Below are 71071 nucleotides of genomic sequence, written 5' to 3'. Positions count from 1 at the left end.
TAAAATTTAAAAAAAGGAAAAAATACAAAAAAAAGACTTAAAAGACACTTAAAATATTCTCCACCAGATGATAATGAACGTACAGCCAAACAAGCTGTGTACAATCCAATGAGAGCAGAGCGTAGTGGGACATTTCTGGCACTGAATGTCTATGTGAGTGAAGAAGAGACCTGCACCACCAACAACCTAAACTTCCGCCCTTGGGAGTCCAGTTCCCGAGACCCAAGAAGCAGCTGCGACGCCTTCTGTGACGTCGCCTTGAGAGTCAGGCTTGTCACTGCTGCCGTCCTCTCTTGTCCACCGCGGTCGGCCGTGGATCGGGGTGGAAGGCGGCTACGTGCAGGTGCGCTTTCTGGAGAGGCTGCCCTAGTGATGATGAGCAGCTATTTCTGGGCCTCCGGCTGGCCGCTGGGCTTGAGCAGCTCTCCCAGAGCCCCTGCACCCATCCTTGCTGGCCTCAGAAGTACTGGATCTCTCTAACGCAGCGCTGTCTCTAGAACTTTCTGTGGTGATGGACATGTTCTGGGGAAAAGCTGACCACGCCCTCCCACAGCCTCCAATCCCCCAGCTCCCTCAGAATCAAGTGCAGACACCTGACGATGGCCTACAAGGCCCTGCCCAGCACGCCTGCCTCTCTTCCTGCTAGGCTGAGAGCTCACTCCCACCTCAGGGCCTTTGCAGTGTTCTGCCCCCCAGCTCCCCCATGGGACCCCCAGGCCTTCACCTCGCTCTTTGACTTCCATGTCGGGGGTCCCCTCTGGGCTTCGTGAGGGGCGCACTAGCTTTGGCTCAAGGCATGAAGCTGCACCATGGCTGCAGTGAGCACAGGGACTGCCCCCCCCCCGCCACCCTGCTCTCACCCCACCCTACCCCCACCCCCGGGGCCCAGGATGTGCCCCAGGGAGTCCCAAGGGCCCTGCAGAGGGCTGAGGGGTGGCTTCAGACAAGAAGAGTGAGGCCCCTGGCTTCTCCCTCCGAGAAGCCAGACCTTGTGGGGTTCCCAAAAATGATCTGCATTCTTGGTGGGAGGAGCATAATGGGGGGGCAGTCTCATTTCTGCAACTCTAACCTATTCCTCGGTAGCTCAATTTTCCTATCATTGAGTCAGGGTAACAGCCCCTCCCTGGGGGTGTTCCTGTAGGAATCAGCCACCCTCTGCACCACCAGAGGGCGCTCAGGGACTGTGGTTGGGGAGGGGAGGGGGCTGGCTGGCTGGGGCAGAGGCTGGTGTCAGGTGTCAGTCCCCGCCCCACCCCTGAAGGCAGAGATGAGGAAACCCAGGGCCAGGGAGGGACAGGGCAAGTGGCCAGAGGTACTGAGAACACAGGTCCAGGACAGCTGGGCCCGGGATCTGTGGTCCGATGGACAGGAGGAAGGCAGAATCCCCTGGTGGCCCATCGGCTGATCCTCTCTGGGGGAATCAGACCTCGGCGCCTCCTTGGCTCCCCTAGTGGGAAGAAAGACCATGCAACTGAAGCCAGCAGGCAGGCACGACTCGCTGCCAGGACCTTCGCACTGCAGGCCGGAGAGCTCCGGAGGGCAGACAGCGGCCACCTCCCTGCTGGGACAGAACCCTGTGCATGAAGGGACTGGTGCCATGGCTCCGGGCCAGGACCCAGGGACGAGAGCTGTCCCAAAAAATCCAAGAAAGACGGGTGGGCTCTGCCTGAGGCCCCAAGGGCACCAAGAGGAGTGTGGTAGGTGGGCAGGTGCCCAGGGCAAGGGACGGGCAAAGAGCATGCAGCGCTGCCGAGCTGCCGCCCCCTGCAGGGAGATCTGGGCGCCTGTCGGCTGCACCTGGGGGCTGAACACGCGCCAGTGAGGCTTCTTCCAACAGGTAGAAGAGGACAATCATAGGTGACCCTCCTGAGGATGGAAAAGACTCCCAGGCCCACCATGCGCTGGCCTTGGGACCTAGTTCCCCAGAATGGCCCCTGGCTCCGTCCTAGACAAAGCCTCTCCCTCCACTGTGTGTCTCTGAGCAAGTGACCCTATCTCTGAGCCTCCTCTTGTCTTCTGTCAGAGCTGGAGGTGATAGGGACACTGCTTTCAAAGCCTTTTCAGGATGTAAGGTAAAGTACCTGGCACTACCCTCAGCACAGGAAGCTGTCCCCACCACTCGCCACCCACCCCCCCAACCCAGAGGAGACCCCTGCCTGGTCTACCCAGTAGCCTCCACCCAGTCGCTGCCGGAGGGTTGAACAGAGAAAACGGCCAAGGACCCAGCTGGAACCAGCAAGATAGAGGTTCTGTGGTCTCGTGCCACTCACCGCCCCTCTATGAGCCTCAGTTTCCCCATCTGTAGGAGGCAGGTACTGGACTGGACTGCAACAGTTCTGAGAGCCAGCGGCAACCGGAGCACTTACTGTATGCTCCACACTTCCCCCATTTCACAGCCACGCTCTGGGGCCACCTGTGTGCTCCACAGCCCGGCAGCACAGGTAGGGAGGCATGGAGAGAGGCAGGGGCTTGTCCACAGCCATGCGGCTGGAGGTCATGGCTGGAAGCTGGACTCCCTGCTCTCCTGACTGAGTAGCCTGGGGCGCTGGAGCAACTCTGGCAGGGTGCATTTCCCTTCCAGTCCTCTCCCCTCCTCCTTTCCAGCCACTGTCTGGAGGCGCACCCTCCCCAATACCCTCGCTGAGGCGCTGCTGCCCCCAGCCCCTGCCCCCAGCGAGGTCCGCACCCAAGCCAAGGCCGAGAGCCGCTGCCCCTGCATCTCCTCCCGGTCCGGAACCGAGCTGGAAAAACACGTGGGAGTCCAGCTGCGCCAGATGCGGCCCGGGTTCTTCCCGCGATCTGTGCCTCGCCTGCGGGCCTGGCGCCCTGCGAGGCCACGCGGTGCAGTGGGAGATCTGGCTCAGGCACCCAAGCTCCAGGGCGGCCCAGGAAATCTGGGGGCGTGCCGTGCCCGCCGCCTCCCTTCTCTCTCCCCCACCCCCCCACCCCAGCCCCGCGGGCTGTGCTGCTGCCATCCCCAGGGTCACTGGGCTGGGCAGGGCTGGAGCCGGCAGCCAGAATTTTTCCAACTGAGCAATTTGCTACAGCCCGAGGCGGGTGCCTGGCCGCCGTGGAGCAGGTCCCGCGTCCTGAGCGCGCGCGCGGCCTGCGTGCGCTCCCGTCCCGGGACGCCTCCTATGGCCCAGGCAACGGGGATCTACACTCCCCCGGCAGCCCATTGCAGCTGTGAGGGCCCCCGGCCCCCGGCCCCCGGCCGCCGCCGCCTTCTCCCCGGGCGTTCTTCCCTGGCACGGAATCCCGGAGATTATTCTTTCCCGCGTTTTAAAAGCTGTGCTCTGGGATTCGCGCCCTCTGCCGCGGCTGAAGTTGCCCTTGCAATTTTAACACAGGATGACAATGGGAAAAAATCTCACTCCACACAAAATGAGGACGTTTGCCCCTGACCCCACCCCCGGCCCCCAATGTGGCTTCTGTCTCATATTTTATTCCCCATTGGAAAAAACATTACGATTTTATTGGCGGGCGCCGTCCACCAATATTGGCTGAGCCTTTCGACCTCTGAGGCTGAAAACCTTCTCCCTGTTCCTTTCATTATCTCAGCTTTTCTCTGAAAAGCCACCTTTACGTTCATTGCCACCTTCAATGAGAATTTAAGTATTTAATTCTACACTGATTTTTTGGGGGGCAATGAAATAGCTGTTATCCCTTTATTGAGGGCATTATATAATAAAACAATTATATAATAAAACAAGCAAAATACATGGCAACCTATGGAAAATGCATTTTAAAAGTAGATAAATCGCATTAACTTTTTCCCCCATTTCTTAATTTAATTTTTAAAAAATTGAGAAGAGAGCGAGCGAGAGCACTCTTTTCCAACGGGTCACTCCCCAGATGGTTGTGCCAGTCAGGACTGGGCCTTGCAGAGGCCAGGATCCAGGGCTGCAGGAGTCCCGAACTCCTCTCCCTTCGTCTTTCCGTGTTCTAGTTAACAAAAGCTCACGATGAGACCGGCGCAGCAGCTCACTAGGCTAATCCTCCGCCTGCAGCACCAGCACACCGGGTTCTAGTCCCAGTTGGGGCACCAGATTCTGTCCGGGTTGCTCCTCTTCCAGGCCAGCTCTCTGCTGTGGCCCGGGAGTGCAGTGGAGGATGGCCCAGGTCCTTGGGCCCTGCACCTGCATGGGAGACCAGGAGGAAGCACCTGGCTCTGGGCTTCGGATTGGCGCAGCGCGCCAGCCACAGTGCGCTGGCCATAGTGGCCACTTGGGGGGTGAACCAACAGAAAAAGGAAGACCTTTCTCTCTGTCTCTATCAGTGTCTAACTATGCCTGTCAAAAATAAATAAATAAATAAAATTAAAAATTAAAAAAAAAAAAAGCTCACGACGAGCTTGTGACTAATTCGAGCCTATTCAATTCAACAGACAACAATGCTGGCTTGAGAATCCCAGACGCTGCCAAGCACTCTGGCCCTCCGTGGTCAGGCATCCGGAGGGCCGGACCGGCGACTGCAGCTAGAAAGGAACCCATGTGACTCCAACCAGCCCCTCTGCCCAGCCAGAGCCCAGAGCCAGGCGCACAGCCGCCCTGTCTTCATTCTCAGGATTCCCACCTCCCCTCTCCTTTGCACAGTCCCCCTGCTGGCTTGCAATCTGGGAAGAGCAAATATTTGGACTAAAGAAGTCCGCCTGCCCCCAGGGGTGCCGGCTTCTTGAATAAACCTGTTCCCTTGCCTCAGCTGGCTTTGGAGCGGCAAGCAGCCGGGCCTCATTTGGGCCAATAACAGGGTCTCCATGCAGGTCTGCCATATGGGTGCTGGGAACCCAGCCATCCAAGCCACCACCACTGCCTCCCAGGTCTGCACCAGCAGCAGCTGGGATCAGGAGCGGGAGCCGGGAACCAAACCCAGCACTCCGGTGCAGACAGGCATCTGGGCTAAACGCCTGCTCCTACTTTGATTTGTCAAAGCCTCACAGATTCGTGCAAATCCTCAGAATAGAGAATCAGCCAGGCTGTGTCTGGGGAGAAGACGCCTCCCAGGCCGACTGGGGCCGTGCCCGGCCCTCTGGCGTTTCCCGTCTTCATCCCTGCCCTCGCTCTCCGTGGTGTTTCCATGATGTCCGTGGTGCAGGGCAGGGCAGTGGCCTCTACGTGGGAGAAGTGGGGCTTCATGGTAATCCGGGTCCTTGCCTTTCAAGTCAGGCACATACACGGTGCACAGGGATAGAGTTTATATAGAAGGTAAGAAAGCAAACACACACACACACACACACACACACACACACGGGCTAGCGGTGGGGAAGTGGAGGGAGGGGGCACCCTCCGCACCTGCTCTCCTTCTGTCTCCCATGGAAGAGAGCGAGCGCCTCCTTTTATGGGTAGTGGGGTCTCCTGGGAAGTTGATGACACCTCCGTGAAATTCCACGTGGAGCCCAATTTCCCCCTCCCCAGGTCCCAGGGGTGTCGCTCCCCCTCTTCGTGGAGGAACGACACTAAACCCTGCCTAGGTTTCTTATCCGAGTCACCGCACCATTATGTCGCTCCCCCTCTTCGCAGAGGAACGACACAGGACCCTGCGCTGTTCTTCCGTCTGCTCGGCCCTCCCCGGGTTTGCTGCTGGTTCTTCCCGGGTTGGCTACTGTCCCTTCCACCTCCGTGGAAGGGCGGTTCCCCCTGCCACTTTCCCCACTTCCGTGGGGGAGCGGCACACCGCCGGCCGGCTCTCTCGGGGGCTGCTCAGGTGTTCCTTCAGATAGATGTTCCCGGTGCATGTTGTCTCTCTCCTCCTTTATAGTCCTCTTCCACCAATCCCAACTCTGCTACCCACACGCCGAGTACGCTGCTCTCCTCCAATCAGGAGCAGGATCAGCTCCTGTAGGTCATCACTCAAGTTGGCGAGAGGCAGCTGCGTAGAAGTTGTTACTCCCTTCTCAGCGCCATATTGTGGGAGAGCAGATGCATAGAATAAGTCTTAATTCCAGTAACAGTCTAGTCTGAGTTGCTCCCCACACAGGGGGAAGTAAGGCATCCTGGGAAAGGCGGTGTTCCAGGCCGGGCCCTGTGGTTGGGGGCCTCCAGCTCAGCCAGCCGTCGAATCCCACAGCAGCCTTTCCAACGTGCTGCAGATCAGAGATCCCGACCACCTCCCTCGGACCACCCCGTGGCCCCCAGGGGGACTGGAGCTAGAAGCCACCTGCTGCTGGCCGGGGTCTCCAGCTGTGGGTAGAGCTTTGTCTTCCCTCTCTGCCCCGGCACCTGCTGCCCCAGCCCACTCTCCTTCAAGGCCCTTCTCTTGGGTGCCCCAGGACCTGTATTCCCAGGCATGCTAAAGCCAAATCCAGGCCCACCGTCCAGTCCACCACCGCTGCCAGCACCGGGCCCAGTGCCTGCCGCCAGCCGTGAGTCCCACCGTCTCAGACTCGGTCCGCTGCGGCCCCCAGGTGGAGGTCCTCCCCCGGGACTTGTGCCCAGAGCCGGGCGCTGAGGGGTGGGGCCATCAGGAACAAAGCAGACCTGTGAACTGGAAGGGTGAGTGTGAGCCCCTGGGCTTCAGAGCAGAGCGGGGCTGCACTACCGGAGATTCTTAGGAAGCCTGCGGGGCACCTGCTCCTTCCCAGACGCCCAAGCCTCAGGTGCCCTCCAGGAAGAAGGCAGACACGGGCTGAGTCAGCAGCCTGCAGACCACGGCACCCACAGGTCAGCTGGCTGCTGCACACCCAAGCCACGGAACCCGTCCACGACTTCAACCCAGGGCCGCCGCTCTCTGCAGCCTGCCTCTTGCCATGCACTGCCCTGGGCACTGCAGGCGGGTCCCCTGATTCTCATTTCCTAAGGAAGGACAGGGTGTGCGGCGTGGGGTAGGGGTCAGGTGTGAATTTCGGGTAGAAGTGAGGGCACAAGGGAGCTTTGTCTCTCCTTGTCGGGGGAACATCCATCAGACAGAACCGCACTAAAGGACCGTGGCTGAAAAATCCAAACTACAATTCGTTACCTGCCATCATTATGTCACCTTTTTTAAAAGCATTTTAAGCAAAAGGTTTGGCATTTAAAAACTGAAAATGGGACTCCCTGTGCTGAGGAAAAGACCCCAAGGATGAGCAGGCCTGGGACACCCCCATTCCAAGACCAGGCCTCTATGCGGGGAGCTGCCCAGCCCTAGGCCCTCCATCCCTTCCAAAGTACAGAGTTCCCAACCTTGAACTCCTGCAAAGGATAAGAGAGGGGCCGCTGGCTCCCCTCCAGAGCAGGAGTCTCACCCCGGGGGCCCACGAAGGTGAGCCAGGGAGCAGCCACTGGTATCCATACTCTGCACGCGGGCTGCCGCACAGCATTCTGGGGAGTTCCCCAAGGAATCTTTGCTGCCATCTGATCTGCAACAGTCCACAAGACTGTAACACAGGAGGCAAGGGAAATGTTGGACAGTTCTTCTCCAAGTCAAAGGCTCGCCCACCATATTCTGGGCGGCTTTGGCCACAGACCTTGGGGACGCGGTCCTCGGGGGACTGTGGTCCAACAAATAGATGACGTAGATGACATTCTCCTGGCTGGCCCTACTAAAGGGAGATCATACTAAACAGCCAGGATGGTCCTACACCTCCCTGCAGAGAGGCAAGAGGGCACTTGCACTTTCTCTGGACAGCTGGAACTGCGGGAGGTCTCCCAGCCCCCGGACTGGGGTTTCCCTAGCACCGGGCTACCCTCGGCAACAAGACCTGTAATCTTGGTGATGTGCTTGCCCGCCCTATGGGGCTCTTTAGACTCCTTGTCCAATATCGTACTTGACACCAACTCATCTGGTTGTGCTTGGGTAAACAGTCCAAGGCTAATGGAAGAGGATGTCAGATAAACATACAACCAAGCCAGATGGCTACACCTGTCTGAGTGAGAGGACGCTGACTCCTGGGCCCAAGGGACACCACAAAGCAGCAAGGCCCTGCACTTGCTGGGGTCTTGCCCTTCCTGGGCCCCTGGCAGCTGTCTTGCTCCTTTTGATTTGGGGTGGGGGGTGAGGTGAGCTGTCTGCTACACTGCCTGATCTCATGGGTGTCCAAACAAACTGAGGCTATAAAATGATGCCTGGTGGTTACTCAGGGGATATGAGCAGCTGGGCTCCAGCCAGGTGATAGCCAGATTTATGTGAGCCAGCCAGAGACAGACAGATATCTTTCCTCTAACATCCAAATTCAGGTTGAAGAAGTTATAGAAGACAGACTTTCACACACACCCCAGCACCCCTCCAGACAGGAGCAAAAATACAAAAGGGACTTTTCATTATCTAGGGCAATGCCTGGCCTAGTTATATCTCTACCCCACCCTAACACCATTTCTCTGTGAGAACCAGAGGGACTGACCAACCAGCACCAGCTACCCAAATTGGCTCCTTCCAAAACTAATTTCCATGTTAAGTGACACTCCCACCCTTGCCAAGACAGTGGGCAATTACCGTAACAACTGAAGACACTGGGAGGGGGACCCCTTTTCCTAGGCGCTTCATGAATATTCCTCCCACGTATTAGCATCCTTGTTGCCCTGTGACTCCCCGGCCCCCAACAGGCTGAGAAGTTCATTCCTGAGTGAGGTCCCGCCTCTCCATTCTTGGTCACTGAAGAACTTGTGCAACTGGGGCTCAGCTTTACTTTCCTTACTGGCCCCACGACACAGCAGGGACAAAGGACTCCACACAACGGAGTCCCCCAAAGGGAGGCTGTAGCAGTGTCAGGAGTCTTCAGAGCTCCACCCACCTGTCTAAGCCTTGAGCTGATCATGAAAATGGGAGAAGTCTTCTCTCTTAGTCTCATTGTGTTTTCATTCACTCATTTCCTTTAAAATTTTTGTCTTTAACAATGTATTCACTGGGTCGGTGCTGTGGTGTAGCTGGTAAATCTGCCCCCTGCAGTGCCGGCATCACATATGGGCACCGCTTTGAGTCCCGGCTGCTCTACTTTGGATCCAGCTTTCTGCCATAGCGTGAAAAGCAGTGGAAGATGGCCAAGTCCTTGGGCCTCTGGCCCCGTGTGGGAGACCTGGAAGAAGCTCGTGGCTCGTGGCTCCTGGATTCTGGCTTTGAATCGGCTCAGCTCTGACTGTTGCGTTCACTCCACTGGAGAGTGAACCAGCAGATGAAAGACCTTTCTCTCTGCCTCTCCTTCTCTCTGTATGTAACTCTCACTTTCAAATAAATAAATAAATCCTTAAAAAATGAACTTGAGGGGCTGGAACTGTGGCATAGTGGGTAAAGCCACCCCCTGCAGTGCCAGCATCCCATATAGGCATTGGTTCGAGTCCCAGCTGCTCCACTTCCTATCCAGCTTTCTCCTATGGCCTGGGAAAAACCGTATTTAGTCCCTTTCCTCCAAAAGCTTGGGAGACCAGTTGTACTAGGGCATCTCTTCCCAAGTGGGTAGAGTTGTGTATCTCAGTTCCTTAGCCACTTCCACAGACTGAGGTATAAGAGCCATTTCCAAACTCTCCTGTGTAGCCGCTCTTTTTGCCACTCTATCTGCTGACGCATTTCCCTGGTTAACAATTATCTCCCTTCTGATGTCCCTTGCAGACGGCCACTTCTAAAGGCTCCAGTACTGCCTGAAGTAGAGCCAGTATCTCTTTTCCATATTTAATAGGGGAATTCTTTGCAGTCAGTAAGCCCCCCTCTTTCCAGCTTGCTGCGTGTGCATGTAACGCAAGGAAAGCATCTCTGGAACCCGTATATATTTTAACTCGCTGGCCTTTTCCCAGCTGTAAAGCCCTAGTCAATGCATAAGCTCTGCCTTTTGGGCTGAAGTATTGTGTGGCAGTGCTTGGGCTTCTATTGTCTGAGTAGGATCACTACTACGGCGTAGCCTGCCTTTCTAACTCCTTCCTTCACACAGCTGCTGCCATCAGTAAACCATTCGGCATCTGGATTTTCCAGGGGCTCATCTCGTAGGTCTGGCCTACTAGAGTACACCTGCCTACTTCATTCCCCCCTCAGAGACTCCATCCCCTTAACCCTAAAGGGAGCTGATGGCCGTCGAATCCTCTCTTCTGTAACTGCTTCCTGCTCATGAGGGCCGTAGTGCAGACAGCTGCCCAGTGGATTCCTGGGAGAAGGCCGGACTCAGCGGCACAGGCTGGGCCTTAGGTCTCATAGATCAGCAGGGACCGAGGGGCGGGTTCCAGGTCTGTTCTCCCTGGGGATGGGACAGGGCCAGGCTTTTCTCTTTCACCTGACAACCCGTGCTTGTGTAGATGCCACTGGCCAGCAGCTGTCTGGCCCGTGCAGTGTGTCGCATCCCAGGAGCAGGGCAGGTGGGCGGGCGGGGCTCCAGCACAGGCTGAGCTCAGCACCCAGACAGGGTCTGAGCTCACAGTCCACGTGGCCACGCTGCTCCCTTGGACGACCCAAGGACATGACAGCCAGGTTTTATTCATTTCTCTAGAAACTTCCAGGGGATGGGGGATGGGTCTGAGGCAGGTGGGCCCCTAAAGACAGCACCATGCCCCTGCCCCCCGTTTCCACTGCTCTGATGGGATCTAGGCAGGATTTTCCAGGCCCTGCTCATCACCCCTCTATACACTTGGCCCTGCTGCGACTTCCTCTGGGCCTGGATACTGACCCCTGTCCCAGAGTTCCCCAGCGTCACGTGGTGCCTGACCCTCAGGCATGGGCCTGGGGAGCGCCTGGAAATAAGCAGTCAAACAGGCCAGCAAGCTGCTCTGCAGAGAAAAACTGGAGGAGAAAAGCCATGTGTCCTTCCTCTGTGGACTTAGCTCTACACTAGCCAGTGCCCCAGGCTCCACTGGGATGCATCTGTTTGTAACTGATTAATTCATTGAAGTTAAACATGCAAGCCCTTGGTCACACAGCACCTCAAGTGCTCCATAGAGATATGTGCCACTGGCCACCCTCTTTTTGACAACTGGAGAGAACACTTCTGCCCTAACAGAGCAAGCACCCTGCCTGGGGCCTTTGACCATAACCCAGCCCAAGGGCTGTTGGATGAACTCATGTAGCTCAACGTGATTTCAGTCACAGCTGGGCTTCCAGGTTGATAAGAGCAGTGATGGCCCAGCAAAAATGGGGGAAATGGGAAGACGAAACGGGGGAAATCCTCCCATTGGACACTTTGCAACTCGGACCAATGTCTCATTGAAGGCCTCTAGCATCCAAGAGCCTCGGATAAGGGCCGGAGAACCCAGAAGAAAAGTACAGCCTCAGGAGCAGGCATGGGGAGCCCCTCTGTCAAACAGCTTCCTTGTTCATGCTTGGTCACTACAGAGCGGCTCCTCCCCCAGACGTGCGAGTCAAACAGAGCCGATGACGACACTGCAGGCTTGTAGCAACTCCCCAGGGTGGGACCCAATGGGAGAGGGTGCCTGGGAACAGCTGAGTTACACCTGCTTCTCTGGAGACCGAGGGAGAGGCAGGGTGACATCAGAAAGAAAAAGGAAACACGTGGAAACACGTGATTTGTTCTGTTCGTGTCTGCATGACATGAAGGTCAGAGGTATGGTGCCTCTGGTCCCGGGTGTGCGAGGCTTCACCCCATCTCCCCCGGGCTCAGGCATTCCAAGACGACCTAGGCGACAATGCCGGATTGTGGCTCTGTCCAAGTAAACTTCAAATTCTTTGCTCCTGTGGGGTAGCACCCCTTGGGAACTGGGTTGAGTTCTGGGTGTTGGCCCACAACGGAAGGAATCCGGTGGGATGCCATCCTCTGTGGACACTACCTGAACCTGAGACCAGGTTCTCCTAGTGCGTACCAGGACCCTCCTCCCTCTGCAGCCTCAGGCCTTGGAGCAGCTCCTGCGTGCTCTGCCCTCACTGTCTACTCCTGGTTTACAAGGCCCTCAGGGCTGAGTGGGGTTAAAAAAATCTCCGTGTGCTGTCGAAGAGAAGTAGGAAGCATAACCTTGACCACATTTCTGTCCATCACTGCCCACCCAATCCCAAGTTCTGGGACTGGGAAGAAAACCTGAATTTTCTCCTATTTGAGAAGCCCATGTTCAACTGCACCTCAAGACCCACCAAGGCCATTTAATCCCTGGTTCAGGCATTCCAAGACAGGGACTGTTGGGCCGGCTGCACACGCTGACCCCCGTATCCCCACTGACCTTGTCTCCTGGAATCAACCAGGCCACAACAGCAAGGGCTAGAGGGTTTCTGCTCTCCTCAGACCCTTTGCTCCAGCAGACAGAGCTGCCCTGTCCCCTCTTCCATCCCCAGCCATGCCCAGAGCTTTTCCCTGTCCCCAAGACCTGCCGAGTGCCTTCCCTCTCCTTCTATGGATTGGTACAAACACTGGCTGGTCCCATTTATGTATGTGGTTGTAAACCCACCTACTATGGAATCCCCTTGGCATCCTTTGAAGACTGAGGGGTTTGGGACGAGTTATGTTACCTCTCCAATGAGCTAGGAAATTGAAGGGGGTTATTGTGAAGACTCAACCTCTCCCGGGTAGCTAAAAGACATCTCAGACACAGGACACTCACTGGAGGTATGGAGTTGCTTTTCCCTCTCTGCAGAGCCCAGCAAAGCCTGAGGCTGGTGACAGGTTCTCTACAGGTAGGATGGATTGGATAAATCACCAACTGATTGATGGGAGGTGACATTGTCCCCAAGGTCAGTCTTCTTATGGTGGCATATTGGAGAGCAATATGACCGGGGAAGTAAGGAGCAAGGGAATGGGTAGTAATTGGGAGAGGGGGGAGATGAGAAGGTAAGAGTCTGTCATGCATAGGAAGATGGGGGACAGTGGCTGTCTACTTGGAGGAACCGAAATTCCTGCCTCATCACAGTTATAGCATCTGGGGGCCAGAAAGGGCTCCTGGAGATCCCTCCCCTATATGCTCCTTGCAGAGTTAAAGGGACCCAGGCACTGCGAGAGGAGTGCAGAGATGCGGACAGCATGCAGTCCAAGGTCAGGCTTTCTTCTGCCGGGAGCCACAGGGCCCCAAGCTCTCGCCCCAGCGCTAATGCTCCCCTTTCCTTTCCCAAGGCCACCCACCCGTCTGCCCTCCTGCTACTGTCCTTGCAGGGGATCATGTCGCCGATGTCTGAGGTTCCGAAACCCAGTCAGTTGTGTCCCCTCCCCACTCCCCTGTACCCGCCTTGTCCCTGGCTTGCCAGCTCCTCCCAGTGGCTCTTCCCCAACCAGTCCCTCCCTCCCACTTTTCCTCATGCTCCTCCTGACGCTGCCGGTCTCATCCAGGCAGCGATACTTACATTACAAACACCTCTCCCACAGTTCTAACCCCAAGGGTGCACTACTGAATCACGCAGAACAACCCTGAAGGGCCCAGGCAGGAAGCTGGACAGAGGGGCCAGAAGAGCTGGGTACCCCGCTGCTGGACAGGGCCCCCCCCCCCACCGGTGGCCTCTGCTTCTTTCTGGGCATGCCACTGATGGGATTTTTCCTGCACTGAGTGGTTTTAGACATGCACCATTATCTCTTCCGTCCAGCCGTCAAGAAATTCTCTTGCAATAAATTACACCCAGAGCCTTGAGGAGATAGGAAACAAGATTAAGAAGCAGAAATGTGAGTGTGCAGTGGGTAGAGGGAGAATAAGGCAACTCAGTGTCCATCCTCCCCATTGCTTCCCTACTCTCTTCCTGGCACATAGGGAAAGCAAACAAAACCAGGCAGTGCACGTGATTAACAAGAGGAGACAAGCACCGTGCAGGCCTTCAAGGATGTCCTGAGAACGTGCCTCGGGGACCAGGGCTGCCCCATTGCCTGTCAGCATCTAAGGCTTCTGAGCCCAGCCCTCAGCTGGCTCCCTCATTGGAGGATAGCACTGTAGCTTCCTGTAGGGCCAAGCCTGTGGCTCTGGGGCTGTCATTCTCATTGCACACTTTGTGAAGGGTGTCCAGAGATTTGTCACTGTTTTTGCCCTGCAGGTCCCAACGCTGCACTACCAACCCCACTAAGTTCAACAGGAAGCAGCCTCAGATCAGAGATTTAGTGCTGGCAGCCTGGATTTCTGGGGTGACCTTGACCTCCTGCCTCGTCCTCAGGCCTCCTAGGGAAAAGATGACGACACGGGAGTCCTGGGGCTCCTTGACACTCAAGCTGGGTTGCCTACCCATCCTGGCTTTGCACCCCTGGGGACTTGAGGTTAATATGTTAGGTCCCCATCTTTGGGGCCAAGTTTTTATTGATTTCTTCTATGTATGTATAAGCAGAAGGAAAATCAATGCATTGTGTGTGTGTGTGTGTGTGTAAGAGGTATGATTACAAGCAACTTGTGTGCATTCTGTTTTTCAAATTTGTAAATACATAAAACAAATGTATGTAGTTTTGTCCCATTGTGTTCATAATCCCGGGGCAGCTGCTTTGCTTCTTGTCCCTAACAAGTCAGGCCCTGTTACCCCTTCCCTTAACAGGTGTGCACTGGACAGCAGGTGAATTAAGCATCCACTAACAAACAAGAAACTTCCTGCAAAGTTCAAGGCCAGGCAGCTGTCTCTGAATCTACCAAATATTTAGGAAGGAAATGGAGTCGATCTGCACAGCTGCCCCAAGAAGCAGCCCGGCGGAAACCCACCTGCCCCAGCGACAGACCTCACAGCAGGGGCCAGGGCAGAGGGGTGGGGATCGGCGGCCCCAGAGCTCCTGAGAGAGGACGGCAAAACCTCACACCAGCCCCGGCCCCTGGATTTAGAGGTTTTCAGGGAGGAGACAAACTGGGGTTTCAGGGCAGCATTTCTGCAGGGTTGATGATGTCAGGATCCCTGTTCCTGGGGGGCTTCCTGGGGACGTGGTGAGCAACGTAAACATTTGGTGGCCAAGGGAAGAGGCTGTGGGTAGCCCTAAGAGAGGGTCTCAGGCTGTGGCTATGGCCAGGTCCCTCCAAGAAGAGAGGGGACTCTGCCCTCTGGTCCTGCAGGGTCTAGGGAGGGATGAGGTTTGATGGAACTGAGTTCGGGGAAGAAAGGACATGAATAGGAAGGTGCACGCCCAGAGCTGGCTCAGACACTGCCTGTTCCCAGTCAGGCCTTGGTCCAGCTGCTCAGTCCATCACTCCAATCAGCAGGCAGCAGGGACTCGGCAGCTTCACGGCTTCTGCCCCCCTACAACCCCTGTGCACCTTCCACCTGCCCCCCTTCAGCAACACCAGATGTTGATCTAAGAGCAGGGCCATTAAAGACCAACTAATTCACTTTAGCGCGAGCCATGTGAGGAGCTGGTGTGGAGAGGGAGGTCTGGGTTGGAGCCACTTGGGAGCAGATCTCTGGGCTGTCAGGTATCACCTGTCCATTGGGATGTGCACCTGGGGCAGCTGAGAGTGTGGAGATGCTGAGGATAAGGGCCGGGGCTGGTTTTTCAGCGGGCTTTTTCAGAAAACTGCACAGCTTAGGCTCAGGGATAAAAACACAGGGCAGGAGGCTGGGTCAGGGATATGCCCTTCTCCTGGCCCAGGCACCTCCCCCAGGACATCACCTAGCTCCCTGCAGCACCTTGGGGATGCGGCACTTTGTGAGGGCAGCTCTCCCGGCTCAGGAGTCCTGGGCATAATCCAGAGGACTCAGGTGTTCAGGGCTCTCTGTCCCCAGGGCACACACTATGTCTCCCATCTCCTGTCCCTCGCCCCTCAGTGCACGACTCTGGTCAAGTAACTTCATTTCAGTGCCTTCAACTGTGAAGCCTGGGGCACAGCCCTGCTCTGCCCACCCCAAGGACTGACATGGGGCTCCCAGGAGATGAGACCAGAGACTCTGAGCTGTGAAGCCTCACACCCATGGCCAAGGCTGGAAAAGTCACCTCCCAGGTGGCCTTCTGCAGGCCACACCACCTGGCGCCCTCCCACAGACACCAAGTGCATGCGTGAGCGAGGCCGCACGAAGCTCAGGAAGCACCAGGCCTCTCCCTGCAGCTCTCCTGTGCATTTGCGGCCATTCATCTCCCCAGCCCAGCACGGAGCAGCAGGCGCTCCTGACGGTCTCCTGGCCCAGCACAGGAACTTCCCCGAGTTCTCGTGGTTTCGTGTGAGATCCAAGCCCAGGCTCCCGGTCCCTGCTTGGCTGCCGTCTTGTGGTGTTCATAGAGTGTGTCTGTCCCCCACAAGCTTCCTGTTGGCATCCTGTGTGCACCGCGCCCCAGCATCCCCCCAGTAAGCCCGCATTTGAGGCAGTGGGTGAGTAAGAGAGCAGAAGCCGGGGCTGGGAGCGGAGCGGTGACCGACACCTTGCCGTGGCCCGAGGCTGTCCCATGTCAGAATGCTGTTTTCCATGTATTTTCCAGGATCACGGCTCAAGGATGCACAAAAAAGACCAAATTCAGAAGATGCGGGGAAAATGATCTGGTCAAGGAAATCCAGTGCCCAGGACCTCGGCAGATGGACACGGTGTCCAGCTCCACACCAAGGGGGAGCCGAAAACACCCTCCCTGCCCACGACGCCTCTGCCGGCCCCAGGGCAGTGGAGCCTGGAAGTGGACTCTTGAGGGCAGCTGTAGTTTGCACACCAGGGACTGGGGTCCAGCAAAGGCGTGCGCTTGGGGCTGGTGCGGCCACTGCCCGTACTCAGCCGGGCCCTCATCCGGCTACTCAGCTCTTTGGTGAATGAGACACTGGGGGCTCAGGGCTGGCCTGAGGCACTGAGCACCAGCCTGCAGGCCACACTTCGGCTGTGACTCCTGGCGGCGCATCCCCCAGCTCTGGTCCGTTGGAGCTGCTGCCAGCTCTCAGTGCAACTGTCATGGAATGTCCTGGCTTCTGACAGTTGGGAGTTGAGCACTCGGGGTGGTCACATGACGCGGGGCAGCCTCAGCGCAGGGCTGAGTCATGTGTTCTGGGGGAGGGGCACCAGTGTGGCCCCGTGGGCCTTCGGCTGCCAGAGGGCCGGGGCTTGAAATGCAGAGAGGCAGGGCCCAGAGTTGAGTCTGCCTGTGGGGCCGGGTTCCTCTTCCAGGACGTCCACCTCCTGGCTGCAGCCACCTTTGGGTGGCCACATCCTGGAAAGAGAGGAGAGCCCTTGGCCGTGGCCAGGGTACAATCCAGGGGTGTCAGGTGTCCAGGGATCTCCATTCCCAGGGATCCAGCTGTGCTCCCTGGATTCGCCACTCATCAGTGATAGAACATTAGGGAAGCCACTTCATGGCACTGATGACAGTGCTGTGAAACCACAAAGTAGAAGTCAGTGCCAGATAAGTAGATCCCCAAGAAGCTATCAGTGACCCAATGTGCAAGAGTTAGATCTGGTGGAGAGGATGGAGTCGCCCCCATGTTCTGTCCAGTTAAGTCAGTTGTCAACAGAAATAACACAAGACAAACTCCACTTAACAAAAAGAGGATCAAACACAGGGCCCGTTTCTCTAGTCAAATGGTCTTGTTACAAAAGGTCTCTCCAGCTCCAAGGTTGGGGGCTAAATGAGACCAAAGACTGTGCAGATGGCATGAGGGTTCTGCAGCAACCCTTCCTCGTCCCCCGAATTACAACTTGGACCTTCCCAGATCCCAAACAGGAGGATTTCGTGATCGGAATCCTCACCCAAGCGAGGAGTCGGAACGTCTCCCATCTCCTCCAGGTTTGCCCCTCAAACACGTCCGCTTGGGCAGAACCCACAAATTCAAGGTTACAAATGCAACGGCAGCCGATGCTACAGATTCAGACTTAGACACAGTTAAACAACCAACAAACAGACTGACGAACTCACCCAGTCAACTGCTATAAACCTTAGGGGATAAGGTCGCTGGGGGCTTCTGAGGATCCCGGATGAGCCCCCAGATGTTGTGCCCAGATAAGTAGATCCCCAAGAAGCTATCAGCGACCCGATCACACCGAACTGCAAAAGGAAGGTTTATTTTAAAAGTACAAGCCGCGACAGGGACCCCATCCAACCAACCGGCACAACGGAGGAAGGAGTGAGGCCTCGGTCTTTGGGAGAGTTTTTAAAGTAAAAAAGGGTTACATCAGCAGAAAAAAAGAGTTACATACAGCATGGAAGCTTTGGGCGCAGGGAGTTACTTTGTTTAGCAGTCTCTACTGTGCTGTCCTTGGTCTACCGAGCTAGCTGTCCCTGGTAAGCTTTGACATCTCTGGAATGCCTGAATGCCTGCTTTTACAAGGACCCGGATCTGCTATGGGAAATGGAGGCTGTTTTTTTATTGTTTTAAAATGGAGTCACTTTGGCTCTTCACTCTGCCCGTGCCACCTCTCAAACTGCAGCAGACTTGGACGGTGCGCTGTAGAGCACTGGCCCCATGCCCACGGGGAAGGGGAAGCCGCATCCTCCCCTGATTCCTCGCCTTCCACGGACCCTCCCGGAGGCCACAAGTCCCTGAGGTCTTGCTGACTTGGCCAAACACTCCAGAACTGAATAGTCACGTAGGTGGTGCTTACGAAACACCAGCCATTTTCTTCATTGTGTTTACTTATTTGAACCTCACAGCCCTCCTAATATGCAGGCCCTGTTGTCCACAGTACAGGGCAGGGCACTGAGCAACAGAGGGACTGAGAACATCCCCGGGGACACGTGGCTTCGATGCTGGCCAGTGGACGGGGCACCCACGCTCACATTCAGTGCATGGCGCTGGCTTCTGCACCGTCTCCTCCGTGGAAAGCCATCACTCCCGCCCCACCAGGCTGCTGGGTGCCCCTCGGGCACACCCGACTCGAGACCTCCCGAAGCCCTGTGCTGGCTCAGGTGGCTCCTCTGGGCGGCCAGTGGGAGGGAGACCCAAAGTTTCACCTGAGGGTGAATATCCATACTTTTCCCAGCACTCTTGGGAATGCGTCTCCCAGCATCTTGCTGCAGGAATGTAGCCAATAAAAGAAAGACAGCCTAGAGGTCGCTGGCTCCGGGACTGCCCTCCCCCTGCCCCATCAGACACCAAAACCCACGCACGCTCCAGTCTCTTGTATAAAAAGGCAGCGTATTTGCCAAGAACCTATGCAATTCTCCCACATACCTTAAGTCATGTCTAGGTAATATAATACCTAATACAATGTAGATGCAATGGAAAAACTGTTACACTGTATCATTTAGGGAATAAAGACAAGAAACAAGTCTGTACATGTTCAATATAGATGCAAATTTTCTGAATGTTTTCCACTAATGGTTGTTTGGGTCTGCAGTCAGGGACTATGGATATGGAGTCACTGATTCCAAAAAAATACACACATGGTGTTTGGCATGGGGGAGGGGGAGGAATCGCCCAGCCCCACAGTCACTCAGAGGCATCCCAACGGGCTCTGTATAGACCAGGGTTAAGCTTCCAGTATCGTCTCGTCTGCTGACATCACGGGGCTGACGCATTAGCTGATCCAGGAGCAAGGAGTGGGGTGCGTTCCCTGCGCCACATGAAGAGACAAGCTACACCACTGTTTTATTGAGGTATAATTCACATTCCTTAAGTTCACCTTTTCAAGCGTATGATGCAGTGGTTTTGGTGTAGTCAGGCTTTGCAGTCACACAATTTCACTACATTTCTCATCAGCTCATCAGTTCCTTGTCAGTCAGCCTCGTTCTCTCCACCTGCCAGGCCCGGCGACCCCTGACTTACTCGCTGTCTCGGTGGCCGACGCTCCTGTCCTGGGCGCTCCGTGAGAATGGAGCTGTCTCCTGTAGCGCCTCCTGTGTTTGACTTCTCTTGGGAAGCACAGCGCCTCCAGGTGCACCCGTGTGGTAGCTCCCAGCAGTGCTGCTCCCTTCCAGGACCCAACGGCACTCACTGGGCCAACGTGGCCTGGTGTGCTTTTCTATTCTCAGTTGCTGGGTGACTGGGTCACTTCCACTTTGGGCTGTTAGCAATGGTGCCACTAGGGCTACTCATGCAGTATGAACGTAATTTTAGTCCTGCTGGGTGTATCCCTAGGAGCAGAATTTCTGGACCATAGGGTACCTCTGTGTTTAACTTCCTAAGGAACTGTCAACTTCTTTTGTATTTGCACAAGCAATGCGTGCGGTTTCCAATTTCTTGACACCATTGGCAGCATTTTTCTGTTAAAAAAAATTATAGCCCTCCAGTGTCCCTCATGTGTGACGAGGCACTTTTGGTTGTTCTCATGAGTCTCTCTTTGTCTTTGACCTTCAACTGACTATAATGTGAACTTACACTACTTGGAGTGCACTGGACTTCTTGTACATTTCCCAGTTACTGAAAAGAGAGACAGCAATCATGCTTCATCTGCTGGTTCAATCCTGAAATGCCTGTTTCAACTGCAGAGTCAAGTCAGGAACTGCGAACTCACTCCAGGTCTGCCAGGTGGGTGCCAGGAACCCAACTTACTTAAGCCACCCCTGCTGCCTCCCAGAGTACAGGAAACTGAAATCAGGAGCCGGAGCCAGGGCATCAAACCCAGGCTTCCCAGTGTGGGACATGGACGTCGTAACGGGCAGTTTAACAGCTAGGCCAACATATTTTGATTAATGTATTTCAAAAAATCTGGGACGCTTTGGGCTATAATCCATACAATCCACATATAATCCACGTGCCTTTCTATCATGTTATCTGTTGATTTGCTAGATTGAGTCCCAACAGGTCTCTGAGCTGTATTTTCAACCTGCTATTCATCAGACAAGAGAATCACCAACGACTAATTACATGCTCATTGATTGTTCCTTCTGCCTACTGCAATCCACGGTTCAGCCCTGTTGTGGGTGGAGCTGTGTCCTGCCATGAACCTAGCCTTGGCCCTCAGTACCTATATATGTGGCTTTATTTGGAAAGAGGGTTTTGACAGAATCAAAGAAGACGAGGTCATCCCCTACTGAGGGAAGGCTCAAATTCAATTTCATTAGCAGGTTTCATTCATCAATTCACAGACACCTGAGTTACATTCTTTTTCTTTTGAGTTGTTTTCTACTTTCCTAGTTCTTGTGAATAATTCTGCTGATTTTTTTTTCATTTCGTGTGTAAAAATTCCTAGGGATGGAATTGCTGGATCAGATGTCAAGAAAGTTTATTAAGCTTTTTAGGAAACTGAACGTGGGGGCTGGCATTGTGGCATAATGGGTAAAGCCACCAACTGCAGTGCATGCATCCCATATGGACACCGGTTCGAGTCCCAGCTGCTCCACTTCTGATCCTGCTCTCTGCTATGGCCTGGGAAAGCAGTAGAAGATGGCCCAAGTCCTTGGCCCCTGCACCCATGTGGGAGACCCGAAAGAAGCTTTTGGCTCCTGGCTTCAGATCAGCTCAGCTCCGACCATTGAGGCCATCTGGGGAGTAAACCAGCAAATGGAAGACCTCTCTGCCTCTGCCTCTGCCTCTCTATAACTCTGCCTTTCAAATAAATAAGGAAGGAAGGAAGGAAGGAAGGAAGGAAGGAAGGAAGGAAGGAAGGAAGGAAGGAAAAGAAAGAGAGAGAGAGAAAAAGGCACTGAACTTCATGGGGCCGACAAAGTGATGAAATGGTGCAGCAGGTTAAGCCACTTCCTGCAACTCTGGCATCCCAGATGAGTGCCAGTTCGATTCCCCACTGCTCTGCTTTCAATTCAGCTCCCTGCTAATGTGCCTGGGAAAGCAGCAGGAGATGGTTCAAGTACTTGGGCCCCTACCACCCATATGGGAGACCCAAATGCAGTTCCAGGCTCCTGGCTTTGGCCTGGCCCAATCTTGGCGATTGTGGCCATTTGGAGAATGAACCAATGGGTGGAAGATCTCTTTCTCCCTCTTTGTCACCCTGCCTTTAACAAAAGTAAATAAAAAATAACAACCCGAAACTGAACTTTTTTCTACATTGGCCAGACAATCATAGTTCCCATTAGGAGATACACTAAAAATTTTATGCAGCAAATGAACTTACAGGGAATGAGAAAAACACAGACTGGAAAGAAAGAAAACTATAGCTCTTGCTATTGTTATTACCTCTGTCACAGCACAAAATAAGAATAAATTGACTACTAGAACTGGTATCTGCTTGACAGGTAGCTGACATTACAACACAGACATCATTTAATAGTCCCATGCTTTTTATCATCGATCAGTCTGCAATTACATATGAAAAAATAACATCAATAACACAATGTTAAGAATCCTATGGGGAGGTGCAGCTGTGGCCAGCAGGTAAGGCTGCCCCCTGCAGTGCCGGCATTGCATATAGGTGCCATTTCAAGTTCTGGCTGCTCCTCTTCCAATCCAGCTCTCTGCTGTGGCCTGGGAAAGCAGTGGAAGATGGCCCAAGCCCTTGGGCCCCTGAACCTGCTTGGGAGACCTGGAAGAAGCTCCTGGCTCCTGGCTTCGGATCAGCACAGCTCCGGCCATTGAGACCAATTGGGGAGTGAACCAGCAGATGGAAGACCTCTCTCTCTTTCTCTGCCTCTCCTTCTCTCTCTGTGTAACTCTGAATTTCAAGTAAAATAAATAAATCTTAAAAAAAAAAAAAGAATCCTATGGGAGAATCCACAGCAGAAACAGGCAAGTCCCGCGTGGCTGCAGGGACGCCTCCTGCGGGGTTTCCCAGGGGGATGAGAGGGAGCGGAGCATGCTCAGGCGGAAGCAGCAGGACCCAGTCTGAGGGGGCGACGAGCTGTGGGCTGGGGGTGAAACTCCCTGGAGAGCCGCAGGGCTCTCGTGAGGAAGGCGTTAGGTGCCTGTGCAGGTGCCGAAGGGGCGGGGCCTCCCTCAGGCGATGACAGTGGGCATGGATCCCAGGTGAGGAAGTCGCGGTCCCAGCATGACAAGGAAACGCACTGAGGCTAACGCCACTGCAGGTGAGAGCAGCCGTGGTACCAAGGGCCAGGCACACGACCTAAGCAGCCTCATCTGTGCGGTGCCTTCAGGAGAGGAGGCAGTGGGAGGGGCAGGGAGGGGTGGGTGGCGGGAGGACGGGGTTCACGGCGTCTCCCCACTCTGCCCTTTCTCCATTTCTCTCCCTGACCTCTGCAGTCCTCTTTGACCTTGGTCTTTATCGCTCTCCCCAGGGGTTAAGTCAGCCCTGGACCATACACAAGGGTAAATGAGGGCAACTGGTAGACCTCCTGTCCACTTTTGGCAGCCCCAGGTTCTCAGGACTCTTTCTTTGGGAACGGTTGTAGATCTCACGTGGGCTGGAAGAACTAGCAGAGTGGCCCTGTAGAAAGGGACCCCGTAAGAGCCTCAGTCTTGTTCAGATTTCCCCAGCTTTATCTGTCGTCTGTGACACACGTCACCAAGCAAACAGTACAATGCTAGTAAAAGGCGATGGCCCGCAGGACGTGGCACACGATGCAGCCAAAGGAACGGAAGGTTTATTTGTATTAATAATGAGGCACCACCAAGAATGTTTCTAACAGACAAATGGACAGTGTTGCATCTGGTATGCACCATCTGCGTAATGAAGTCGTCATGGGACCCGCAAGTCCCACTCCTAGCCACACGAGAAAGCTTCAAAAATTCAAGGGGGGGGGTGGCACTGTGGTGCAGCGGTTTAAAGCCCTTGCCTGAAGCACCAGCATCCCATATGGGTGCCGGTTCTAGTCCCGGTTGCTCTACTTTCCATCCAGCTCTCTGCTATGGCCTGGGAAAGCAGTAGAAGACGGCCCAAGTCCTTGGGCTCCTGCACCCGCATGGGAGACCTGGAAGAAGCTCCTGGCTCCTGGATTTGGATTGGCGCAGCTCTGGCCATTGTGGCCAACTGGGGAGTGAACCATCGGATGGAAGACCTCTCTCTCTCTCTGCCTCTCTTCTCTGTGTGTAACTCTTTCAAATAAATAAATCTTAAAAAAAATTCATGGGAAGTGGAATTCAAAGAAAAGCATGAAATAGATAAACTTTGTCAACATAAGCTGCGTCAAGTTCAAGATGCTATTGTAAAAGATGATACCAGCCGTTAGTCCTTTGCTAAGTAACGAAGGACCCTGGGAAGATAACTATGTCCATGTAGTCTCTCTGTTATTAGCTAAAGAAAAATGGGCTTTAAAGTCTTTAAGTTTTTAAGCTTTTTATTCAGTGGGAGAAATGCAGAGGAGAGTGAGGGGCGCATCTAAAAGAGAGAGGGAAACCTGGATTGATACCGAGTCCAGGAGCCAGCCACGTGGAGGAGCTGGGCCTACTGTGTTCCAGGTCTTTAATCCACTTCCAAAGGGGAGTGGTTAATTAGCTTGATTGGCAGTTGGGTATGCAGGTGCGGTCAGGTAGGGGCATGAGGTCACACAGGGGCATGGTGAAGACGTGGTCTTCTGGCTCACAAACCTAATCAATCTTATCCTGTATGCCTGCCTACAACATTCCTCCCTCAGAGACTCCATTCCCTTAACTTTAAGGGATGTTAAAGGGCGTAGAATCATATCTTCTATAGCTGCTTCCTGCTTCTGAGGGGCATGGTGCAGGCCCTGCCTGTCCTGGGTCTGGAAGTCTCTGCCTATCTCATCTAACGAATTCACTTTATGAGGTGGAGCAGTCTCGGTTACTGCCTACGTCTGTGTTCCCTGCATGGGGACAGTTATTCCCAGAAGTCGAGTTCTGAAACAGATAAGTTTGTCACTTAGCATAAGCAAAACTGGAACAAAACCAATTGTAAGTGGAGTGCCCCAGAAAAATGGGCTTTAAAGACATTTTAAGGGGCAAGTGTTTGGCACAGCAGTAAGGATGCTGCTTGGGTTGTGTGTGTCCTTTCTCAGGTGCCTGGGTTCTAGTCCTGGCTCCCCCACCCCCAACCCAGCTTTCTTCTACTGTGCACTCTTAGAGACAGCAGGTGGCAGCTCAAGTACCTAGAATCCTGACACCCATACAGGAGACCCAGGTAGAGTTCTGGCTCCTGGCCAAGCCCCTGTGGCACCTGTGGGGTGAACCAGCCGATGGAAGATCTCCATCTGCCTTTTCAAATAAAAACCATATAAATTTTGGGCCGGTGCTGTGGTGCAATAAGTTAATCCTCAGCCAGCGGCACCGGCATCCCACATGGGCGCCAGTTCTAGTCCCAGCTGCTCCTTTTTTTTTTTTTTTTTTTTTTTTTTTTTTTTTTTTTTTTTTTTGACAGGCAGAGTGGACAGTGAAGAGAGAGACAAAGAGAAAAATCCTCCTTCGCCATTGGTTCACCCTCCAATGGCCGCAGCGGCTGGCGCACTGCGGCCGGGGCACCGCGCTGATCCGAAGGCAGGAGCCAGGTACTTATCCTGGTCTCCCATGGGGTGCAGGACCCAAGGACTTGGGCCATCCTCCACTGCACTCCCTGGCCACAGCAGAGAGCTGGCCTGGAAGAGGGGCAACCAGGACAGAATCCGGCACCCCGACTGGGACTAGAACCCGGTATGCCGGCTCCACAAGGCGGAGGATTAGCCTAGTGAGCTGCGGCGCCAGCCTGCTCCTCTTCTGATCCAGCTCTCTGCTATGGCCTGGGAAAGCAGTAGAAGATGGCCCAAGTTCTTGGGTCCCTGCACCCTGGTGGGAGACCTGGAAGAAGCACCTGGCTCCTGGATTCGGATTGGCACAACTCCAGCCATTGCGGCCAATTGGGGAGTGAACCAACAGAAGGAAGACCTTTCTCTCTGTTTCTCTCCCTCTGTATGTAACTCTACCTCTCAAATAAATAAATAATAGCTGGTGCTGCGGCTCACTAGGCTAATCTTCCGCCTGCGGCACCGGCACCCCAGGTTCTAGTCCCGGTCAGGGCGCCGGATTCTGTCCCGATTGTCCCTCTTCCAGTCCAGCTCTCTGCTGTGGCCTGGGAGTGCAGCGGAGGATGGCCCAAGTGCTTGGGCCCTATATCCACATGGGAGACCAGGAGAAGCGCCTGGCTCCTGGCTTCCGATTGGTGCAGCTCCAGCCTTTGCAGCCATTTGGGGGGTGAACCAACGGAAGGAAGACCTTTCTCAGCCAGCACCGCGGCTCAATAGGCTAATCCTCCGCCTGTGGCGCCAGTACACCGGGTTCTAGTCCCGGTCGGGGCGCCGGATTCTGCCCCGGTTGCCCCTCTTCCAGTCCAGCTCTCTGCTGTGTCCAGGGAGGGCAGCTAAGGATGGCCCAGGTCCTTGGGCCCTGCACCTGCATGGGAGACCAGAAGAGGCACCTGGCTCCTGGCTTCGTATTGGTGCAATGCGCCAGCCGCAGCACACCCGCCACAGTGGCCATTGGAGGGTGAACCAATGGCAAAAGGAAGACCTTTCTCTCTGTCTCTCTCTCACTGTCCACTCTGCCTGTCAAAAAAAAAAAAAAAAAAAAAAAAAAAAAAAAAAAACACACACACAACTTTCTCTCTCTCTCTGTCTAACCCTGCCTGCCAAAAAATAAATAAATAAATAAAATCTTTAAAAAAAAAGAAACCTACAAAAAAAAGTGGGTTTTTTTTGTTTTGTTTTTTTTGTTTTGTTTTGTTTTTTAAGATTAGGAAATGCAAAGTCATATGGAGCCAGTGGGGTGGACGCCGGGCGATTTTCCGTTGAAACGCTTGTAGATTGCCCTGGTCGGAGAGGTGCGAGCAGACGCATTGCCGCGGCAGAGAAGGGCTCCGCAGTGAGGTTTTCCCGGGTGTTCGGGCTGAAGCTTCGCCTCACTCTCTCACAAAGCCCCCCGCCCCACTAAGGGCAGACGCGATGCTTTGCGGCCCTGCAGAAGGTGAGCTGTGGAACGCGCGCGCCCAGGCCCCGCCGCCGGCTTGCGCTCGCGCTGCGCCCGGACCGGACCTCCCGGCGGCCCGCGACTGCATCGTGCTCGGTCTTCAGGACGCTCCTGGGGGAGCCACGCTCCGTCCTTGAAGGAGCCGTCAGGGCCGCGAGCCTCCTGGCGGAAACTTTCCGCGGAGAACTCCCTTCTTGTCCGTGGCCGGTCCAGGCAGCTTGCGCCGCTGCAGTTTCTCAGGGGAATGGCGCAAGCGCAGTGGGTTGAGGGGTCCACGGCGCGGGCTCACGTTTGGCTGCTCGTGGTCCGTCCCCCTCAGCGCGGGCGTGGACAAGAGCAGCGCCCCCGTCCCGGGTGACGCAGGGCTGTGCTTCCTCTGCCCCGAGGCGTCCGTTGCTAAAGCGGGTGGCTTTGCGGCACTGCCCCACTCAGGCTCGGGGGACACCAGTGACGTCACCATTCTTCCACCCCAGCTTTGCCAGAAATTGGGTGTTTGTTCTTGGGGCTCTGATTGGGCCTCTCTCCAAACCGATGTCTTACCCTTCTTAGCGCCCCACACTGGGTGCTGCTCAGGCATGGTGGTAGGAAAAGCTAGCTCTTGGGGCCAGCGTTGTGGCATAGGGTAAAGCCACTGCCTGCAGTGCCGGCATCCGAAATGGGCACCAGTTCGAGTCCCGGCTGCTCCACTTCTGATCCAGCTCCCCCCAGCTAATGTGCCTGGGAAAGCAGCAGCAGATGGCCCAGGTACCCATTTGGGCCCTGGCACCCATTTGGGAGACCTGGATGGAGTTCCAGGCTCCTGGCTTTAGCCTGGCCCAGCCCTGGCTGTTGCCTCCCATCTGGGGAGTGAAACAGCGGATGGAAGAGTCTCTCTCTCTCTCTCTCTCTCTCTCTCCCTTTCTCTGTAACTCTGCCTTTCAAATAAATAAAATAAATCTTTTTAAAAAAATCTAATATGAGTTTGGGTGAAAACAAAATTAGAACTATAATCATGTTTTTGTCTGATAATGCACATTTCCCATGAACCTTTTGGAGACGTCTCCTAAATCACAGTTATTTGTAAATTCAGTGGTAACCCCTATGTATCACGATGCACTGGGTAGAAAGAAGCCAGGTGAGCAGCCTCAGGTTTTGTGTTTATCCGCGGAGGAGCCGGGCTGGGCTTCCTACCTGTGAGAGCTACAAGCTCTAGCAACTGAAGCATGCTGGAGTCCGTGTTTTCGCCTTCCTCATTCTCAAGGCCTGAGACGCACGTTCCCCGTGTTGCCATCCTGGGGGTCGCACGCTGGCGGGAAGACTGCAGTGCGCAGGCGCACGGGGAGGGCGGCCTGGGGGAACCGGAGCCCCAGGTGTGAGGGCCCCAGGTGCTTCCCGGTGCTCCACGCTTTGGACAAGACAGGAAGACAGAGGATGGCGCACTGCACGCGTCCCCCCTGCCAGGAGAAAGGCTGGAAGGGGCCCAGGTCGGATATGTTCCTGCCTGCGGGCCCCGTGCACTCGGATGGAACCCGGGCTAGGGCGTGGCTCCAGGTGGGGAAGAGTCGCCACCTCTGTGGCAAGCACGAGGCCTTTTCCTGGGATCTGCACCGGGAAGGTGATGATGAGGCTGCGGCGCGATGCGGCTACATGAGCCGGCTCCCCGGCGGGGGCGGGCAGGGGGTGCAATGGTTAAGATGCCGATTAGGACCCCTGCACAGCGTCGGGAGCCGGCGCAGCAGCTTCGCTCACACTCAGCGAGTCCGTTACTCTGCACCTGCAGTCCCAGGCAATTTGCGAGCGCAACACCCGGGGCGGCCCCCGCTGCTTCTCCTTCCGCTGCTGTTGGTCTGTAGCCATCGCCACTACCGTTCCCGCGCGTCCCCTTGCTTCCCTGCGTGTCCTGAAGGGAGCTGCCGGGCTCCCCGGGAATTCTCACGGCAGGCTGCTTCCTGTAATGGCGCCTCTGATGGACCAGCAGCTGTGTGTTGCTGCTGGGAGGAGTTGCTTCAAGCCGGCATTCTGAGCACCCACGTCCTGTGACCATTCATCTCCCAGGGAAACAGCCAGCAACAGGATTCCTAGAGCTGTCCGGCTGGCTGGCTGTCCTCCGCAGATCATACCGTGCGCTGCTGGAGGGTGACAGGCAAGTGTGTTCCTCCCCTGTGGAGTGCTCTGTGTTCCCGGGCCCTCACAGGGAGCCCGTAGGGGTGCTGTGATGGAGGGAGTTTGTGAACAGCTGCAGCATCTGGTGACCAGTTGCCTTGGTAACCACAAAGGTGGAAGTGAGGAGGAGACTGTGACCCTGCAGCCACCCTGGGTTTCTACTACTTTGGTGCTGGAGCAGCCTTCACAGAGTTGTCCTGGCAGAGTGGACAGTGAGAGAGAGAGACAGAGAGAAAGGTCTTCCTTTTTCTGTTGGTTCACCCCCCAATGGCTGCTGTGGCTGGCGCACTGCATCCAGCGCACCACGCTGATCTGAAGCCAGGAGCCAGGTGCTTGGGCCATCCTCCACTGCACTCCCGGACCACAGCAGAGAGCTGGATGCAAGAGGAGCAACTGGGACAGAATCCAGCGCCCTAACCAGGACTAGAACCTGGTGTGTCGTCGCTGCAGACGGAGGATTAGCCTAGTGAGCAGCAGCACCGGCCAATGAATGTTTCTTATTTTCTCAGCATTGTTTAATAAGTTAACCACATAATCATTGTGGGCTTTTTTGAAAAAGATTTATCTATGTGTATGAAAGGTAGAGATGCAGAGAGAGATATCTTCCATCCACTGGTTCACTCCCCCATTGGCCATATCCAGGGCTGGGCCAGGCCAAAGCAGGAGCCAGAAGTTTCTTCTGGGTATCCCACGTGAGTGTTGGGTCCCAAGTACTTGGACCATCTTCTGCTGCTTTCCCAGGCACATTAGCAGGAAGGTGGATGGGAAGTGGAGCAGATGGGCATTGAACGAGTGCCTATATGGGATGCTGACACTGTAGGCAGAGGGTTAATCTTCTGTGCCACAGTGCCGGCCCCAGTTGTAGGTTTTTCAGCTTCTGACAACCACCAATACCTAACAGTTACTCAGATTTATCAACAGGTGTGTTTTTTGACACATGCACTGATATTACCAATTTAGTGAACATAGGAAACCATTATAAGGTTTAAAATAAAATAAAATTTTGTATTATAATGGCACAGTTATTAATACATTCAAAGCCTGCAAAGCACACAAGTAGTAATGTAAGACATTTATAGGTAATATTTGATTGAGTTTAATTACTTTTTTCTTTTTAAATTTTATTTAAGGTATGTAAATTTCATGTCTTTCACATACAGATTTAGAAACATAGTGATACTTACTTTCCCACCTGCTCACACTTCTACCTTTCCTCCTCTTTCTTCTCTTATCCCCTCTATTAATTTTTACAATGATATACATTTAGTTTACTTTATGTCGTAAGATTAATCCTACACAACAATTAGTGAAAAGAAAAGACATTGTTCCTCAATAGTAGAGACAAGGGGTAAATTCCTAGGAGTGTGATGACTGAGTCATATGGTAAATCTAGTTTCTTTCTTTTTTATTTTTTTTTTATTTAATACATGTGCATTTACAAAGTGCAAAAAAAAAAAAAAAAAAAAAAAAAAGGACCCCTGCATCTCACGGCCGGGGGCCTGGCTGGAGTTCAGCTTCTCCACTGCTGGCTTAGCTTCCTGCTAATGCACACTGTGGCAGGCAGCAGATGAGGACTCTAGGACTTGGCTCCCTGCCAACCTCTCGAGAGACCTCGGCAGGATAAGTTGCAGGCTCCTGCCTGGCCTGAGCCAGCCCTGGCTGCTGTGGACATTTAAGAAGTGGGCCAGAGGAAGGAAGATCTCATCTCCTTGTCTCTCAAATAAAATGAATCTAAAAGGTTTGATTGTTAGCTCTTATCTTTAGAAAAGGTTACCCTTCTGTGGTGTCTTGGCCTCTCCAGCATGTCCACACGGAGCCCCAGGAATTTGCCCACCACCGTCCGCCTTCTCCTGCCCGCCTTCTGGCCCCAGCAGAGGCCTGGGCTCCGCAAGCCCCAGCTCTCTGGGTCTGTCGGCCGTGCCAGTGCTTGGAGGAGGGCTTTGCCCGTGACCACAAGTCTCGGCTGGATCCAAGAAGAGAAGTGGATTTCCAGTTTGTTCGGCTTCTCCTGCTGTGAGGCTGGGTGCATCCCGCAATCTTTCCCTGCAAACACTGCCCGCTCAGTTCTGAAACGTCCACGCGTGTCCTGCCCACGGCTCTCTCTCGGCTGAGCCCTCGTCCCTGCCGGACGTCCCTGCCGTTCCAGGCGCGCTGTGGTCTTTCCCTTTGAGAACGGTCGGGTTTGCCTAGTCCTCTGTGGCTCGGGTGGCTCGGGTGGTTGTGCTGTGAGGCCCCGTGGAAACCCGGGAGGATGTCCCTTTGCCTTCTTCTGGTGCTTTAAGAAGCAACGCATGCAGCCCACATGCCACGAATGCTCCATTGTGTCGGGCCACAGGGAAGAAAGGCACACAAGGGGTCAGCGCCCATGGCTCACTTGGCTAATCCTCCGCCTGCAGCGCCGACACCCCGGGTTCTAGTCCAAGTTGTCCCTCTTCCAGTCCAGCTCTCTGCTGTGGCCAGAGAGGGCAGTGGAGGATGGCCCAAGTGCTTGGGCCCTGCACCCCATGGGAGACCAGGAGGAAGCGCCTGGCCCCTGGCTTTGGATCAGCGCAGCACCGGCCGTAGCAGCCATTTGGGGGTGAACCAACGGAAAAGGAAGACCTTTCTCTCTGTCTCTCTCTCTCTCTCTCACTATCTAACTCTGTTAAAAAATATCAATATGCTTATCAATCTTTACTATTTAATACACTATCAATAAACTTAACACATCTACTTAATGTGACTTAACTACTTAGCTTTGAAGTAGCACCTTGACAGTAGGGACTCCATTTTGGAGCACTTGAGACTCCATTTTGGGAAAGCACCCCCCCCCACCGTGAGACTCTGGTCTGAAACTATGATCTCAAATAGTCAGACAATAACAGTGCACTACATCACCCTTGGCAGAGCACAAAACCCCCTAGCATGATTGCTCAAGCTTGAAAGTAGAAAGGTTGCACCTGGGTTAATGATAAAGATGTGATTTGTCTATGTCTTACCTATAATTTGGATTAATGTCAAGATCGTAATTGATAATTGTAAGATTGTAACTGGTATTGTCAAGATTATAATGGATATTAATTTCACTTAGACTTGGATTATGTTGACCCCAGTAACTATGTACTCTCTTTTGATTTTAGCAACCGTGTATCCCCCCCTCCCGATTTTGTGGTTTTTGCCTTTATAAACCCTATGCTGTAGTTCCTCGGGGCTCCTCTGTTTTTGCATGTTCAGAGAGCCCCAGCATGCTGGATCAATAAACCCTAAACCCTTTGCTAATTGCATGAGAGAGTCCCTTGGAGTCATTCTTGGGGGCAGCGGACTTTTTTTTTTTTAACTCTAACAGCTTAATAAAACTACTTAACATAACTACTTAACTCCATGGCAATCAGTATTATTATACCACAGATCACAATATGCAGCATTAAAGTAACTTCAAGTGCTATCCAATTATAATAGTACATTGCTAATGTTATTTATTTATTTATTTATTTGACAGGCAGAGTGGACAGTGAGAGAGAGAGAGAGAGAGAGAGAGAGAGAGAGAGAAAGGTCTTCCTTTGCCGTTGGTTCACCCTCCAATGGCCGCTGATCCGATGGCAGGAGCCAGGAGCCAGGTGCTTTTCCTGGTCTCCCATGGGGTGCAGGGCCCAAGCACTTGGGCCATCCTCCACTGCACTCCCTGGCCACAGCAGAGAGCTGGCCTGGAAGAGGGGCAACCGGGACAGAATCCGGCGCCCCGACCGGGACTAGAACCCGGTGTGCCGGCGCCGCTAGGCGGAGGAATAGCCTAGTGAGCCGCGGCGCCGGCCTGCTAATGTCATTTATAAAAGCTGCATTTTCAAGAGTCAGTGTTCAAAGTCCAGAGCTCAACGTCTCAGCAGAGAAGGGTCTCGGATCAGTCACTTACAGGCAGGAAGTCATGGGAAGCTATCACTCCGGGAAGTAGGCTTGGAATTCCCAGGCAGATGGTGAGGCGAGGGGTTGGAGAGGTCCCCTGCTGAGAGGCCTGGTCCAGCTCTGCGGTCAGCTCTGGCAGCAGGCTGATAAGGATTCCAGGCGAAGTGGCGAGGCGGCACCTCGGCTGGAGTTTTGATCTCGTAGTCACGTTTTGTCGCTTAGCAAGGGGGCTAGCGAGCTGGCTCTTCAGCTCCAAGTGGGGGGAGATCCAGAGGTTCACAGACTCTGGGCCCTTTGTCCGTTGTCGGCTTGTGCCTCTACCTGCTCCGTGCAGAGTAGTGGGCTGCCTCTTCAGCTCCAGATGTGTGGAGATCCAGAGGTTCACACACACCGGGCCATGATCCCCGAGAGGATGGAGAGCAGCGCAAAAAGCCCCCTTTTTATCCTAATTTCTTCCTGCAGCTCACCTGCTATTCATGTGCAGTCCACGCTTGACTCAGTCCAATCAGCTCTGAGTTCCCCGAAGGGTCTCCAATCCGTTGTCTGGGCTCGGGTGTCTCCCGCTCATGTCCAATCCTCGTGTGAGTTGGTGAGGTAACTCAAGCCCATAGCACATGCTTATTGGGCTGTCCAGAGATGTCTGCTCAGCCTGATGAGGGGCATTTTTCTAGCAAGCACTGAGCTTGACACGAGTGATGTCATCAGCTCCTGGCTTAGCATGAGTGACACCATTTTCTGTTACGTTCACTTTGTGCCTAGTGGCAGTTTTTGACTCCAGATGTTTCCCTGTGGAGTTTCCACAGTTCACCTCCTTCTGCTGGTCAGGTAAGCGGTGACTATTTTTGGGACTCCCTGTGGGGTCATTTTATATTTTTGGGACACCCAGCTGCTCCTGGTGCTCTGTGTCCTGCCCGCACATGTTGTTTATTTTAAAATACTTTGTATTTCGGCCAGCGCCGCAGCTCAATAGGCTAATCCTCCGCCTTGCGGCGTCGGCATACCAGGTTCTAGTCCCGGTCGGGGCGCCAGATTCTGTCCCGGTTGCCCCTCTTCCAGGCCAGCTCTGCTGTGGCTCCAGAGTGCAGTGGAGGATGGCCCAAGTGCTTGGGCCCTGCACCCCATGGGAGACCAGGAGAAGTACCTGGCTCCTGCCTTCGGATCAGCGCAGTGCACCGGCTGCAGCATGCTGGCTGTGGCGGCCATTGGAGGGTGAACCAACGGCAAAGGAAGACCTTTCTCTCTGTCTCTCTCTCTCACTGTCCACTCTGCCTGTCAAAAAAAATACTTTGTATTTCAGAATAGTTTTAAATGTATACGACAAGAATCATGAGGTGGTACAAAGTTCCCACATACCCTGTACCCAGCTTCCTCCACCTCTAACACCTCATATTAGTGTACTTGTCACAGCTGATGGGATACAGGGAGCTTCATCTGTGTCCCGCGCACCTCCCCCAACCTCCGGCCCTCACTGCTTTGTGTTGGGATTGAGACTTTCTTAGTTCCCAGGAACAGGGAGAACGTGATGTCTTTGTCTCTCTGAGTCTGTCTTATTTTGTCTATCATGATCTCCTCCAGTTCCATCCATGTGCTGCAAATGACAAGATTTCATTTTTTATGGCTAAATTGTATTCCATTGTGCATAGGTATTTTCTTTTTTCAAAGATACATTTTATTTCTTTGAAAGGCAGAGAGAGAGAGAGAGAGAGAGAGAGAGAGAGTGAGCTTCCATCCACTATTTCACTCACCAAATGTTTGCAAGAGCAAGAGCTGAGCCAGACCAAAGCCAGTAGCCCAGAGCTCCACCTTGGTCTCTCACATGAGTGGCAGGGGCCCAAGACTTGGACCATCTGCTGCTGCTTTCCCAGGAGCCATAGCAGGGAGCTGGATTTGAAGCAGAGCAGCTGGGACTCGAACCAGTGCTCACTTAAAGCTCATTTGCTTTTCCCACTCGTCTGATGACAGACACCTCGGTGGATTCTGTGTCTTGCAATACGCATGGTGCAGCTGGGATTTCTGACACCCCATGGTGAGAATGCTGGAGCCTGTGGCCAGTTTCGCTGGAGTGCTAGGGAACCTGCATGCCGGTCTCCATGGTGGCTGCAGGAATTCACTTCCCCTTTCTCTCCACAACCACACCTGCGTGCATTCCTCACGTTGACAACAGCCAGTCTAGCAGGCAAGCGCAGACAGCAAAAGCAGAAAGAGATGGATGGGACTGTGTCAACACTCAGCGCAGGAAGCCAGCTAGTGAAGAGGCAGTGCCAGGGGAGGGGTGGACACGTGTGGAAGTGACTGGTCAGGGCGTCTGCAGGCCACACAGCCCCACTCCCCGCCAGACAAGCCTGGAAGGCGAGCGCTTGTTTCCACCGCAGCCCAGTGCTCACAGCCTCTCCTCAGCCTCCTAGCGTCTGCTCTATGCCTGTGTGGCTGTTGTTGGAGGGGAGCAGGATGCCCATGGGTCCCTACACAGCCCGAAGCCCCCCTCGCTCGCTCTCCCTCAGGGCTGCCCCCACACGCTCAGGCTCGCGTGGGCCCAGAGGAGGCAGTGGCCGTCCAAGTGCGCCATGGTTTTCTTTCCTCGCGATGCCCTCGGCTTTGGTATCAGGGTAACTCAGGTCTGGGACCATGAGTGAGGAAGTGTTTCCTCCTCGGTCCTCTTTCAGCAGGGCATGGACGTCGTCCAGGCCCGTGCTGTGTTTTACTCCCATCGCGGGAGTTCTCAGTGCACCCACATCCTCCTGGGACACAGGCGGGGCATCAGCCCCTGCCCTGCCGTGGGTGGGTGAAGATGTCCATCACATGCCATGGACTGACAGCACTTGTCTTAGCTCTCAGGCTGCTGTAGCAATTTTTTTTAAGATTTATTTATTTGAAAGGCACACAGAGAGAAGGAGAGGCAGAGAGAGAGAGAGGTCTTCCACCCGCTGGTTTACTTCCCAATTGGCTGCAATGGCCAGAGCTGAGCCAGCCCAAAGCCAGGAGTCGGGAGCTTCTTCTGGGTCTCCCACACAGGTGCAGGGGCCCAAGCACTTGGGCCATCTTCTGCTGCTTTCCCAGGCCATAGCAGAGAGCTGGATGGGAAGTGGAGCAGCCAGGACTCAACCCAGCACCCATATGGGATGCCAGAACTGCAGGCAGCAGCTTTACCCACTATGCCACAACACCTGCCCCATGCTGTAGCAATTTATATGCAAAAAAAAAAATTTGCAAAGCTCTGGTGAAATAAATTCTTAAAGGTCTAAATAAAATTGATAATTCCTGTTCAATATTGAAGGGTTTGATTTTGGGAAATGTCAGATTTTCCCGATCTGATCTAGAGGGTCAACACAATGGCAGTCAGAACCCCTGTGTGTAATTTTGTGCAGAATGAAGGTCTGTTCCATATGTTTATAAGGGAAGGTGGGAGACCTGGGGTCTGGTCTCACTGCCAGACACTGACACCCTGAGGAGGGACAAGGAGCCCCCCCCCCACCGCTGAGGCTCCCCAGACCTGAGCCCCTGCCTTGCTTCCATGAGAAAACTGAGGTTGCAGAGACAGTGCCTTTGGGAGCTGTCACAGCACATTATCCCTACGCTGGGGTTACGGGGGCTCCCGTAACTCAGTCAGCCATTCAGAGGCATGGGTGGCCAGGACTGGTGGCTGGTACACGGGCAGCCTTGCAGGGGACAGAGCCCCCGCACCTGGGCAGTCAGTGTGGGAATCTCCTTGGGGCTGGATGGTGTAAGGTCACAGTAATGTCAGCTGGAACTCAAAGGGGAAACTGACTGCAGCTTGTGGGTGCCGTCCCGGGTCAGGTGATGACACGGGGCCTAATCAGCAGTGGACACAGGGTGACATCCCGCGGTCTGAGCAGAGGCCGGGTTTATCTCCAGCGTGGGCTTGTGTGGCTGAGTGTGGGCATTGGCGTAGAAATGTACACAGGTTGGCCGGCACCATGGCTCAATAGGCTAATCCTCCACCTTGCGGCGCCGGCACACCGGGTTCTAGTCCCGGTCGGGGCGCCGGATTCTGTCCCGGTTGCCCCTCTTCCAGGCCAGCTCTCTGCTGTGGCTCCGGAGTGCAGTGGAGGATGGCCCAAGTGTTTGGGCCCTGCACCCGCATGGGAGACCAGGAGAAGCACACCGGCCACGGCGGCCATTGGAGGGTGAACCAATGGCAAAGGAAGACCTTTTTCTCTGTCTCTCTCTCTCACTGTCCACTCTGCCTGTCAAACAAACAAACAAAAAAGAAATCTACGTGGGCCCCCAATTAGTCCTTTTTAAAAAATGAGTTTATTGCGGTGAGGCTTAGATGCATTCTTTTTATTGTTATTCAAAAAGATTTCTTAAATAACTCAAACTATGAAATAAATATGCATGAGTTCAGGGGCAGGCACTGGGCACAGAGGTGAAGCTGCCTCATGGGGTGCCCCTGTCCCATATTGGAGCATCTGGTTTGAGTCTCAGCTACTCTGTTTCCAATCCAGCTTCCTGCTGATGCACACCTGGTGGGGGAGGCAGCTGTGGATGCTCAAGTTCTTGGGCCCCTGCCTCCCATGTGGGAGATGTGTGTCGCTCCCCGTCTTCATGGAGGAACGACACAGGACCCTGCGCTGTTCTTTTGTCTGCTCGGCCCTCCCCGGGTTTGCTGCCGTCCCTTCCACCTCCGTGGAAGGGCGGTTCCCCCTGGCCACTTTTCCCCACTTCCACGGGGGAGCGGCACACCGCCGGCCGGCTCTCTCGGGGGCTGCACAGGTGTTCCTTCAGATAGATGTTCCCCTTAGATGTTCCTGGTGCATGTTGTCTCTCTCCTCCTTTATAGTCCTCTTCCACCAATCCCAACTCTGCTACCCACACGCCGAGTACGCTGCTCTCCTCCAATCAGGAGTAGGTCCTACAGTTTATTGGTTGAACTGGAGGCAGCTGTGTAGAAGCTGTTTCCCTTCTCAGCGCCATATTGTGGGAGAGCAGATGCATAGAATAAGTCTTAATTCCAGTAACTTAGTCTAGTCCGAGTTGCTCCCCACAGATGTGCATTGAGTTCTTGGCTCCTGGCTTCAGCCTGGCCCAGCTCTGGGCTGTTGCAGACATTTTTGGAGTAAGCCAGCAAAGGGCAATGCGGCAGAGGCCTTTGTCTTTTAAATACAGTTGTTTCTAACTGACCAGATTAAAACTGTGGTGGAGGCCTGTTGAAGTTGATTTGTTCTGAGAGGAGGAGCGTGGTAGAGGCAAGAGGCGCGGAGTCACCACACAGACCCCAGGAGTCGGGTGAAAGCTGGCCTGAGGCAAGCAGCCTGCAGACTCCTGTATTTCAGTTGCTACAACTGCTTAAATAGCCAAGGCAGCCAATCCGGTCAAGGGGCAGTCTATGCCCTAACCAATCACAGCCTATTGCCAGGCAGTTTCCAAAGCCATCCAATCACAGCCTGTTGTCAGGCAGGCTCCACTGTCATGTGGTTTCCAAAACCATCCAATCACAGCCTGTTGCCAGGCAGTTTCTGTTGCCAGTGGCCATCTTGGCATGGCCTTCTCATTCCACCACATTTCCCCCTTTTCGTTTATTTTTGAGCAACGGGAGGCATGATTCTTGCCATACCATTGTTGACCCCGTTTCCATGTGGTCTCCGTACGTAGCTGTGCCTGTCTTAGGTTGCCCCCCAGGGGATCTTACCCGTCATTGACTAACCAGTGCTCAAAACGGGAGACCACAGGATTGCTTGCTCAGATGGGGATAGGAATGAGGAACAATGGTTATCAGGAATGGCATGACCGCACACAGGCTGTGGGCCATTTGAGTGGCTGACCAGAGCTAGTGGGGTATAAAACAGTAACAGATGTGGCTATGGGCAGTTTCTAGGATAGGATGATAGGGCAGGTGCGTCTACTAACAAGGCGGACTCTCAGTCTTGTTCAGCTGGTTCTGGTTGGCTGTCAGTTGCAGGCTTGATGTTTCTGGCTGGTACCCAAATGGGCTGTCCCGCATTCTCTGGAAAGACACAAGCATATCCTTGACTCTTGGTTAGCAGAGGGTGTGGTCCCTTCCAGTCTCCTGTCAGGGGGTCTTTCCACCTAACCACAGGGGTTGGGGTCTGGGATGGAAAGGATCCCCAGTGTTTATAGGCTGGGCTGATCCCTTGGGAATCAACACTAAGAAAATTGATAGTGAAAAGGACCTCAGTCAAAGCAAGCTGTGGGTCTGGGGGCATATGATTATTTTTCTGTCTTTGTAAGAGATCTTTAATTGTCCTATGAGTTCTTTCAATGATTGTCTGTCCCTGTGGGCTGTATGGGATACCTGTGGCAGACTATATGTTCCAGGATTTCAGGAAGTAATTAAATTCCTGCAATGTATACACTGGCCTGTTATCTGTCTTTATGGTCCAGGGGACACCCAGGACCAGCATTGCTGATTTAACCGCCTTTATCGCATTACTAGCCTTTTCTCCAGATTGGGCTGTTGCAAATACAGCCTTTGAATAAGTATCTACCACCACATGGACAAACTTAAGTTTACCAAAGGAGTTAATGTGGGTGATGTCCACTTGCCAGAGCTTATTAGGAGCAAGGCCTCGCAGGTTCTCTCCTGCTTGGTGCAGTGGCCCTAACGGGGTGAGGGGTGCACAATTCTTAAAAGAGTGTTTGCATTGCCTTCACAAGGTCAAAAAAAAAAAAAGAAAAAGAAAAAGAAAAAGGGAGAAGTCTGTCCTGGAAATGAAATGGAGTTGTTATCTGCCCGCCTATGAATGTTTCACCCCCTATCTGCTACACGTAGCCATTTTAGGTTCTGCTTCTTAGCACAGAGCAATGATGCTAACCCTTGCCAGAGGACTTAGGGTTCAGTATGTGTGTGGAAAAAGACATCATCAACTATGTACCCATTCACAGTGCTCTACCAATTCCTGTGGCTGCCATGTAACACTAGAATATCCAATCAAATGTATGCTGATAACCATATAGGGAAGACAAAGAGGCTAAAACCACACACAAGGGAAAACCCTTCCTCATTCAGGGCTCAGGGTTTTGGATAAGAAATTCCACCTGGGCCTTATGCCCACATAATCAAAGACTACTTCCTGTTTATTGGCCTTGGTGTCTTGTCTCAGTATGGGAATCCTGCTACAGCAACTCCCTCTCTCCGCCTTTCGAATAATTTTTTTTTTTTAAAGCCAGTCTCTCTCACCCCGTAGTCACAGGCTCCCCAAAGCTGTTCAGTATAGACCATCTTAGTGAATGACAGAACTCTTGGCTTTTGCCATTCACAAAACAGAGAACAAGCCCTTTCTGGCGTTTGTGGAGGGAGGTGGGCAAGGAACACTGCCCACACGTGTGGGCTCTCGCTAGGGAACACAGCCTCCTGAGGCCCTGCCAGCTTCCTCTAGGCCACCCTTGGATGCACCTGGGCAAGCTCAGAACCTGGCGCCAGGCAGGCGAGAGGCTGCAGGCTCCCTGCAGAGCTGGGGACCCCCACCAAAATGCCTGAGAACCGAGAGGGCGCTGGCCGCACTGCAACCGACTGTGAGACCTGAGTCTGAATCAAGATGTAATTATTTTAAATTAGGCCTCCATCTTGTAACTTGGGCCTGGCCAGGCCCTGAACCCTAAGCCAGAAGTAAATAAATGAGCTCACCTTGCAATCAAATCTCCTAGCAACAGCCGATTAACAGATAACAGAGAAACACCTAGAGTCCCTGGTGTCTTCTCAGGGCAGTTAAGGTGACTGATAGCTACCCGAGACCCTGCAGTTTGGCACGTACACCCCAGCAGCTTGGATCCTATGCTTCAGCCAATCAATTCAAAAGGCATCAACCCCAAAGCCATCCAACCACCTTTAGTAGGTCCGTTCCCGCCACTGGATACACTGATCAATTCTAAGAGATGTCCTTTGAATTTCCCGTGGGATGAGATGATTTGCTAAATGGTACCATAATGTATAGAATGTCTCTGAAAACCCTATAAAAACACTGTTAACGGAAGGGTTGGGGCTCTCAATTCAGACCCGCTGCATCGATGTTGATTGAGAGACCAGGCCCGGACCTGTAATAAAACTCTCGTGTGCTTTTGAGAAGACACCTGCACAACCAGCTTTTACTATGCCCTTATTATCCATTATAATAGTGCTAGAAAAGATTATCATTATTTTAATGTAACCTAAAGTGTAATCACATTAGCTTATTAGGCAACTAGTAGTAATAATAAGCAATGCTAAGTGTCTTTGACTTTATATATGTATTATGTTAGATGTTGAGCTAAGTAATCCAGTAACTACATTAAGTTGATTATTGTACAACCCGCACCACTGCCCATTCCTGGCACTCGCTATTGTACACTCCCCCTTCCCTCCACCTGGCCAGATGTGACCCTACCCTGACCCAGGTCCAGGAATGAAAAAGGGAGGTTTAAAGCTTGAGATAACAACCAGCCCCTACCCTGGAGTCGGTGGCAGGTGTCGGGACTTATCAGAAGTGTCAACTTGATCTATAGCATTCCCCTAAAGCCTGATTGTACATGATAATAAAAGCTCTGTAAGAATTGGGCTGGGGGCTTCTCGGAGTTCTTCCTCTCCTGGAGACACTGGGAGGCCCGGGTTCAAACTCGTAATAAAAACAACCCTGCTAATTGGCTTCAACTTCAATCTCTGGTGTCATGCTAAGCATGACAAAGGCTGTGGTCCCCAGAGCAGATGCCAACGTGAGCACGTGAGCATCCCAGTGGTCCTACAGAATGACTCTTGAAGCTCCTTTGATAATAAATATCTCCCAAAGTTCACCACTGTAGTGGAGAATTGCATTCACCTGTGCACAACCCAAGGCTCAGAGGACTTGAACCCAAGGCTTCTCAGCCTTGAAAAGGCCTTCAGATTGCCTGTGCGCCACATTACAGATGGCGACCTGGGTCCACAGTCCTGCAGTGGACCTGAGAGTGAATTTCTAACTCATCCTCTGTAACGCGGGCGCTGCGATTCCGCAGCCAAAGTTCAGGCAATGCAGCCCCTTGTATCATAAAACCAGCTCCCCTCGTGAATCTATCCTGCGCAGAGTGACACGGGGAGTGCCCAAATGTTCAGACAACAAAATGGAAATGCCAGATAAGAACAACAACAGCATTTATGGAAGGCATGAAGCATACCAGCACTGTGTCAGGCTGTGTATACACTAGTTCATTGAATCCCCACAACATTCCTGAAAGGGGCGGTGCAGTGTTAATTCTTCTGGTCTAGGTGAAGAAGCTACATCTCAGTGTTTAAGGTGCTTGCCCAAAGGCACACAGCTACTGAGAAAAAGACCTGGGGCTCAAACTCAGGGCTGTCTAGCTCTTCATGCTCCACCACTGAGAAGAACTTGCTAAGTCCCACGACCAGACTACCATCCAGAGGCTCTTCCCGTTCCTATGGGATGGAAAACCAGTAGCCTAGAATACCAGCCCACAGCATGGCAGTGGCTGTCTTGTCAGCACGTTAGGATCACCCAGGGAGACATTGAAGCTACCAATGTCCAAAGCTCAGCACAGACCCATCAAATCAGAAACTTCAGGGTGGAAACCTCAGGTGGTAGCACATGCCAAGGTGTTCCCAATCTGCAGCCAAGGAAGGCAGTCCTCGGCTCCTGACTGGGCTCAGAGCACCAAGGGAGCAGGTGCAATGGGAAAGAGCCACAAGGCTTGGCAAAGAGGCAGCTCCCATGCCACCAGATGCCAGCAGCCTCTCCCCTGCTCTCACCCAACTCTCCCCTGTTCATCAGCATTAGCATTTGACAATCCCAGTGTCTCCTTATCTGTGCACGAAGCTGTCAAGGATTCAGACGGGTATGCAACAATGGGGAGGAGGAGGGACGGAGGCTTTCTGTGGGCAGAGAGCGACTAACTGCGCTGTGACCGCTGCTCTGCTGCATCTCCCCATGATGCTAGTGAACAAAGCGAGAAGGGGAGAGCTAGAGAGCCACCACCCTGTCTCCAGGGCTTCACCTGGCAGGAGTCTAAGACACACAGCACTCCTTGGCGGGCTGCTGTTCTCTGCTGGGAAGCCGGAGGGCCGTATGTGGCAAGAGTCACGGGTGGCACAGAGAGACCTGCAGAACTGATGTCCTACCACGGGATAATCCTGCGATGGGGAGAATGGGCGATCGCTGCCCAGACCCCCTGTCATCCGTCCAAACCCAGACTCCACAGCAGGCTGCTACTGGGTTTTGACCACGTAGCACCCCTTCCCCTTCATCAGCTACCAGAAGCTTCATGTTTATTTGGGGACCTGTTTCCCTCCAACATACATCTCATCAAATACAGATTTGGGGGCTGTCAATCAAAGTGTCCCTTCTTGTCTGGACGGAAGGGCCAGCAGGTGACTCCATCTGGACTACTCAGCTCTCTTCTAAGACTCAAACCTTAAACACAGTAAAGACAGAGTCCAGGTAGGTGAACTCACCCATCAGGGTCCCCTGAAGCCACTGGTTTCCACCTGTGGCTGGAGTCCCAGGATGCCAGCATCCTTGTCATCCTGGAATCTGTCATCTTTGGTTCCATGAGATAGAATCACTGCTTCATTTTTTCACTGGAACTATCCAGGAGCTTGATGACAGAGTGTCCAAGGTTTCCTAAGCCACAGGCTTATGGAGTAACAAAGAGTTGGCTTCCATGATCACAGGGCTTTGAACTCATAGACTGTTAGGATGAGAAGGGACTTTGAGCATCTCCCCGCCTGCCGGGTGAGGCCTTGCAGGCTCTGCCGAGTCACTGTCCAGCTCCCGGAGGGAGGTCCTCGCATCCCGGTGAATCTCCTTTCATGGGTTTTGAGTAAGTCTGCCACTTACCGGCTGTGTGATCTCAGACAACTCACTTCGCTCCTCTGAGCCTCAGTGTGTGTGTGTGTGTGTGTGTGTGTGTGAGAGAGAGAGAGAGAGAGAGAGAGAGAGAGAGTCATTGTGTGTTCTATATGAGATAATGTGTGCAAACACTTTGCATATATAGCATATACAGTAACCATATGGTTTACATGGTCCAAAGTCTACATGGTCCCAGAGACTCTCGTGCTGACTTCATAGAACAAAGACCTTTGACAGGGAGATGCTTCTGGGTCTTTATGTTATGAAAACAGCGGGCCCAGAGAGCCTTGGGAAGAAACCCAGAGTGGCACAGCCAGCCATCGTGGTCCTGCCTCTTGCTGACTGGCTGATGTCTTAGCCTCACCTTCGATGTTCTCTTAGCACCTGAACAAGAGCTGAAATCACCAAGTCAACAGGGGAGAGAACAGTTCCTTGTGGCAGGAGAAAGAAAAAGGACATTATTTGGTCCAGTGCTCCGAGATCCCATCTTGGACATGTCCATCATCCATCACCTTGCTGGGTAATTGCACACACGGTCACTGAGTTACAGCTCAAATTAGATGCTGTGGCCTACATTCAGGAAACAGAATGATTCACTCTGTTAAATCTGGTGCTGGGATTCTGCATTTACAAATCCGTCTCGGTGTCCAAATAAAACTCTATTCCCTGGACATGTTCAAATGAGGCATCCATTCTGATTGCCAATCCAATTAATGGCCCCAGAATGGCAAGACTTGTCAGGGATGCCAAACTCCAATGCTTGCAGACAGCAGGGAAATAATGCCAGTGACTGAAGAGGGATGGGGTCCCACGGAGAACTGAACACGAAGACTGACACCACCACTCAGCGCCCGTCAATAGCTGCCATGTGGGGCTGAGAGTCCAGGGTTGCCAGTCCTAGCTCCATCCCTTACCATGTGACCTTGATCAAGTCACTTAGCCTCTCTGCCTCTCCATGTCCTCATCTGCCAAATGAAGATAACAGCGATGCCAGCTAGGGTGGAGGTGGGAGCTCAATGAGTCATTCATTGGATGATTGAAAACATTGCCTATCCCCTAGCAGGGACTCAGTAATGGCCGGCTGTTGCTAAATCAATGGTTTTGAAACAAGGAGTTCTTGGCACCAATAAAGGGGCAAAGGTATTCAAGTTGGTCACAATAAAGAGAAGTTGCATGCGATCATACCAGACAGTGTAAAGAATCTTCTGTTTTGTTTGTTTAATTTTATTTATTTTATTTATTTGAAAGACAGAGAGAGTGAAGTCTCCCATCTGTTGGTTCACTTCCCAAATGCCCACAACACCCAGGGCTGGGCCAGTCAGAGGGCAGGTGCCAGGATCTCAGTCTAGGGCTCCCATATGGATGGCAGAATTTGAGTTACTTGAGCCATCACCCGCTGCCTCCCAGGGTGTGCATTATCAGGAAGCTGGAATGGGAAGTACAGCCAGGACTTGAACCCACGCACTCCAATACAGAATGCAGGCACCCAAAGCAGCATCGTAACTGCTATGCCAAACACCAGTCCTGATTTTTTTTTTTTTTTTTTTTTTGGCTAAACTGCTGGCAACCCAGGACAGTCACCGAGATTCTTCTGCCGATCACACAACTTTATTTGACTCTTGATTATGTCTTCAGTGTATTAAAATGTGGGCAACTAATTAATTCTTATTTCATGCAATGGATTCAGTGCGCAAAATATTTTCAATTAAGGAGTTCTGAGGATAGAATAATAGAGTTCCTGGTGAGAGAAAACTTGAGCACTGTTGTTCTAAAACCGGAATATAGAAGATCTGGATTTGACACCAAATACACTTAAATCCTTGACTTCTTTCTGGTACTCAACAAAGAAGGTCACTGGTCATAAATAGAAGATGCTAGTGAACCACCTCCTTATTGTAAAGACTTGTAAATGAAGGGAGAGAAGCAAGCATTTATCCTGCCTTTCCTAAAGGAATTGTATGCTGGGCTAGTCAAAGAGTTAATGATATTTTTTAGATATGCTTTAGGTAATAAATAAAAAAGAATTATAGAATTAGAATATAACCATGTCAGTGCTGTGGCCTAGTGAGTTAAGTCTCCGCCTGCAGCGCTGGCATCCCATATTGGCACCGGTTCGAGTCCTGGTTGCTCCACTTCTGATCCAGCTCCCTGCTAATATGCCTGGGAAAGCAGCAGAGGATGGCCCAAGCGCTTGAGCCCCAGTGAACCCATGTGAGAGACCCAGAAGAAGCTCCTGGCTCCTGGCTTTGGCCTGGCCCAGCCCCAGCCGTTGCAGCCATTTGGGGGAGTGAACCAGCAGATGGAAGATCTCTCTCTCTCTCTCTTTCTCTCTACCCCTCCTTTCTTTCCCTCTCCTCCCTTCTCTCTCCCTTCTCTGTATCTCTGCCTTTCTAATAAATAAATAAATCTAAAAACACTAGAACATCACCCTTTAGCAACCCCTATGCAATTAATAGGTTTAGGCATTGAGCATCAATAGCTGTTAATATCACAAAAAAAGTATGCTATCTGCCGGGGAGCAGTCTTTCCAAAAGAAATGAACCTAAATCTGACAAGGTCCCCAGGGCCTGCTGCCACCTTTCAAGGAAAACCAAGAATGGAAGAACATTTTAGAGGAGCCAGGAGAATAGAACAAAAGATGGACTGGGAAAACAACCCAGTTTCCTCAACAGTAAGTTGTTAAGCCAAACAAAAGTGATAGAGCAGATGTGAGTGCATGTATAGCTTAAAACAAATTTAAAGATTTATCAGCCAAACACAGTGCACAGATTCATCTGGACCCCGTGGAAGGCAGAAAAGGATGGTCTCCAAAGATGTCTACCTTCTAATCCCTGGAACCAGTAAATATGCAACCCAGGGCCAACCCTCACGCATGCAGCTAAGGCCAAGGACTTTCAGATAGGGAGATTATTCGGGATTGTCCAGGTGGGACCAACCTAGGTACAGGAGTCTTGGAAAGTGGACGATCTTTGGTGGCTCTAGTCAGAAAGAGATGTGACTACTGCAGAGGGGTCAGAGGGAAGCAGTGTTGCTGGCTTTGAGGGTGGAGGAAGGGGTCCCGAGCCCAGGAATGAGAACAGCCTCAAAGGACGTGGAAAATGCAAGGACACAGCTCCTCCCGCAAGCAAGGTAGTCCCATGACACCTCCCCTTTTAGCTCAGTGATAACTCTGTCCGAATTCTGACCTCCTAAACTGTAAGATAATAAATTTAGATTGCTTAGGCCACCAAGTTTATGACAATTTGTTATATAAGCAATAAAAAATAAATACAGAAACAAACTGTAGTCTTAAAATTAATTGGGACCATGCTAACACAGACTGAATATTCAATGTTCTAAGAAATTTCAGGCATTAAGGAAGTATCTGATGATATTAAAAATTATTTGATATGAGCCGGCGCCGCGGCTCACTAGGCTAATCCTCCGCCTAGCGGCGCCGGCACACCGGGTTCTAGTCCCGGTCGGGGCGCCGGATTCTGTCCCGGTTGCCCCTCTTCCAGGCCAGCCCTCTGCTGTGGCCCGGGAGTGCAGTGGAGGATGGCCCAGGTGCTTGGGCCCTGCACCCCATGGGAGACCAGGAAAAGCACCTGGCTCCTGGCTCCTGCCATCAGATCGGTGCGGTGCGCCGGCCGCAGCGCGCCGGCCGCGGCGGCCATTGGAGGGTGAACCAACGGCAAAGGAAGACCTTTCTCTCTGTCTCTCTCTCTCACTGTCCACTCTGCCTGTCAAAAAAAAAAAAAAAAAATTATTTGATATGATCTTGATATTTTATATCTTTGGTTAAATTAATTCCCAATTTACGGTGTTTGGTGTTATTTTTATACAAAGTGTTTTTTGATTATTTACAGGAGAAAGGAGGTGTTGGAAGCAGGGCAGGGAATGAGGCAAAATCTAAGTGAAGTTGTGGTCTCAGCTGGAGGCCAGCTCAGCCTGACCCTCCAGGGAGCTCTAAGCACAGAGAACATCACCTAGAGGATTTTGTCTTCTTGTATTAATCTCATTGTCTGTGGGCTGCTCCCAGGTAACAAGGGAGCTGACGTCAACTCACCAGAGAGTGGGACATCCATGAGACACGCAGGCAGCACCCTCGGCCTCTGGAAGATGGGTCTCACGGCCCATTGACGGGACCTGGGAGGGACACCCACAGCGTCTATTAAGTGCACTCCTTGAACCGCTCTGACCCGTTGCTTCAACCTCTACTGCATTCTATGCAGGCACAACTTCTCTCTAGGACTCTGGTTGATCACAATTATGGGCAGGATGAACTATTGCCTCTACTGCTGCTGTGGTCTTGAGGCCATAACTAATACTAATCACCTCCATCCTGCAGCACCCTGTCCCCTCCTGCCTCCGCACTCTTGCTGGACTATGGGCTGTCCATAGACCCTCATCCTGGGAGGTCTGAGCCTTTGATTACCACACTGTTAGCAGCAGCAGCTCTTTACTGCCCATTTTCAATGACAGATAGGCACGGAGGAACCAATGGATGCCCCAGTGAACCACCTAAGTTCTGTGGTGCAGCTGCTACCCCACTGCCTCGTGAGGCCATGCCAATTGCTCGGCTAGGATATTGATTCTTTCCTTTGCCTTCTGGTCTACCCCCAGGGCAAAGGTGGCAGGTACAGCTCTGTGTATGCTGAGACTGCCATTGTGTTCCCTGGTAGAAGCACTGCCCCCTCTTATGCTAAGACCTCGAGATCTGCAGAGACTGAAGACACCACACAAGTACTCCAAGTAGTTCTGTGGGAGTCATGGAGAGTGTAGCAGTGCCTACTTTCACCTCTGGGTCCCCAGATCCAATACTCTATCCCTGAGGGACACTTCAACATTGAATGGTCATTCATTTGAAGAATACTCCGCAGCCTTAAGGACTTTGTGCTGACCCTGCAGGGCATCAGCACCAAGCTGACATCTCAGCTGTCCCTTGTCCCTTCAACACGTTGTTCTACTGCTCTACCAGACCAGATACAAACGCTTCTGGATAGTGCAGAGTATGGTGGGACCAGTGGGTGTGTGGTCACAAGTCCACTGCTGCATCACCTTGCACAAAGCAATGTGTTCCAGTATCACCTGCTAACACACACATACGAGCCCTTAACTAGAGGTGCTGGCTGGGGTCCTGGAGAGGAAAGGCAAACACATTCCTGGAATACATGTCAAGCTCCATCAAAATGTCCATGGTGAAAGAATCTCATAGAATCCATTTGCCACCATGGGTGCTTTCCTCAAGGGATTATACCACACTGAACACAGTCTGGCCTGTATTATGAGCAGGTCATTTATACAGCAGTAGCAGTACCTAGATCAGCAATGGTAAAAGGAACCGTGATGTCTGGTCCATACCTAATCTCCATCTCAGCCACCAAGGCCACTCCATGGCAAGCACTGGGCTTGTGAGGGAGAGAGGATCTTTACCTTCTATCCGACAAGCCATCCTGTGCACACCATTTCTTGGTGCTTTTGCAATAGATGTCCCCTTGGTTGTATTCAACGTACAGTAAATAAGCCCTGTGTGTTGTGTCCATTCCTGCATCTCTACATGCCTTGTCCCTAGAACTCATCACTGTATCTTCCAACCTTTCTCCTCCCAGGCTTAAGAGCAATCAACCAAGTCACTCACCCCTTTCCACAAGTTATATTCTTATCCTGCACTATTTCTCTCTCCACACAAAGTGAACAGCCTGACCCACACCCAAAGATTGTTGACTGGGAGAATGTCCCTCTGTGTGTGGCTGCACTGCTGCCCCAGTCCATTTTAAGCTTCCACTCCAGTTGTGAACAGAGCTTTGTCCTCCTCCATCAGATGGAAGCCCCTCCATGCGTCCCAGGTGAGAGCTAAGACAGATGCCTGGAGAGCGTGTATTTCCTGGACCTGCTGGAGCTCCACCTTGCAACAAATGTCTGCAGCTCAAGATGAGACCAGCAGCTTCTGCTTGCCTGCTCCTGCGGTATCACGTGACCAGACATTCAGTTGTCACTGGAGGCCAGCACCAAGCTGGGAGCTGATTTTCAAATGGCATGCAGCTCTGTGCTTCAGCCGGTCTGTTAGTTTGCTAGGGCTGCCATAACAAATTACCACAAACTGGGTGACCTAAAACAACAGGAATTTGTCCTCCACAGTTCTGGAGGCTAGAGATCCAAAATCCAGGTGTGAGCAGCACTGGTTCCTCCGGTGGCTGTGAAGGAGTGGTCCATGCCTCTCTCCTAGCTTCTGGTGCAGCTGACGTACCTGGTGTTCCTTGTCTTGCAGACGCGTCACTCCATTCTCTGCCTCCACTGTCACATGATACTCTCTCCCAGAGGGTGGCCATGCCTCCCAGTCGCCAGTCATCACGTTTAAAGTAGAGCTGAGTCCAGTATGACCTCATTTTACTTTAATTAAAGACACTATTTCCAAACAAGTCCTCATTGCTAGGTTCCAGGAATTGGGATTTCAACACTTCAATGTTTGAGAGACACAATTCAACCGGCTACAGGTAGTGTGGCCTTCTTCAAAACCCCAGCAGCCTTCTCCACTGAAGGTCCCTGGAGGTCTAGGATACCTGCCATGTCCTACAGCTCAAGCTGTGGAGCTTAAACCCACTCCAGAGCTCCTTCAGGCTCTTGGCCCAACCTGAAAACTAGCAACCCTTCCCATCATCCAATAAATGCACTGGCTACGTATTTACAAGTGTAGAATATTCTGCCTTTGGAGCTCCAAAAGGCTCACCTTGCACTGTGCTTCTGTTTTAGCGGTAAGAGATACCAAGCACAATGACTTTTCCTTGACTTCAGAGGGGATGTGTTTGTGGATTGCTAAACTCCTAAAGACTTCACTTATGTGGCAAGCTCTTGAATCTTAATAAGCTTTCTCCTCCATCTTCTGGATCAACACTGTGTTACCAAGGCACCCAGGGTACTCACCACTTCCCATTCACCAGGTCTGCTTAACAGGATGTCCTCCATGTAGTATATTAGTGTGCTATTCTCCAGGCTTTCTAGGGTCTCCCTTGTTTCAGACTACACTGCGGCAGAGAACTGGAGATTAGCATAGCCCCTGGGAAGGCAGAGAATGGATCTGTCATTTGCCCCTTGTAAACAGAGGCTGCTTCTGATCCCAATTCTTGACAGGTATGGAAAGGGACGCATTCCCTAGATCGATGGCTACACATCTCCCATCAGAGGCTGTGAGGCTCAGCTCCAGAAAAGACACTACATCCAGCATAGTAGTGAGGTTGGGCTGGTCCTTGATTACATTACAGATACTCCATTCTCACCTGCTTGGGCTTTGCAGACATTCACCTGATCTAATTTTTTAATCATTGAACCAAACTTGTATATCCTACAAATCCTTGAGGGTGGTACTCATCGCCACCTTTTCTCCAGGATGTAGTATTTTTTATTTAGTTAGTTACTATCTTGGCTGGGACTGGAAGGGAGTAGTTTCAGAGGCTGCCATTTGGCTTCTCCTACTAAAATAGATCTTACTTCTCAGGCAGAAGAACCAATCCAAGAGTAATGCCGGGGCCGGCGCTGTGGCATCCCATATGGGTGCTGGTTCTAGTCCCAGCTACTCCACTTCCAATCCAGCTCTCTGCTATGTCCTGTGAAAACAGTAGAATATGGCCCAGGTCCTTGGGCCCCTGCACCCACATGGGAGACCAGGAAGAAGCTCCTGGCTTCTGGCTACAGATCAGCTCAGCTCCGGCCATTGCAGCCATCTGGGGAGTGAACCAGTGGATGGAAGACCTCTCTCTGTCTCTACCTCTCTCTGTAACTCTGTCTTTCAAATAAATAAAATAAAACTTTAAAAAAAGTAATGCCAACAATTAAGTATACCCAGTCCAACTGAAGATTTGGAAACAAGAATGCCCAATAGCTCATCTGTGGATCTCCATGTGTTACTTGGCTTACAGACTCCACCACTCTAACACAGGAGCTTCCGTGGTGCTTTGCGTCTTCAGATATCAATGTTAATTCCCACCCTACATCCAATATCCCTCAACTCTCCTGTAATAATTTTGTATCACTGCTGTAACAAACTTCTACAAACTTGGCTTATAATGGTACTCATTTTTTTTTTCTGACAGGCAGAGTTAGAGAGAGACAGAGAGAAAGGTCTTCCTTCCGTTGGTTCACCCCCCAGATGTCTGCTACAGCCTGTAAGCTGCGCCAATCCAAAGCCAGGAGCCAGGTGCTTCTCCTGGTCTCCCATGCTGGTGCAGGGCCCAAGCACTTGGGCCATCCTCCACTGCACTCCCGGGCCACAGCAGAGAGCTGGATAGGAAGAGGAGCAACCAGGACAGAATCTGGCGCCCCAACCGGGACTAGAACCCGGTGTGCCGGCGCCGTAGGCAGAGGATTAGCCTAGTGAGCCGCGGCACTGGCCAGTGCTCACTCTTAAACTCTTGGCCTCATAGATCAGAAGTCCGAGCACACAACGACTCAATAGGTCCAAGGTGTTGGCCTGGATTCCGCTATGAAAGTTCTGGGGATGAGTCTTTTTCCAACCTTCTTCAGGTTGTTGGCTGAACCCAGCTCCTTCTGGTTGTAGGACTGAGGTCCCATTTCCTTGCTGGTCATCAGCATTTAGTCCTGCAAGCTGCCTACATTTTTTTCTCATATTTTCATGTGTTTTACCCTCCAAAATGGGGTTTGAGTGTCTCTTAGGCTTTGAATCTCTCTGATATCCCTTCTGCCACCTTTCCTGCCTCCAGCTGGGGAAAGCATTCTGCTTTTTTTTTTAACATTTACTTATTTATTTGAAAGTCAGAGTTACAGAGAGGAGAGGCGGAGGCAGAGAGAGAGAGAGAAAGGTCTTCCATCCACTGGTTCACTCCACAAATGACCTCAATGGCCATATCTGGGTCCATCTGAAACCAGGAGCCAGGAGCTTCTTCCTAATCTTCCACATGGGTGCAGGGGCCCAAGGGCTTGGGCCATGTTCTACTGCTTTCCCAGGCCATAGCAGAGAGCTGGATCAGAAGTGGAGTAGCCAGGACTCGAATCGGCACCCATATGGGATGCAGCACTGCAGGTGGCAGCTTTACCCGCTATACCACGGCACCGGCCCCAGAAAGTGCTCTGCTTTTGAAGGTCCATGGGCTTAGTTTGGGCCCATTTGGATAATCCAGGGCATTCTTCCTACTCTAAAATCGGTCTTCTTAATTATGTACAAAGTCCCTTTCTGTATGTACTGTAGTATGAGTATACTCATAGAGTACAGAGACTGGGGCATGGACATCTCTGGGGAGGCCGTTACTCCGTCTACCACACTTCAGAATATAGGTACCTGAGAAATGGCACTGGGGCTTTGGAAAGAACTGGAAGATCATGACTGCAGAGAACGCCATGATGTTGCAAGTGCTTTCCCGCAGGGCTGCTGTTCTGTCCATGGTTTCTAGCTTGGAGAACTCAGTACGGGACCATGGATTTCCCTGGACATAGCTAACAGGAGCCTTATGCTCACCCGTCCTTGGTCTCCCTTGATTTAAGCAATAGCCTTGTTGGCTGTATGTCTACTCTGCCAGGGAGTTCCACACTCTATCAGCCATCTCCATGCATCCCAGAAGGTACAGCTGCCCTGGGTGCCATTCTGCCTCACTGCCCATGACTGCCATTCTGCCCTTCACGGTCCTCTGGTTAAGCCCTGCCACCTGGCCTCTGCTACTCCAAGATCCCATCGTTCCCACTGCTGTTAGAATACAAGTTCCTTTACAGCATCACTGCCATCCTGCCCTCAAAGGGCAGAACTACAGAGCTTCCCAGTGGCATCTGCTGGTGCCTCACATCCCATATGGCATTGGCTGGAGGGGTGTCCACCAGGCTTTCCAGGGAACAGAGTCAGCCGGAGGTTTTCTAGTCTCCAGCAGTAGATCCACTCTTGCATCCTGCATCTCTGCACCTTCCTCTTCCTCTTCTTCCAGTTGGCCATATCTACTTCATTCCATGTGAGACAGCTTTCCAAGCATCCCAGTAGCATTCCAGGACTGGCACCTGAGGCACATAACAGGATGCTGAATCCTGCTTGCCAGGATGGGGAGAACGCTACCTGTCAACAATTCCTCTTTTGTCCAGATTTCTACTTGTCTATTGCCCTTGATTCAGCACCATCAGGATCCGCCCCTGCGCCATAGTCTAGGTCCTGCAAACCCTCTGAGATCAGTAAGCTCCCCTTCAGCAGGTGGATTTTCCCAACCAAGCCGAGTTGGGACTTCCCTCTTCTTAGTGGTCTGAGGTCCAGATGGGGAGGTGGGGGGTAGATCTTGAGGAGGGAAAGCTTTGCTTTGACAATTTATCTGGGGTTTCGGAATAATTTCCAAGCAAGGGAAGGCAGCTGTCTTCTAACAAAGTGGCATGAGCCACCTCTGCAGCCTGAGGGTGCTCAGGGAACCAGGGGATCTGAGCCCCTCATTGCATCTACCCGGACATCTTCATCTCAAGTCTTGAGGGCTCAGTCCCTCCCTATCAGGGCACTGATGTTGGTGCAGCAGACCCTCCTAGGCGGGAACTATGCTTTCTTTGAGGTTCAGGCTCTTTGACATCTGGATCTTGTACCTGGTCTTCATCTTGGTCTGCTTTCCAGTGGGAGATGACAAGCATCTCTTTAAGTGTTCCTACAGAGACTCCCTGACCCTCATCTGTGCTTCCAAATTCTAATGAATAGATGTGAGTCTGTTATTCTCCCTGTTCAAGCAATCCGTGATTCATGGGAACTTACCAACAGATGCTCAATTTATAATTCTTACCGTTGTTATTCCCTCCCTGTCTTTTAAACGCCAGGGACACTGCACAGATTATTTCATCCTCTTCCACCACAATCCATCCCCATTCACCACAGGTGGAAGTCTTAGCAAGTGCCTTGCTAATCATGCCAGGGACCATCAACACTCCACCTACGTGGGTTCCCTACTGCCTTTAAGCCAGCAGGTGCTCCAACCCCACAATCTGATGCTTCAGATCTGTTTCTCAAGCCACCTTCACAGCCCCAACTGTCCTAGGACGAGTTCCTTAGAAACGGGGCCTGAGCCAAGCATTTGTGCATGGGCTTTGTTGAAGAGTTCCCAGGAAAAATAGTCAGGGAGGCAGCAGAGAGCAGGGGTGGGAGGGGGGTGGAGGGGGCTACACCCAGGTGTGGTCTCAGCAGGATTCTAGTGTCACCCTGATCCCGTGGGGATCTTTGGGGCATGAGCACCACAGCCTTGGTGTTACTTTGAGGCCAGGCAGCCTTTTGTGCCCACTGGGCTGTAGACTGACTCCTCCCTCTGGGGGAGGCAATTCTCTTCCAAAAAAGGCCTTCAAGGGAGCAGGGGGCAGCTGTGAGCCACCCACACTCACAGCGGCTGGGCGTGGGTACAACAGGGGGGTTTCTGAACAGGGGCTCATCAGACAAAGATGTGAGAAGCAGGAATAGGTGTCTGAGGCATCAGCAGCTGAGGCATTGTCTCTATAACAACCATACAGCTTTTTCTTGTTTAAAAAGTACTTTTCACACCTATTACCTTATTTGAGCCTTGCAAAAATAAAACCCACAAAGGAGACAGGGTAGGCATTATTATTACACACAACTGCACAGATGAATCTTAAAGTAATTATACTCAGGGAAAAAAAAAAAAGAACGGCAATCCAAAAGGCACATACTGTGCTGTTCCATTTCCATAAAATCCTTTAACATGCCAGCTATTCAATAATGGCAAAACGCAAATCAGAGGCTCCCTGGGACAAGGTAGGGTGGGGAGTGGGGGCAGGAAAGAGGAGAGCGGGCACAAGGGTACCTTGTGGAGGGCAGGATGAGCTCCCTGCCCCAGTGGTCGGCAAGGTTTTGTGGGCACATACATGCATAAACATCCATGAAATCATGCACTTCATATCTCCAGCAGGCTGGAAAATGGGTTTTAAAAAGAGAAAAAGCACTTTTTGCAAGTATTGCCTTATCTGTGCCTAAAAAATACTGAAAGAAACAAAGCAATCATTTTTAGCACCTGCATGGATAGGGAAACTGAGGCTTGGAAAGCATCATCTTGGCCCCAGCCACACAGGTGGGAAGGGGCAGTGCAGGGCTCCAGTGTGGGCCCCGTGACTGCGCACTGCAGCCACAAGTCAAAAGCAGCCAGCACACTGAGCTGAGCTCCAACCTCTTCCTGAGTTGAGGGCTCAGGGCCAGCTTGGACTCCACCATCTGCTTGGAGCATTAAGACCTGAGCTCAGAGGGCTGGCATTGTGTACACAGTAGGTCAAGCCACCCCCTGCCACACTGGCATCCCATGTGAGTGCCAATTCCAATCCCATCTGCTCCACTTTTGATCCAGCTCCTTGCTAATGTGCCTGGGAAAGCAGCAGAGGATGACCCAAGTGCTTGGGCCCCTGCACCCACGTGGAAGACCCAGAAGAAGCTCCTGGTTCCTGGCTTGAACCTGGCACCTGGCTTGAGCATGGCCCAGACCTGGCTGTTGCATGCATCTGGGGAGTGAACCAGCAGATGGAAGATCCTCTCCCTCTCTCTCTCTGTAACTCTGCCTCTCAAATAAATATTTAAAAAAAGAAGAAGGAGAGGAGAAAGAGAAGGAGAAGGAGAGGAAGGGGAGGGAGAGGTGGAAGAGGAAAAAGAGGAACTGAGCTCAAGAACCAAACTGCCCTGGGTTCAAATCCCAGCTCTCAGCCCCGGTCATGTGACATCACCTCCCTGCCCCTCTGTGTGCTCGGCTGTAAGATGGCAGTGAAATCTCTTCATTAACTCATCAGGCTGATGAAACTTAATTTAGGTACAAAGCGTGTTTCTCAGTTATAGGGTGGGACATGGCGGAGCAGAAGAATGTGCATATGGGGGAGGGAAGTTCCTGGCTAGCTGTGGGATCCCCAGGAACTCAGGAGGGTCCGAAAAGGTGGAGGGTGGAGAGTTTGGCAGTAACACAGAAGAGTGGTCCTTAGGAGGTGAGGCTATGGTCCTGCCCAGCAAGACCTGGGCCATGGAACAGGAGGAGAGGAGAATAAGGCGGGAGCGAAGGTCCCAGAAAGCCTGAACACACGAGACCTCAGACCATTTTCTCTCCCTGCGGCAGAAATTCTCAAGGTCGGTGAGGACCTTGGGATCAAAGGTTCCCTCAGGGGGCCACCTAGATCCATTGTCAAGTACATAATTAGGCCATGCCTGGGTGGAGTAGAAGATTAGGCGTTTACGCTGTAGGTCCTGGGCCAGTCCCAGTTTCTTCAAGTTCTTTAGCAGGCAGGCCAGGGGGCATTTTGAATCCCACCCTTGAGACTGGCCAGATCCCATGGTTTCCCCGGTAGCCCGGATCTACTGAAATTCGGTCAAGGCATCCCCTGTCCCGGACTTCAGCAGACGGATTAGACGTCAGTCCTCTATGGGGCCAAGCCAGCGCCGGGACGTCTCCAACAGACACTGGGAGGCTAAACAGCAGAGAACAGAGCCCTTGTGCGCAGGATTTGGAGGTCTGTGTCTGGACGGAGAGCTGGCTAGAGATCGCAGAGACTGGGCCAACCCAGAGGAGGGAGGGGGGAGAGCAAGGGAGGAGTTACTTACAGTTGGTCGAGCGTGGGTGGTCCATAGTCAGCCTGGGGCACCAGACAGGTTCAAGGAGCAAGGGGGCCTCGAACCCCGAAAGGGGAGGCACCAACCTCAGCTCCTGGGTTTCGGCACCATCTGCAAGGTGTCTGGCACGTAACAAATTTTCCCAGGCAGACGAATCAATTAATTCACAGGCTTTTATTGGGATTCTGCTCCCGGGCGAGATTCCCTGGTCCCAACAGAGCAACAGAGCAGGGGCCGGGGAAGTCCCGGGTCAGAGGTTGGGAGGGCTCCTTTTATAGATTCAGAGCATGGGGGTTAAAGGTTGAGGCGGGTCTGATCCTCATTGGTTGACCTTTAGGCACCCGCAGGGACCTTGACAAGGACTTTTCTTCCCTGCAAGTACAGGTAGGGACTTCTCCATTCCCGGAAGTATAGGCCTTCCTCCTTGCGGATCCCAAAGCTACCAGTCTTCTCTTTAGGCCTTTACGTCACACACACATAAGCTCATATCTAATTTCCTACCTAACAAAACCAGGGGCAAGCAAGCGCACAGAATCTAAAACCGCACTGCAGAAAGTGGGGCAGGCAAGCAAGCAGTGTTACAGAAGCCAAAACCGCAAGGGTGCTGGTTGCGAGGTGCTCTTTCACCACGTCTCCTCTGCGAGGGAGTTCCACGCCACTTCATCATCTCCAGCCCAAAGCAACAGGAGTCTTTTTTAATCCAAAGTGAATAGCTTTTGTAGAACTTCCATTGCAACTTGATAGCGAAAGCTGTACTGCTCCTATATATGTACATATGTACATACAAAAAAACAGCAGAATGTTAAGTAATTCTTTTTCTTTCTTTTTTTTGACAGGCAGAGTGGACAGTGAGAGAGAGACAGAGAGAAAGGTCTTCCTTTGCCGTTGGTTCAACCTCCAATGGCCGCCACGGCCAGCGCGCTGCGGCTGGCGCACTGCGCTGATCTGAAGGCAGGAGCCAGGTGCTTCTCCTGGTCTCCCATGGGGTGCAGGACCCACTTGGGCCATCCTCCACTGCACTCCCTGGCCACAGCAGAGAGCTGGCCTGGAAGAGGGGCAACCGGGACAGAATCCGGCACCCCGACCAGGACTAGAACCCTGTGTGCTGGCGCCGCTAGGTGGAGGATTAGCCTAGTGAGCCGCGGCGCTGGCCAATGTTAAGTAATTCAATACTGATCTCTACTTTCATAGAAAACATTTATAATTTTCAACTACACAGGGAAGCTCCTAAAGAAAGCAAACATTTACCTACAATCACTTAAACAGTGACTCTATGCAAAAATGTTTTTAAATATATGAGTGAGATAAATCACCGTGATATAGTTCTTGGACTCTGATCCTACAGCCAGTTAACTGAAGGCTTAACTGAACTAAGGCAAATGGTTCAGTCTCAACTTCCTTACGTTTTCCCTGGCTAACTCAAATTCTAACAAGTCTCTTACATGAATCAATTATCTATATTCTCTTGGTCTTCTGTTCTGATTAACTGATCTATGATATAAACAGTTGTGAGACCTGAGCCTGGATCAAGGTGTAACTATTTTAAATTAGGCCTCCATCTTGTAACTTCGGCCTGACCAGGCCCTGAACCCTTAGCCAGAAGTCCCTAAAAGTAAATAAATGAACTCCCCTTGCAATAAACTCTCCTAGCAACAGCCGATTAACAGATAACAGAGAAATACCTAGAGTCCCTGGTGTCTTCTCAGGGCAGATAAGGTGATTGATAGCTACCTGAGACCCTGTAGGTCGGCATGTACACCCCAGCAGCTTGGATTCTATGCTTCGGCCAATCAAATCAAAAGGCATCAACCCCAAAGCCATCCAACCACCTTTAGTAGGTCCGTTCCCACCACTGGATGCACTAATCAATTCTAAGAGATGTCCTTTGAATTTCCCGTGGGATGAGATGATTTGCTAAATGGTACCATAAGGTATAGAATGTCTCTGAAAACCCTATAAAAACCCTGTTAACAGAAGGGTTGGGGCTCTCAATTCAGACCCGCTGTGTCGGTGTTGATTGAGAGTCCAGGCCCGGACCTGTAATAAAACTCTCATGTGTTTTACAGCGGTATCGGCTGCTTGGTGGTCTTTGGGGACAACTGAACTGGGCATAACACAGTAATTTTGTAACATGCCAATAACTTTGACATTATAACGGCAAGTCAGTATCTCAAACTGCTACTTGAAATTAAAAACAATGCTTAGTATATGACATGGATTACAAGGCACACATTTGGGCATCCGAAGACTTCAGTTTGCCCCCTGGCTCCACCCATGGCTCTCCAGGGGACCCTATGGGCAGACTTCTGCTACTCTGAACCTGAAATACTTCATCAGGAGTATCAGAGCAAAACTGATGCCTACCAGACTTCAGTGGGATCACTGAGGGAAGAGGCTCACGAGCTGTGAAGTGCTGCATGTCAACCTTGCAGTCCACCACCCGCACGAGAACTTGCGTGGGGAAAGCTTACCTTCGTCTGAATCATGCCACGACGCTGCTGTCTCATTTGGGTCACTATATCCTTGATGTTGAACTGTTAACAAGACACAGTGATTTTGTATTAGCCATGTAGCAGGTAAAACACAAACCCTGGATCACCAGATGAGTGCTCCATACCTCTTTTCAGTAAAAGATCTCAAGAGTTAACCACCCAGGTCTTAATCACAAGAAAATGTACTATATTTTTAATGTAGTTCAGTGAGTAAGGAAGACATGTTTTTTGGGAGAAATGGGGAAGCAACCGCTTAATAATCAGAAACGCTCACCAAAAGAAATACCAAAGTTAACCTTGTGTATACCTTTTGGTTATCCAAAGAGAGACCTAAAAGCAGCACTGTGATTCTGGAAAAGCACAGAAGACGTTCTCTGCCCCCAAGAGCAGCACAGCTGTTTCTCCTATAAAGAGCCCTGTCGAGTCCAGTGGAGACGCTGAGCGGCAGGCGCCGGCACCAGATTCAGCACCTGCATGTGGAGAGCGGCATGACTGCGGCTGAACCAGTGCCCACTGCAGGGATGGATCCGGAAACATGGGCTGTGTTTGGAAACTCTTATGGCAATCTGATGCTAGTGCGATCAGCAGAGCAAGGTAGAGACCATCTCTCCTGCTGCTGGGCGTGCCTGCAGAGTCCCACTGCTGCACTCCGAGCACCACTCGGGTATGGCAAGGCCACGGTGATATCAGCACAATCCTGTGCAGCTTGTCAAGAACTATCTAACATCCTTAATATATCAGCAACTTAAAAAACTCAGCAACACAAAAAAGTCAATACAATTAGGAAATGGTCAAAGGATCTTAATGGACAGTTTTCAAAAGATGAAAAGAAATGGCCAACAAATATATGAAAAAAATGCTCAATGTCACTAGCTGTCAGGGAAATGCAAATCAAAACCACAATGAGGTATCACCTCATCCCTGTCAGAATGGCTAAAATCCAAAAGACAGAACTAATCCTGCGAGGATGTGCAGAAAGGGGAACACTTGTACACTGATGGAGAGGATGTAAGTTACTACAGCCACTGTGGAAAACAATGTGGAGATTTCTTAAAACAAAAAACAAAACAAACAAAAAAACACAACTAGAAATAGACTTGCCGTATGATCCAGCAATTCCACTTCTGGATATGTACCTCAAATTCATGAACACATTGTACCACAGAAATTCCTGCACTACCATGTTTATAGCAGCACTGTTCACAACAGCCAAATTTACAGTCAACCAAGGTGTCCATCATCATCATCATCAAAATTGATCCAACTGGGGACTTCATGCTGAGTGATATAAGGTGGACACAGCAAGGCAAATACTGGATGTTCTCCCTCATATGTGGGTGCTAAACTTAAAAAAAAGAAAGAAAAAAGTGAAAAAAAAAGAAAAAGAAATGTCTGTGTGTATCAATATTGCATATACAGTTTTGTGAAACTTTGTTTTACACCTCTGTCAAACCAGTGACTACCTAGAATGCTATATTACTATAGTAATAATGATCTGTGATTACTTCAACATTTATTGTATATGGGTAAAATGATCATTTTTCAACTCAATTATTGTTTATAGTCATTGCCTGTATGCACACTAAACTAGAGTCTTTTTGCTTTTTATTTGTTAAACTTATTTGGTAAGCATCAAGACTTTTTACTGTAATATAAATTTAAAATATTATCTCAAAAACTAAAAAAAGAAAAAGGGGAAGGAGGAAGGAAATAAAATTCAAATTTTATCTACAAACTATTGACTATTAAAAACTAATTAAATATTTTAAAAACATTTACTCATTAAAAATTTTAAAGCATTGTTTATTTTTATGATGTCATTTTAATAACAAAATTTTAATTTTTTGAAAAACTTATTTTCAAATATTGATACAGTAAGCAAAGAGGTCCTATGTATCCTTCACTCAGTTTCTCCCAATGGTAACACCAACAGGATTGACATTGGATCAATCTATTTTATTTGGCCTGCACCGAGGCTCAATAGGCTAATCCTCCGCCTTGCGGCACCAGCACACCAGGTTCTAGTCCCGGTCGGGGCGCCGGATTCTGTCCCGGTTGCCCCTCTTCCAGGCCAGCTCTCTGCTGTGGCCAGGGAGTGCAGTGGAGGATGGCCCAGGTGCTTGGGCCCTGCACCCCATGGGAGACCAGGAGAAGTACCTGGCTCCTGCCATCAGATCAGCGCGGTGTGCTGCGGCGGTCATTGGAGGGTGAACCAATGGCAAAGGAAGACCTTTCTCTCTGTCTCTCTCTCTCTCACTGTCGCGCCAGCCGCGGCGGCCATTGGAGGGTCAATCAACAGCAAAGAAAGACCTTTGTCTCTCTCTCACTGTCCACTCTGCCTGTCAAAAAAAAAAAAAAAAGAATTTATACTTAAGACTAGGCAAACTATGGAAATAAACTTATATTACTCATTAACCTAAATTTACTGGTGACAAAACAAGCTTCATTGGACTATCTGGGTAAAGAAAAAACACAGCTTTCTGAATGTGGCTGAAGTGGTTCCCAAATAATGATGATGGAAATTACTGAAAAGAAATGACGACCAAAAGACTTTATATGAATTTTACTTACATTATCATTTCTTGTATATAGTTTTCTATTCATTATTGATTGTGAAGAGCTGAAATGACATTGTGTTATTTGCAAAGATGCACTGCCTGGGGGCCAGCACTGTAGCATTGCAGATAGGGCCACCGCCTCCAGAGCCAGCATCCCAAATGGGCGTTAGTTCGAGTCCCAGCTGCTCCACTTCCAATCCAGCTCTCTGCTATGGCCTGGGAAAGCAGTAGAAGATGGTCCAATTCCTTGGGCCCCTGCACCCACGTGGATGACCCAGAGGAAGCTCCTGGCTCCCAGCACAGCTCCAGCTGTTGCGGCCAATTGGTGAGCAAACTGGCAGATAGAGGACCTCTCTCTTCTCTCTCTGTCTCTCCTCTCTCTGTGTAACTCTTTCAAGTAAATAAATAAAACCTTGAAAAAATAAAAAGATGCACTGCCTAACAGAGCACAGGAACCATTAAGACTTACTTGTTATTTACATAAAAAAGAATCAATTCAGAAAAAAAGGATTATGTTAAAGAATATGTGTTGAAAAGCCAACAGAAGCTGATGTTTAGTATTTCCACGTAACACTAATACCCTGCAGCTCTCCTGTAAAACAGCACTTTGAAGTGCTCAGGTTGAAAAATCATGTAAAATTGCTAAACAATGGTGAAACAAATAAATAAAAATATTTTAATGAATGTGCAGATGTTGCTACATAATTATTTCATCAGCATATTGTGATTTGAACATTATATCATAAAAAGGAAGAATTCCTCAGTTTGATTACTGAAAAAATGCAGAATACTACATTGTTTCAATAAATGTGATTTGAGGCTTAAGTTCTATGTAGAATGATGTTCTGGTGGTAAAGTTACAATGACAAAAAAGAGAAAGAAAGAACAGTAAGAGGTAATTACAGGCCGGCGCCGCGGCTCACTAGGCTAATCCTCCGCCTTGAGGCGCCGGCACACCGGGTGCTAGTCCCGGTCAGGGCGCCGGATTCTGTCCCGGTTGCCCCCTCTTCCAGGCCAGCTCTCTGCTGTGGCCAGGGAGTGCAGTGGAGGATGGCCCAAGTGCTTGGGCCCTGCACCCCATGGGAGACCAGGAGAAGCACCTGGCTCCTGCCATCGGATCAGTGTGGTGCGCCGGCCGCAGCGCGCCAGCCACGGCGGCCATTGGAGGGTGAACCAATGGCAAAGGAAGACCTTTCTCTCTGTCTCTCTCTCTCACTGTCCACTCTGCCTGTCAAAAAAAAAAAATGAAAAAAAAAAGAGGTAATTACAATTTAAATTCCTTAAATTAAGGAATTATACTAGAAGATAAACTAATACTCCATCTAAAAAGTCTTGCTATTAAAAAAATAATCTGCCCAATAAACTAAACAATGTGTTTAGTGATATAGTACAATTTTTTTTTACAGGCAGAGTTAGACAGTGAGAGAGAGAGAGAGAAACAGAGACAGAGAGAAAGGTCTTCCTTTTCTGTTGGTTCACCCCCCAGATGTCTGCTACAGCCTGCAAGCTGCGCCAATCCGAAGCCAGGAGCCAGGTGCTTCTCCTGGTCTCCCATGGGGTGCAGGGCCCAGCACTTGGGCCATCCTCCATTGTACTCCCTGGCCACAGCAGAGAGCTGGCCTGGAAGAGGAGCAACCAGGACAGAATCCGGCGCCCCGACCGGGACTAGAACCCAGTGTGCCGGCACCGCAGGCGGAGGATTAGCCAAGTGAGCCGTGGCGCCGGCCAGATATAGTACAAATTTAAACAGGCTTGATTAAAAAATTAAATGACTATGAAAAAACAAAAAAGTATAAATGGTAAACATACTCAGATTTGCATGTCTTTAGAATTACACTTGATAATTTAATCTTGAAATACCAGCACATCACTGCTGCATAGCTTGTACCACATGAGACTGCTCACATGAGTTCCACAACACCCTGTTCAACATGACCAACCCACTGATCACACACTTGGAAGTCACAGCAACACAACAAAGTGTTCTGAAAGTTTCTACATGCTTACTTGTAATTTCTATTTGCTTATCTTGCACAAACATGTGTAAATGCTATTTCTGAGCGGAATGGAGAGGAGCAGCAGTCAAAACATTTAAATTCATGACAGTTCACAGCTCTATGGAAAATCAGTAGAGACAACAGATGTATTTTCTAGTTTTGAACCACTATAGCTCATTAAATCTAAGCATACTTAACTGTAAAATATCCCGTTATTTTATGAAGCACTAAGAGAGAAAAATACCGCCAAGTATACTGACACGTGACTGACTGTAAGACATGTTTTGAGTTTGAAGTGCTGTAATGTGGGGGGAAGACAGTGCTCCTCAGAGGATGAAACGTAACACAGTTTTACAGTTTCTACAAGAGACCTAAAATAGGATAAGTATAAACCAACGAAGAACGCATTATGAATCATACATTAACTATATAGACACCATGGTAATGTGTCTTCTGCTAAAAGAATAAAAAATATTACTTAAGGAAATAAGAATCATAGTAACTTAGAATTTCAGCATTTTTGAAGATGTTTGTCATTTTTTGGCTACCTAGCATCTATTCATTCTTTGTAATGAACTCTATAGAGTTTGCTTCAAAGTTTGCTTTAAAGATCATTCTTCTCTCATTCTCAACCACATGGCCCACAGCAGTCCTGACTGACCTAAGAGCACCAACATAACCACACTTCCTAGAGCAGAGAAGGGGCTGAAGCTCAATCAGAAAAGTGAAACGCTGGGAGATATAGGCCCGAGCTTCCAAAAAGGCAAGGTTCTTCTGTCCTCGAAGGAGTAACTTGAAGAGACGATTTTTCTACTCCTTTACATGAGATGGTCTGAGGAGTACTGGAACCACAGCAGCCATTTTGTGGTCATAGGGAAAGACTGTCACTGTTGGGGTACAACTGTATAAAACCTTGGAGAAGGTTGAGATGCAATACCTGTTCTGACAACAACATAAATCTGCAGCATATGGGTGCCAGGGCAAGTTTCTTGTTGCCTCTCTCCTAATGAATTTTCACTTTCCTTTTAATCATTAAGAGCCTTTTTTCCCTCAGGGCCTGCTCAGCAAATAGATGTCCTCCCTCCCCATTTCTGCAGCACAAGGAAACGGCCAACTAAGCCTTTTTGGCCACCAAGTTCAAGTCACATGGTCTAGTCAGTTTAGTCAATAATAAAGGAAATGACCATGTATTTGATTCCTGTGTCTGTCTCTTAGCTTATTCCAAATTTAGGAGAAAAGTAAATGATAATTAATGACTAGCTGAAACCCAAAACTATCATTATCAGTATTTTACACATAAGAAGCTGGGGTTAAGAAAGGATAAACAAGCCGGCGCCGCGGCTCACTAGGCTAATCCTCCACCTTGCGGCGCCGGCACACCGGGTTCTAGTCCGGGTCGGGGCGCCGGATTCTGTCCCGGTTGCCCCTCTTCCAGGCCAGCTCTCTGCTGTGGCCAGGGAGTGCAGTGGAGGATGGCCCAAGTGCTTGGGCCCTGCACCCCATGGGAGACCAGGAGAAACACCTGGCTCCTGCCATCGAATCAGCGCAGTGCACCTGCCACAGCGCGCCGGCCGTGGCGGCCATTGGAGGGTGAACCAATGGTAAAGGAAGACCTTTCTCTCTGTCTCTCTCTCTCTCTCACTGTCCACTCTGCCTCTCAAAAAAAAAAAAAAAGGATAAACAATTTACACAAAGTCACAGAATCTAATATATGTGGCAAAATTGGCAGCCAAACCCTGGCACCTCTCAATAACTCTGAAGTCTACATTTTTTCCAGTGTGTTCATACACATGTTATATTCTGTTCATTAAACACAGGAACATTTTATCAACATTTACTAGAAAAAAAATTTTAAATCCATGTGTGCCAACAGAAAGAAAGAAAAGGCAAATGAATTCACAATTACTGCATTTTTTTTTTTTTGACAGGCAGAGTGGACAGTGAGAGAGAGAGACAGAGAGAAAGGTCTTCCTTTGCCATTGGTTCACCCTCCAATGGCCATCGCGGCTGGCGCACTGCATCCGGCGCACCGTGCTGATCAGAAGCCAGGAGCCAGGTACTTCTCCTGGTCTCCCATGGGGTGCAGGGCCCAAGCACTTGGGCCATCCTCCACTGCACTCCCTGGCCACAGCAGAGAGCTGGCCTGGAAGAGGGGCAACCGGGGCAGAATCTAGAGTCCCGACCGGGACTAGAACCCGGTGTGCCGGCGCCGCTAGGTGGAGGATTAGCCTAGTGAGCCGCGGCGCTGGCCCAATTACTGCATTTCTATTATGTTCCAAACACTGTCCTAAACCTTTTAAACGTTTTACTTACATGGCGTACTTTAACCCTCACGTGACCTCCAAGAAGCTGCAGCAAGGTGAGAAGCAGACATGCAAAGCTAAGGTGCTTTCAATTCTTTAAGTTGCTCTTGGAGGCCACCTGCTAGCCCCCCCTACTACCAGGCTGTTAAAAGCACTGTGTTTACAGACGTGCCAGCTTCTCTGCTTGAGTCACATACTCACGGAGCGGTTATCTTGGATGGCACAGAATACAACATCCAGACATAGGAACACTCCCGTGCGGCCTACACCAGCCCTGCAGTGAACCATCAGGGTCCTGAATGGTGGTACTTCCTCACATAGCAGACATAGTTGACGAACTGCTCTGCTGCGGCAGGAGTGCCACGGTCTGGCCACTTGGTGAACTGCATGTGTTTTACAATGTGCTTAGTTCCCTTCTGTTAGAGAGAAAAGGAGAGAAAGAGAGAGATGTATAGTTAAAGCAGACTGCTAACCCATTGTGCTATGAAATCTCACAGCTATTCCTCTCACCCAAAAATTGTTTATTTTCATCCACTCTTGCAGCCTACCTCTCCCCTCTCCCCTTCATTCTACTTTCTACTTCTGTGTGGTCAGTACTTCAGTTGTGGTACAGTGGCTTAAGCTGCCTCTTGGGACAACTGCATCCTCTATTAGAGTGAGAGTTTGAGTCCTAGCTACTCCACTTCTGATTCAACTCTCTGCTAATGTGCCTGGGAAACAACGGATGATGGCTCAAGTACTTGGGTTCCTGCCACCTATATGAAAAACCCAGGTGGAATTCCTACCTCCTGGCTTCAGCCTGGCCCAACCCTGGCTGTTCTAGCCATTCGAGGACTGACTCAACGTGTGAAAGACCTTCTCTGTCTCTTGCCACTTTGCCTTTCAAATAAATAAATAACACCTTTAAAAAATTACATGACCAAAATATTGTTTATCTATGCCTGGCTTATTTCACTCAACATTCAGTTTCATCTACATTGCCACAGATGACAAGATTTCATCCTTTTCTAATGACTAAATATTCCATTATGTATATATAAATTATTGTTCTAAATCTTTTTAATCATCAAGAGACATCTTGATTGACTCCATCTCTTGACTATTCTGAATAGTGCTGCAATAAACACAAATATACAGATGTTTCTTTGATATATCATTTTCTTTGAATATAAATCTAACAGTGAAGTTGCTGGATCTTCAGACAATTTTTAGTTAATTGAGAAACCTCTATACTGTTTTCTATATTGGCTGTATTAATTTACATTCCTTCAAAGGGTAGCCTCATATTGAAGGATAGGTTAATACGATAGCTTTACTGTCCAGGACAAAGGATATCAATAGTTTCATTATATTTGTGTGTCCAAACAAAACAACCAGGGAAGGAGGTCAGGCATTGGGATACCAAAAGTGCCAGGTATACAAACTACTGGACTCTATTTGGTCTGAGAAATAGCAATTCATAAGAACAATCCTGAAGGAATGTTGTAATTAACCCTCTGACAATTGCTAAGGAAGTACTGGGAACAGGGAATTTAAACCTCATCATATTCCAGCATGAACCCTAGAATATGTATAGGACAGCCACTCACTGCTAGGTACTGGAGCTCTTCATCATGGTTACAGGTTAAAAATGTCTCACACATGACGCCATACAATCCTTTTTAAAACATTTTCCAAATATAAACAAGAAAATAATCAAGACCATTTTTAGCTTACATGGAAGAATATCTTGGTATCTTTCTTTTCTTTGTTACACTGTTGATTCCCAAGCTTGAACTCATCAGGCCGATTTATAAGCTCCAAATCCTTCAAAAGGTAAAAAACAAAACAAAACAAAAACCCCACGTATTTACTATAGTCAACAAAAAGAGATAAAAAGTCTGCCTCTGTTTAGTGTTCCAGAACCTTAAACACCTATATGTCATGCCCCACTATTTAGTGTGTTGTATAGAGAAGTCAACCTCAACTTTAAAGTATTATATAAAACAGTATTTATAATATTATATTCATCTCAAGTTTGAGATACTATGCAACAAGTTGCTTGATAAGAAAATGTTAAATTAGGGCCAGCATTATAGTGTAATAGGTTAAGCCATCACCTGCAGCAAAGGCATCCCACATGGGCACTGGTTCAAATTTTGGTTGCTCCACTTCCAATCCAACTCCCTGCTAATGTGCCTGGGAAAGCAGTGGAAGATGGCTCAAGTACTTCAGCCCCTATACCCATGTGGGAGATCTGGATGAAGCTCCTGGCTCCTGGCTTCAGATCAGCCCAGTTCCAGCCATTGCGGCCATTTGTAGAGTGAGCCAGCGGATGGAAGATTTCTCTCTGCCTCTCCCTCTCTCTGTAATTCTGATTTTCAAATAAATAAATAAATTTTTTAAAGAAAATGTTAAACTCTCTGGATACATTTGTTCTCTTGAACACCATTACATTTCCTTTTCATAAAGAAAATACAGAATATTCACTTCTCAGAACTTATCTGTAAATCCATCATTCAATAAACAAAAATTTTAAAATAACAGCAACAAAGATGTAAACAAAAATATAAACAGTCTCATAATTCATTCTTGAAGACATGATAGCTAGGACACCAATCAAAGAATTCTTTCTTTAAAAAATATCTTTACCAAGTGTGAATTTTAATATTTATTGTACATTCAGTATGTAGTAGATATCAGAATACAAATGTAAATCAGAAAATGGGCTCATACTTAGGACTAAACAGAGGAACTAGAGGACAAATAATTAAATACCAGATGGTATTTATTTTATGATATCAGAATGAAAGAGACAATGCTTAAGAACAAAGAAAACCCAAAAACCCTAAAAGACAAGACTAGCATACTTGACTACTAACAATCAGCTACTTCATTGTAAATAGATATATATGTGTATGTTAACACAAGCAGTTGGGAAATTCCTAAATCATACACAATAGTATTATTTCTTCCCTGTATAAAGATTTATTACAAGAAGAAAAAAACAGAAAAGTGGATAAAGAAAATAGGCCAAGAACTCACTGAAAATAAATATGAAAGACCTTCCTTGCTAATGCGTCTGAGAAGACAGGGGAAGATGGCCCAAGTACATAGGCCTCTACCCACGTGGGAAGCCCTAACGGAGTTCTGAGCTCTCAGCTTCAGCTCGACCCTGCTCTGCCCATTGCGGCCATTTGGGGAACCGGCAGATAGAAGGTTTCTCTCTCTCTCTGTCACTCCCATGTTCTCTATCACTCCACCTTTCCAATAAATAAAATAAATCTTTTTTTAAAAAAAACTTATGAAAAAATATTTCTCCATTCATAAGCGAAAGAATGACAACTAAATCATCAAGAAATTATCAAATAAGTGATAAGCAAAGATCTAAAAATCTGATAGCACAAAATACTGATCATAGGACTGTGTTCTAAAAAGTTGTGACATATACACAGTCATATGGAGAGAGATGATTGCCATTTATAAGAGTAAAGATGAGAGCAATCTAAATGTCCAATACAGATAGGATTTAAACACATGAAGGTATTTTAATTATAATTAAGTGCCATGCAACATTTAAAAATAATGAGATATGCTGACAATATATTTGGAAAATTTTATCCTATGTGGAAAAAATTTTTGAAAGGTAAAATAGTAAATAAAATACATGCCAACAATTTTCTGAAAGATTCCATGATAAACTTTTCAGTAGAAAGGAGCCCTATAAAGTCAAAAGAGAAAGAGGTTGGGGGGGAGGGAGGTTTATCTACCGATCTTATACTCTTTCATATATATGATTTTTTGTAACCATGTACACCTGTAACTTTAAAAATATATAATATTTGAAAATGAAACCAATGCACTCAATTAAAAAAAGACCAAAGAAAATCTCTTAAAAAATAGAAATAGAAACCATATAGACTTTTGTTAAAAACAAAATATTTACCGTAAACTCCTTGATGACATCATTCTCTGCTACTTTTTTCTCAAGCATTTTCAAGGATGCTTGATGACTGTTCATTAACACTGAATACTACGGGTTGAACCTTAGCCAACTTAGCTAGCTCCCATTCAGAAAAAATTCCGTATTTACCTAACAAAAAGAAAAATTCACATGTGTAAGTGACTTGCATGTAAGTGAAGGGAGAATTTATTGTTCTATCATTAGTGATGGCACAGCCATTTAATAGTCAAAGGAAGTTTACTTTTCCAAGAATTTACTACTATAAAAGAGACTACCTTTGTTTCAAAAAAAATCACAGTACTGTACTTTGGAAATTACATGAAGTCTACTATTCTTGGTGAAAATTTTCAGTGTGTAAACATAACAGATGCGGTAGATTGAGAAGTGTTCTGTTTTAAAATGTGAATTTGATATATGGATGGATAATTATGCCACAGCAAGAATGTACAAGACCGGATTAGGAAAAAAGAAAGAACTTTTGCCCTTCCTGAGACCAAATGCCACCACACATCTTATTCTAACACTGATCAAACATACTCACACACACACGTGTGCACACACACACACACACACACACCTATACCCCAGGACAGAGAGGATCTGTTTACTGTAATTAATAAGACTGAATAATACATATGTAGGGATATTCACAATCAATAAGAGAACGTATTCCAGTTAATAACAGATATAGCAGTTTTTAAATGATGATCTTTTAGTTCCTATTGACAGTCTGGGTTCCAATATTTTAAATTTTCTCATCATACCTATTGGCCAAAATGCAGTTCAATAGTAAGAGAATATTTGTAAAGTTTCAGAATTCTGATGTAAAATGTTCAAGTTAAAATCTTCTTAAAATCTCTTTCCAAAAACAAATATGTACAAAAATAAAGTTAATAGCAGCAAAAAAGTACAAGGAGCAATTAAACAATTATAAAAACAAACAGAATTTTCTAAGAATTTGCATATCCCTAGGCAACCTGTCTTGACCTCTCACTCTATTCAGAAACTTGTGG

At 50.3% G+C, this 71071-nt stretch overlaps 1 protein-coding gene across 1 annotated transcript; it reads right to left on the bottom strand.

Annotated features, from left to right (window-relative positions):
* Positions 1-38002: 38002 nt before the first annotated feature.
* On the bottom strand, positions 38003-66520 carry LOC149119854 (tyrosine-protein phosphatase non-receptor type 20-like). The gene is made up of 4 exons (XM_089323306.1): positions 66317-66520; positions 59237-59299; positions 56757-57526; positions 38003-38409 (listed from the first exon to the last, which is right to left on the bottom strand). The coding sequence occupies exons 1-3, from the start codon at positions 66401-66403 to the stop codon at positions 57461-57463; spliced, it is 216 nt and encodes a 71-aa protein (XP_089179432.1). The 5' UTR covers positions 66404-66520; the 3' UTR covers positions 38003-38409; positions 56757-57460.
* Between the last annotated feature and the right edge of the window lie 4551 nt (positions 66521-71071).

Source organism: Oryctolagus cuniculus, chromosome 21, assembly GCF_051225735.1.
Source record: "Oryctolagus cuniculus isolate XC-2025 breed Fujian yellow rabbit chromosome 21, ASM5122573v1, whole genome shotgun sequence".
Lineage (NCBI taxonomy): Eukaryota > Metazoa > Chordata > Mammalia > Lagomorpha > Leporidae > Oryctolagus > Oryctolagus cuniculus.
The sequence above is the reverse complement of the archived record's forward strand: the minus strand, read 5'-3'. Positions and strand labels throughout refer to the sequence as shown.

Excerpts from the sequence above, each read along its gene's own strand:
- LOC149119854 (XM_089323306.1), bottom strand. The coding sequence starts at position 66,403 with ATGGTTCACTGCAGGGCTGGTGTAGGCCGCACGGGAGTGTTCCTATGT. Across the intron at positions 59,300-66,316 it reads CCATCCAAGATAACCGCTCC|TTCAACATCAAGGATATAGT; the intron begins GTGAGTATGTGA and ends TCTTGTTAACAG. Across the intron at positions 57,527-59,236 it reads GTGGCATGATTCAGACGAAG|GAGCAGTACAGCTTTCGCTA; the intron begins GTAAGCTTTCCC and ends GTACATATATAG.